The sequence below is a fragment of the Erigeron canadensis genome, chromosome 3, assembly GCF_010389155.1.
Source record: "Erigeron canadensis isolate Cc75 chromosome 3, C_canadensis_v1, whole genome shotgun sequence".
In the NCBI taxonomy this organism is placed as follows: Eukaryota; Viridiplantae; Streptophyta; class Magnoliopsida; order Asterales; family Asteraceae; genus Erigeron; species Erigeron canadensis.
In genome coordinates, this window is record NC_057763.1 from 22882621 (window position 1) to 22954709 (window position 72089).

The window sequence follows — 72089 nt, forward strand, 5'->3', positions numbered from 1 at the left end:
CGTATGACAGACTAGAATTCGGATATCTGGATTTGTATAGTTTTTGGATGCAGTTTTGTTTTCGGGTATAGTGAAACAGATAAATACATAATTTTTTTTATGCACTATTTTCAATTTAAAAATGAAATAAAAAGATTAGAAAAGAAACACTAACCATCGGCAACATCCTCACTGCTTCCTCAACGCGAACAATAGTATGTGTAATTTCTTCTTGTGAAAATTGATCTGTTTGATGATTTCCATTGTAATAGAACGAAAGAGAGAGCATGAGAGATGAAGATTTGATTTTGATTGAATCAAAATGGAGAAGATGGTTTATATTAAGGGAGTTGGTTTTGGGGAGTTAGTTTTAGGAGTTTCTTTTAACATTTATTATTATTATTATTATTATTATTATTATTATTATTATTATTATTATTATTTGAATGGAGTTATTTTTTTATTTTATTTTTTGACAAGTGTTAGATATTAATGATTCAAATTCTAAAACTGACATTTAAGGTGGACAATATGTTGAAAGTTGGAACCCGCTAACTCTTGCAGAACAAAAGTGATAACACGTATGCCCACACGCTTAAGCGGTAAATGATAGAAACCATGGTAATCAAGATTCGGTTCATCTCCAAACCAATATCTCCTCCGTCTAGGGGCGAGCAAAAACCGAACCGAAAAACAAAAAAACCATAAAAACCGAAAAAACCAAAAGCCATTGGTTTTGGTTTTTTAAAAACCAAAAGTTATGGTTCGGTTTTGGTTTCTAATGAAAAACCGAACCATAAAAACCGAAACGAACCACAAATATATATTGTTTACTTTATTTTATATTTATATCATTTTATTATTAACTTTTGGTAAATATGTTAATATATTTGCATTTTTAGGTGTATAAAATAATATCATTTATATCATTAAGTGAAAATACACAACAAGATTGATTTGCTTTAATAAATGTATAATTAAACAACGCGTAAAAGATATAAATAGTTATATATAAAATTCGTTTGAAGTTTGTACAACTTATTTTTATGAATTTGTTGTCATTGTTGTAGTGTTATTGTTGCTAATATTGTTTTGAAAACTTGTTGAAATAAATTATGGTGTAATTAAAGGGTATAAAGTTATAAACTTTTCAAGCTCAATTTGACACAAAACAAAAGTGGTTAAAAACCAACTAAAACCAAAAAACCGAACCGAAATAAACTCAAACCGAAAAAACCGAAAATCAATGGTTTTAGTTTTTAAAAACCGAATTATAACGGTTCGGTTTTGGTTTTAATCAAAAACCGAACCAAACCAAACCGTACTCTCTCCTACCTCTGTTAGTTCCACCAAAGAGCTGACCACTTAATCTAAGACCAAGTGGTTTCTTGAATGGAGTTATTAAGCGAGGAAAATTAAACTGGTTAGTCTTCTTCTCAACTTAACTAAAATCCAACTCCAATAAATATCTCGAGATCCGATCAAAAACAAATTTTCATCTCACACACACGGTCTTTCGCTCTATTAAAATCTCTTGAAATAAATCAATCATTGTCAGAAGAACTTACACATACTATTGTTATCTTGGTGAAGAAGTCATCAGTTCTCTCGAGTCCCAATTGTTAATGCTTTTCTTTATATATTTTTTTTGTTCTAAATTGTAAACAATGTAAAACTTAATTACATGCTATTGTTCAAGTTAGTAAAATGTTTTTTTAGCTTTCACATGGTGTAATATGATAATCTAAGTATTTGATTATTTAAAAAATATCACTTCTTAAGAAGAATAGATTTAATAAGTATGTTTGATAAAAATTAGGGTTTAGTGCGTCGAAATGCTACCAACTATGTTTAAAAAGTTATAGTGTGCAAAACTAAGTCCGATCTTTATCTTATTCATGAACTTAGTAAAAAATATTTATATCATGCAAAAAGCATGGCCGACCAATCAAAAACTTGCACGTGGCAATTTATATGGGGTGCCAAGTAGCTGATATGAGTTGCCACGTATGCATTTTGCATGTTATAAACAGTTTTTACAAGTTCGTGCATAAAATAAAAGTCGGGGTTAGTCGTGCACACTATAACTTTTTGGCATAGTTTATTACATTCCGGTCAACTAAACCCTAAAAATTAAGTATTCGTGTTTGAGCCAATGTGGGGCTAACCAACTCGTTAGAGGATTGTGCTTTTTGGGGAGAAGGCCAAGGTTAAATCCTTGACATAAGCATACTTAAGGTATTTTTAAGAGTAGATCAGGTGTAATATTTATACGTTCAAATATATATATATATATGTGTGTGTGTTTTTTTTCTTTGTTTGTTTGTTAGACATGAAAATAAAAAGCAAAAAGTACTACTATCATGAGCAAAATAGGGGATGTACATACAAAAACTAAAGAAATGTAGTTTTACATACAAAAGCTTGGCAAAATCTATTTATATATAAATTTGGGGGATATTGATCGTGTATACACACCTGCAAGTTAAAAGATGCATACTTTTAAAAGAATCTGATTTAGATCAAAAGAATCTGTGTTAGATCAAAAGTTAAAATGAGGAGTCAGAAACTTCCAACGGGATTGGATTCAAAACAAACCGGGTTAGAATGAATCTTTAACAAAGCTTAACTTGTTTCCTTTAAGTACAGAGTTTCTATATCCATGTCCATATCTAACACTTCGACTACGATTTATACATCCATATTATATCTGATTATCTGAATACCAAACTAAAATCAAAGGATACATGTACATTGTACATATGTATTGCGGAGCATATAGATTAAAATCGATATGTACCTTAACCAAAGAAACCAATATGGGTTAGGAAAATCAAACCAGGTTAGGATGGACCATAACCTTGGTGTCTTGCCTTAACACCTTCGAGCACCATCTCTCTACCATATGTCTTTATCTATGTATCTGTATGAATGTATATGTATATTAGAAAAAAAGTTATTTGTATAAAAATGTGAATTAAATACATCAATTAAATCTTTAATAAGGTAGGTAACCTTACTCTGTATTAAATTGATGATATTCAATGTCTGCACAAAAAGTAAGTAAATTAAATTTAATGTCTGTAAAATAATTGAACACATTTCTTCCAATTTTAAAACTTTTGAAACAAACGGAAAATTCTACCTCTTTATTTCAACCTATTTATTTCAACCTATTGACTTCATATTTCAAATAGAAAATGTCTTGAGCTACGCAGCTTTGGTAATCACCCTGAAGGAAGGGTACACTACAGTCTTCGATACGAGAAATGAATATATACAATATTAGTTTATCTTTTTGAGTGATGTTTATTATATATTATAAAAGTTTATAAATATAGATAAGTAATTAGCAAATCTTTGATTAATATACAATGATCCAAAGTGGTCTTGACAAAATGTGTTTAACCTTAATATTTAAATAGATTTCTTTAGGCCAATGGCCAAAATGCTTAGCCAATATGTCCAGTTAGCATATTGAACTTCAGTATGCTTCCATTGTACATTCGGTATGCCCATCAGTTTGTTTGTTCACTTTGCCCCCAAGCATACTGAAGGCATATTGGGTTTAATTTGTGGGCTCAAGTTAAACTTTTCTTTTAATTATTTTAAAAGCATATGTGTGTATGTATATTTAATATGGTATTTTTTATATTTTATATTGATGATGATGCGGCATGGGCAAACCGAGTTTCAGTTTGTTGGGTTGGAGAGAAAATGAGTTTAGTGTGTTGGTTCAGTATACTAGACAGTTTGCTTACGTGTTACTGAGGTGACTGATTTGCTTGAGCATTTTGTATATGCCATTGGAGATGGCCTTAGATTCATTGTGAAACTAGCAATCTACTTTGAAAAGTAATTAGATTTGCTACCAAGATTATGATTATATATGCGTGCTTTTCAAAGTTCCAATGCTACATATTTGGAGGTATAATTTTACAAAACAATCCATCTATAAATTTTCTTCCTATCGTGGTGTAGCACTGTAGCTAACCAAACTCGAAAAGAAACTTATGGCCACCTGACACCATATAGTCTTCTCGTTGGTTCGGTATTTAATTTCCACCCGAACATAGCAATAATGCTAGATGAATCTCAGAGTTAATATACAATGGAAATGGAATATGGATGGTCTTGTAGGGAGGAATGATAGCCTCTTTTGGAGTGTTTTTATATTATGCAATGTAGACGTGCACATTCCACATACATCTGAAAACTCTATTGATCTCAAAAAATCTGTTGTGACTAAGATGGCAATTTCAATGCTTGGATAAGAATTGAAAATTTTGGTCACAGAGTGCACTTTTTGTCTTGAGAATTTTTGTCGATGGACAAAATGTTCGGGTGTTACCACGGGTGGCGGATCCAGTTAATTTGTTTAGAAGGGGCATTTTCCACTTAAGGCAATAGTGTAAACTAGAAAGTTCTGGTGCCTCGGTGTTTAAAGCATGTTGTGGTATTTATCAGGAAAGGTGGTGTCGGTGTTTGAAGCATGTTGTGATACTTACCAGGAAGGGCGGCGTCGGTATTTAAAGCATGTTGTGGTACTTACCAGAAAGTTTTTAGATGTAAGAAAATCGGTTAATGGTGGAAATATATGTCTAATTACAAAAAAAAAAATTATGAAAACAAATAATAATTTGAAAACAAATAAATCAAAAAGTTCTAAAAAAATGTAAAGAATTTCTAAACAAAAAAGTTTGAAAGCAAAAAAAAAAAAAAAATTCAACAAAGTGAACTAAACTAATACACCAAATCATCAAACGTAAAAAGGTCAGGGTTATGTATGTAAAGTTTAAAGGGTTGAAAATGTAATATCTAAAAAGATTGGAAAAAAAAATGAAGAGTGGTGGGGGGACTCGAAGCCACACCCTTTACACCATAAGTGGAGCCCAAGTCCAGTTGAACTAAATCAATTTCTTGGTTATTATCTCATTTACCAAATATATATTTCTAATATTTGTTGTACAAAAAATGCCATAAAAACTACTGTTCATTAGCCTCAGCCTTAATAATATTATAATATAATGCCTTAATGATATTCTAATGGTTCAAATGATATTCTAATGGTTCAAATGATGGGTTCGGTTAAAGTAAGCATGGGAAACACATAAATGATCACTATTACACTAATCGACGATATACCCAAACACCACATTTCATTGCAATACATCATTACATTGATCGATGATATAGTCTATGTATCTCTCTTTTAATTACATCAAATGCATACAAATTAGTTAACATGAAACACATAAAGTTTTCAATTAGTTACACAAATGGAAAAAGAGATATAGTCGAAACAAATTCAACATACATTTATTATTGCATTGAGAGCTTACAGTGACATAATTAATTATAGCATGTGAAGTAAGAAAGTTTAGTTTAGGGCTAAGTGCGCCGGAATGCAGTCAACTAATCACCAAAAGTTATTGTGTGCATGAATTTTAGGTCGACTTTATTGTATTCAGGAAACTTGAAATTATGTTTATTGCGAACATAAAACGGATGTAGGACCGGTTACTTCACATAAAACTTGTTTATTTTCATATATATTTTTTTTTATTGTGTGCATAAACTAATTCCAAAAAGTTATTGTGTGCATGTCACGTAAGCAGTCAACGTGAAAGTGGTGACCGGTTAACTTCTTACCCGGTAACTTTTGTTTACTATGGTACTCTTGAACAAGTTTCCTAAATACAATAAAGTCGACCTAGAGTTCGTGCACACAATAACTTTTCAGGATTAGTTAATTGCATTCCGGCGCACTTAGCCCTTTAGTTTATTAAAAGAATATAACTATATTAATATTGTACGAAATTATCCGAATCAAAACTCTTTTTAAACTACTAATAGTATTTTTGTGTTGAATAGTATTTTTGTGTTGAATAGTTAGAACATGAGCTAAGAATAGTAACACATCTAGGGCTATAGGGATAAGTTGAGGGTGGGGCAAGACCCCCTTATAGTTCTTTGTATACGTAACTGGTTACTTTAGAGGGTTGGCAACCCACCTCTCACTTCTTTTTTCACCACTCATTTTTAACCAATTATATTATGCTATCTCAACTTCACTACTCACTCACTACTCATCCAAATTTTATTGGCATCCGACCACTCACTTCACCACTCATTTTACAATTTTCATTTTATTCAAACATTAAATTTTCATTAACTTAACAACATTACACAATAAATAAAAATAAAACATACATAATACTTAAAAAACATTACGAAAACATTACATAATAAATAAAAACATAACTAACATAATAATTTTAAAATACATAAATACTAACACTCGGAATAGTCCGAGTCCACAGTACTATCGTCGTCATTACGATGAATGTAGCGGTATGTATCAGGTGACCCGACAACGTCGCCAGGTGGAGGAGATACGTACTCCTCTCCCGGATCAGAGTAGTAAGGGACATCCTCACCATCATCGACACTGTCTTGCCAGAACACCCCGTGGTCTAGCGTGGTGGTTAAAGTCGTAGAGCCGGTGGTAAGCTGAAAAATAACTTGATTCAGCAAATCCATCTTCTCACGAAGATACACGAGATACTGACTTTCGTTGAGGTTAAGAACCCGGTTGGGAGCCGCCAGTCGGTCGATCTAGGCTTAGTAAGCCGCCTTGTTTTCAGACACGCTCTGAATGCCATTGTTTACTCCAGTGCGGTGTCTGGAGGCGTAATTCAGGTGGACTTGGATCGCCATTTTAACATCACGAAGATTCATTGGATTGTTAGCCATGAAGAAGGTAAATGTGTCGTAAAATGAGATTTGTATTTGAAGGTAAAGTTTTTAAAATTAGAGAGTTGTGTTTGTAAATATTTAGTGTGTAGTATATATAGGAAAGGTGAAAAGGTAAAAGACTAAAAAAAAAAAAGCATAAGATGTTAAAAACTAACCGTTGGTACCTCGAGACAAACACACAAAATGGATGGTGGAGTGCGTGGTGTGACCACGCATTTTCATACCACAACGCGTGGTCAACTATTGGCGGCGGTGTTGAGTGATGGCGCCACATCCATAATGCGTCCATCTTCCATCCGTTGCCAACCCCTTAGTTTCATGTTAAATGCATAGATAAGTGGTTTGAGTCCCACTCTTGTTTCCCAAAATGTTGCAATTGTTTGCTTGAACATGCGAGTACTAGTTGTTTTATACACTTATACCACCATCAGTGGTTGTGACCTCTAAGGAAAATATGGTTTGAGTGTTCAAATGATCACACTTGTTAAAAAAATGTTATATCAATCGATCCAAAATGTAAATAGAAGAAGACTGTATTTTGTTGATGACCTTATGTTAACTACATTAGATAAATCTAATTCTAATCTCATATTTTTCATACACCCGCCTTACAAAATTGAAAAATGATCCATCTTTTTTTTTTTTAACGATTAAAGTGTTAAAAGTTATACCATCTTTACTCCTAATCTTAAACTAAATATTTCTTACATTTTACAAAGATTATCTTATCTTCCTTTTTAGAAAGTGTCACACAATAATTAATTACGAAAGTACAAAATTGCCTTAAAAATACTTCATATGGATAGAGTTATTAGAATTTTCTCAATTTGTCTTTAATAAAGTAATTTATAATCTTAACCCTTATCTTAATAATTTATACTTTAAACTTTTATATTTTAAAAAATTTCCACTCTAATATTTTACATCAACTTACACAACTCGATAATCGACACCGCCACCACACCAACAGTTTACCATCACCACCCGTCACCGACACCACTAGACCGTCGCCGTCGCCGCCGCCACCGCTATTTTTAACGCATTGTGCGGGTACCATGCAAGTATTCTTAAATAATCATACATCAAAACCTTTTCAAGATTCGATTCCAGGTTTCCAAGTCAACATCACTTCTGTTAGTTCCCCCAATCATCATGATCCATTATCATTTATATACCCATAAGTTTTTTTTCAAAAATACTCATTTTATTTTTACTGTAGTTGTCTATATACTATTCCCGTCTCATTAAAAGTGTCATGTCATAAGTCTTATCTTTTAATTTTGATCTTAAATTTTTTTGTTTATGTTATATAATACTTGATGAAAATTATATGAATTCATTGAGTTTTATATATATTTTCATTGAGTATAATTATCATCAAATATTATATAATACAATAGATATATATATATATATATATAAAGTTAAAATTATAAAACAAAAGCTTTAAATATTTAAAATATGACATTTTTAACCTTATAAATTAAAAATAGAATAAAATCCTTATATATATTATAAAAGTTAAATCATGTATCAATTTAAAACTAATAATCTCTTTTCATAATGATATTAATTTCTTCTTTTTAATTTATTTCTCCTTTAATCATGTTAATAATGTGTGTTAGGATTGGCAATTCAAAAGGTTTGTCAAAGGGTTTGTGTTAATTAATAGTGTATAATGTTATATGTCAAAGATGAGTCCTTTGCTATGGCTTTGTATAATGAGGTATACAATCTTGAGGACCGTATTTTTCTTTTTGTTGGCATTCCATGGGCTTTTTAAAATATGAATAATAATGAATGTGAAGGGTTTTACAAGTTGAAAAGCACCATTACAATTCCTCTGCTTAAAATATGATAGCTTTCGATACATTAATCTATTTAATGATGTAAGTTGTGTGTTTTGATTTTTGATTATTTGAATTATAATTAGGTATGTCATTTTTTATTTGAATGATATGTTCTTCCCCAGTTTTCCAAAGGAAACCGCTATTTTGATGTTAAATTTTGTCATTAGCAATACGATTATCTACCACTAAAAAAATATAATATTCTATTGTGTTCTTTTGGAAGAACTACACATAACTGAAAGCATTGAATACCCTGCCTAGGAAGAGTTCATGAGCAGATGACGGGCTGCAAAGGTAGTTTTGAAACTCGATAGGAAGTTGAAAGGAAAGGTCTTAGTGCAATCGAAAGAGATCAAGCCATCAATAAAAGGTCTGCGTAATCTACATTTTGTGATATTTACCGTTGCTATTTTCATTTTTTACTCACTTCGCATTATATGAAATGAACCCACAACTAATGAAACTTTTTATGTTTTCATAGGGTATAACATGAACAAGAAGAAAGGAAGGAGATGAATCACCACATGTTCAAGAGGTGACACATAATGCATTATTGAGTCGGATTATCGTACATGTGGCTGTTTTGACGTATCGTAGTGGTTACTCTCTTATGGATCAAACATTCAAATGGATGAATATATACAATGAAAATAACATAAAATGACTTAATGGCAAAACTGGTATGAATTTTCTAACCTTATATCATCAAACCTTCGTTAAACTTAATTTACGAGTAATTATGAATTTTCTTATGTGAAATTTACGGACCTAATGAAGGGTGAGGATGGAGAACTATTAAAAGTCTTTATAAAAGGGCTCACAACAAAGAGAAGAAACTTCAAAAGATAAGTTGATCGCATGTATTCCGAGTTGAGGTATTAGATTCATTTGTTTAGATATCGCAAAATGGATGGGTCAATTTTGGACGACTGGGCGAAAACATGTTTGGATGGACCGAAGTCAGAACATTTTAATGCAGCTATGTCGGAAACTCCATATATTGAGCTTGATCTTGCAGCATGCAGATATTTTAGAAGATGTGGCAATGGGCATTGCAAATATCCATAGATAACCGAAGTAGCATAAAACATTATGTTAACATTTTAGTGTTATACTTTCTCTAATCGACATTTAACAACATATAATTTTAAAGTTCTAGAACAATATATTAGTAATGTGTCTTACTTCATTGATTTCTTTCTTCACAATTCTATACACGTTATAACTTTCATCTTACATACAACACAACATCTTTCGATCATTTACGCATCATTGTCATGTTACCCACTAACAAGCAACATAATCCTTTAAAACTACTATGCGCAATCAATTATAATTTCTTCTCGGCGTGCAACACACGCGCTATAAACCCTCGTGAACAATAAAACTAGAGAGATTATGATAAACATTAAAAGATTTCAATCCCTTATTTTTAGCAGCCGTATGTCCTACAAAAGGTACTAGGTAGTATCAATCTACAATACAAAGGTTTGTTTATTTATTTATCCATTAAGTAACTGAAAAAGAAAAATGACTGAATAAATATATAATATTTTTATCAATTAAGATAATATAATTGTTTTTTGTGTTTATTAAATTAAGAAACAAACATATTTGATAGGGTAAGGCAGAGGTCAAGGGCATCAGAGGTCAAGAGTTTGATCCTTATGCCTAACAAAACTTGAGATCCTTTTCTATCTTTGGTAAAACTTGAAAACAGTCTTTCTACATTTGATAGTGATAAGGTTGACTACATCTCAATCTCCCCATACCCCGTCAAAGACGGTATTGGGACCCAAAACGTGTGAAAAACAACATTGGGGGTTACTTACTTTTTTCTAAACAAACATATTTGATTAACTTATTGGATTAAGCCAATTAAAATTAAGTTATGACTTTTTAATTAAGACTCTACCAAACACTACCTTAGCCATTCACAAACATTATTATGAAACTAGAAAATTGTCCGCGTATAGCAGCGGAGACAATAGTTCCTATTTTAACCCATGTTCTTGACTCTATATTTTGAGATAAGTGATTAATTTCGACGGGTGTTATAATTCCGAAGAATTATTGTAATTGTGCGACATAAAAAAATGAAGAGAGAGAAATATGCAGGGATCATACTCTCTTTTATTTTTTTATTTTTTTTAGAAAGTCCTTGAAGGAACCACATATATGAATGAACTACAAATTTGTGGATCATTTATCATAATTAAAGTGTGTTAAATAACCATATTATCTTTAGTACAATTTGAGAATGAATAATATTGATCTCATGCTAAAAATGAATGACAACGATCGTGTCTTTAGTTAAAAATTAAAAGTCTTAAATTTTATAGATAGAGGTAAACAATATGGTTTATGGAAAAATGTTACATAATGTTAACATCATAAAGTTGCACTTATATCATTTTTTACACATGTCAAAAACTCCCCTCTAAATTTTATGGCTTGTGAGAAAAACATCATCTAACTTAGATGATAACATCATCTAAGTTATCTTCATGCTTTATATATGAGTATAAATATATATTATAAAAATAACTAAAAGTTGTTATTAATCATTCCTCACTAAAAAAGTTTCACAATATCATATATGTTTTAAATAAAATAATAAACAAGTATTAATGTAAAACATATAAGATAATATGTTTTTTTAACTGAAAATCGTCATGCATCATGAAAATCATCGTGCATTAATATATATAGTTGTGCTTCGTAAATCTTTGTGCATCAAACTTATGCTAAGGGTCAAAATTTTATGTTATTTATTTTACATTTATACTTGTTTTACAATAAAAAAAATCTTTATATAATATATAATTATAATATTTTATAAAGTAAACTGGCTATTTTATGTTAAGAAATTCAGTATTTTTATACCCAAAATACTCTTAGCCTTAAATATTCTTAATGTATTACTCCTTCCCCCTTTAAACTTTCTATCTTTAAAATATCCAAAATACCTATAACTTTCAACAAACCCACACACTATATTCAACTAAATTTTTTTTTGTCTATTTAGACTAACTCTCTCTCTTATCCATTTATTTAAATATTTTCATTTAATATACTTATAATAGTCTTAATGAAATTATTTACAACATACGTCTCTCAACCCATAAATAATTATTAACTACATTATCTTTTTCTACATTATTAATCACCTCGCTACCGATACCACCACTACCACTATTACTAACCCCACCCATCGCCGATGCCATCAACCGTCGCTACATTGCGCGGGTATCCTTCTAATCATTTCAAAAACATATTAATAATCAACATTTTAATGATATTGAAATCCAAAAGTTACTAATTTATTTTTTTTGGAACGGCAAATACCATATATAATTCACCTTTGTACTCGGTCAAGTGTGATATTTATGGGACTACTAACTTTCCTTTTCCTTTTTATATTCCAACGGCTACAATCTCATTCAGAGGATGCTAGTATTTGATTCCTCCATTATTATTAGTCCTCTCTGCATTTCCGATGAAGGTAGTGAAAATCAACCTACAAGCAAAAGCCAAACACTTCAAATTCAATTTTAAAGCTATCAAATATTTTCCCACTGATTTTCATTTCTCATTTTTCCTCAAGATTTCAAATCTACTACTTCTTATTCGAGTGAGTTCTGATAGCAGTAATAATAATAATAATTTCAATCAGCCCACCAGAATAAAATCAATTAAAGCTAGAGTTGTTCGATTCATTGACAAGTTTCGGTATCGACCCACCAAGAGAAATGGTGTTGCGAATAGGAAGTGTTCGAGATTCAAACGATTAAAACCGGTTTCTCATAAGGTATTTTGCATTTCATATGATGTTTTGAGATTGCTTATTGAAAATGCTTAGTTAAGATTATTTAAGTGTGCAATAAGGGATTATTTATTGAAGTACTTGCTTTATTTTAATTAGCAGTTTGTGAAAATAATTATCGCTCATCTGTAAATGAAAATAAAGAAAAAAAATACTTTTATAAGCAAATCCCAAACACCCCTTAAATAAGCATAAATGCTGAAGACTCGATATCATATATATAGTTATATGATGATTAATAATTTGTTTGATTCAATTATTTTGCGCATTTCATTTTGTTACAGCTAATAATTCGTTTTCAGTAAGTATAATCAGTTTATTAAGCCATCCCACAAATTCGCTTGACCCTACTATTTTTTTTTTGTGTGAAAATTAATGTATGTAATTACAAAAATATGAAAACATAAGTACATATTTGAAAACATATCTTTTACATTGAAGTCTAATACCTGATGTTACCGTTTGATGATATTTTAGGAATCAATTTGTGATAGGAGTGTGGTGATTGAGAACCTTGCTCTTTTGATTCAGTCGGTCTTTGAGAAGGATGTGAAAGGGACTATTATACATTTTTTGAGTATATTCTTATACATCCTTGGGCAGTTGAAAATATTTTTAAGGAAAAAAAAGTTTATGTTACTGATAATTTTAGTTCTAGCAATGGTGGGATATCTTCTTTGGTTGCAAATGGCGAATCATTTGATTCATGGAAAAAGAAGGGTTTCTTGGAGATACATCTGGAAGCCTCGGAATTAGGCTTCCTTTGAAGCATTCTTACGCGTTGTTGCTCAGTTTTAGCAATGGTAGGATATCCTCTATGCTTGCAAACGGCGAACCAATCTAGTCATGGAGAAAAAACTGCTGTTTTGGAGATACAATTGGAACCCCGGAATTCGGCTTCCTCTCAAAGGTACATAAGTGCCATTGCTCAGGTAATTTAGATGTTATTGGATGGTAATTAACTTTTTATTTGTGATTGAACTTGCTGTCATAGTTTCTCGGTCACAAAAATGAACTTATAATGAATGATTTTTATGCTACTGTCTACATATATTTATCTTATTATCTCCATTGGAAAATACAATTTGCAGTTTGTTCTTGCTACCTCCAATGGAAAATACAATATTTTTCTTATGTTTGAAACAGTTTGTTTAAACCTTGTTTCTCCAAAGTTCAATAATATTGACAAATACAGTATGCAAGTAACTATATAAAGAGGTATAGTGGTTCGGAAGAATGTAAATGAAGTTATCTTAATCCACTCCCCGATTGATGAACTGAGAGTTAATAGCACCATAGTCTTCAAAACCGGTGGAGAGTACGCAGTACAACACCCAATATACACCACTAGGATCGAAACAAACTCTTGACACTTCAAGGGCAATCACCAAAATTTCTAACAAGCGGAGATTATAACAAATGATGTAATTTTAACCACTAAAACTTCAACTCACAATCTTCAAACACTCACTAGTATGAAGTTTATACAAATTGTAGTAATATGATAATTTATAAGTATTCCACACTACAAATTGAAACAAACTCATGAAACTTCACGAGCAAACACCAATATCTCTAACCACTAGAACTTCAACTCACAATCATGACACTTACTACTTTGAAGTTAATACAAACTGTACTAATAAGATAACTTACAAATATTCCTCACTACCATTTTTACTCTTGTTATTTTTTTTAAATTGGAATTTAATGTTTTGAATCACAGTAGGAAAGAGAGAAATCTGGCCGTTAGCATGGATGGACGCTGAGTAGCCGTGTAAATCCATTTTTTCATCTTGTTTTCACCAAAATTTGAATCCGTTCATACGAAGTAAAAATCAAACCATGAGCTATTTTTTTGCGATAAGTGTTTTGACAGATGCTTACCATATTGAAGAGTTCTTGATTCAAACCCCTTAAACAATTCCCTTACTTTTAACCACTGGATAATAGCGTAGTGGCTACCAGCCGCCACTTTCCAGGGAGAAATTGGGTTCGAGCCTTGTCAAAGGCAAACTTGAGATAATCAGGAGATTATTAAATGGTTGAGATTCACCTGGACACTAGCCTGACTGGAGGATTAGTGGGTACCAAATGGTACATGGGATCATGGGGTTCTTGATGTGTGAAATTCGAGTTAAATTTAAATACTAGAAATACTCCGAATCAAATACCACACACAATCGGGCAGTGGACCCGTCTGTATGCAATATAGACTAAAGTAAGTCCAGGTTCGTTCCACAGGGACTACAAAGAGCTAGCGAGTTTTAAGTAGCTAAAAAGAGTTTGGTTTTTAAAGACACCACGTCATCTTGATTTTTGTGTTAAAAAGTTAGTTGATTGAAAGAGTTAGAAATTCCGAAAAATTTATCGAAAAGAGAATTGTCGTATATCAAATAGAATTAAAAGATCATCCACTTCGACTCCTTGACACACATTATTTAGGTTGCATCTATGTTAAAACCAATTCAACTTGTTGATTTTATAATGAGGTTAAATAAAGAACTCACTAATAGCGCTCCTAGCTTATTACCCTATCCGACCCATTAACTAATCTTTCGACCCCTAAGTTCCGGTGACCACCTTCCCTATCAAGACCTACTAATTTGACGAATTTGTATTGTTATTGTAAACAATCTTGTCTATCGATTTTACCAAACCGTTAACACTTTGAATTCTATTATCTATTGTCGTTTATTGTCTTGTTATCACAAGTCAACACTTATTAATTGTACCCAATTAACTAGAACAATGTACTCCTAAACTTAGATACCTCTAAATCATTCATACATTATCAACAAAACAGTAGATAAGAGCACAAGAACTCAAAACATTAAGATTATAACAAAACGTTTAACAATCAACTTGAATTCAAAAGATTATGCAACCATTATTCAATGTGTCACTTCATCTCAGTGGATGATGAAGTAATTTAGCTAGACATAATCATAAATAAGTCACAAATAGTAAAAGAGAGAGTAAACATCTTGTACCAAAGTGCGAAAGAGAATGAAAAGCTTAGAAAATCGATGTTTGAATGCCTTGAAACTCACGAGCAACCCTTAGATCTTGGTGGACGTAAAAGCTGCTGAATATTGCCTCAAAGAACCCTATAATCGATTGGAAGTGAAAGTATATCGAATGGGAGTGATGACGTACCCACCCAGACACAGGCACGCAGGGTACACCTAAAGGGTACGTTTCGCTTTCGATAAACAAGGAAAGGATTTGTATTTATCAAGAATCATATATCTTAGGAAAGAAGATCATATCAAATCCTTTATTCCAGGAAGTGATATATATAACGCAAAAACCCTACTTGGAGAATAAGTCACGAACCCCCTATAAATAGGGGGAAGAATGGCTAGAATAATTCATCACACACACACACATTCTTGGCGTACAAAAGGCATAGCCTTACCGGAAGGGAACCGCCAAATAACAACCATAACCACCCCCATTCCTCCTTTCTAGGTAACCGGATTGGCTGTACAAACAATTGGCGCCATCCGCGAGACACTCTCCAAACAACAAAACCTGCAAAAAATTTGTTTTCCTAAGCCCTAAAAACCTAGAATAATGAGCGCGGAAAATAGGCCGCCACCTGGTTTTGGGAAGAAAGCATAGATCTAAACCGAAATCAGGGAAGCACACCAATAACACCTTGATCAGTGGGGGCGACACACGCCTCTACATCAGCTATACCTCAGATTGACGAAGCATACATACGACAGAACTACTCCAGTATTCTGAGTACCCTACAACGCCTTCAAGATGCGGGAGCCCTATCAGGAAGGGCAATCATTTTCGATGAAGAATACGACGAATATGATGGTGACACATCGCTAAGTGGAAGGCGCAGGCAACCAGTGGATCCTCGTTCAAGAGTGCAAAGAACCAACAATCAACAAAACAATGTCGCATGGTCAAACACCCTGGGACAAGGCAATCTAGGGTCAAACACCCTGGGCAAGCCAACCTAGGGTCAAATACCCAGAACCCAGACAACCTAGGGTCAAACACCCAGGAACAAAGCAACCTAGGGTCAAACACCCAGGGACAAAGCAACCTAGGGTCAAACACCCAGGGACAAGGCAACCCAGGGTCAAACACCCAGGGACAACCCAACACAGGTTTGAACAACCAAGGTAACCAAAACATCCCCCAGGATATACTAAATTCAGGATAGTTATACAATGCACCAGGGTATTTACATTATACACGACACACCAATATTCCCCAGTACCCGACAAGTTCATTATCGCAGTACCAGGCACAAGGAATAAGCACCCCAGGATACCACAATCAGGGAACATTCACTCAGAACTTTCAGAATGGGGGCCAAAGGTCGAGCACGACAGGATACCAGCAGAATCCTCAAGGACAATTCAATCAAGGCTTCTCCGTCAACACACAAGCCCCCAATATGCCAGGAGCACAAAGTCACACCCAGGGTTCCCACACGCAAGATAGTGGTCAATCCTACGTGCCACAAGTAAACCAAGCCACGCCACATGCGCAGGCAGGACCTACTCAGAACCAACCCCAACAAGGATTCTAAATGCAAGGACAAGTCCAGGACAACAGTATCAGAACACTGGAGCCCAACCAGGTCAGGGTTACAACCAATACTATTTAAATAACCTAGGGGTCAATAACCAAGGATATGGGCATTATTATCAGGTTAGGGGCCCAATTTTAAGCACCTACGGGACAAATGCCTGGGGACCAGATATGTACCAAACCTTGCCGATATACCAACCAAACATGCCCAGACCATTCAGCCTCAACAGGATGCCAGCAAAGTCACCTTTTGCAAAATGGATAAGGAATTACCCATTACCAGCAAATATGAAATACCCAACCCACCTAGGAACTTACAATGGAAAGGACGACCCAGATGATTTCTTGAAAAGGTTTGAAGGAACAACAGAAATGCAAAACTGGATTGAACTAGTGGCGTGCAAAGCATTCAAAATGGGATTAATGAATGATGCAAGAGAATGGTTGGGTAGCCTAACTGAAGGATCGATAAATAGCTTCGATGAACTCAAAACAAAGTTTTTATCGCACTTCTGTCAACAGAAGAAGCATAAGAAGACACATGTGGCAGCCCATAATATCAAACAACGAGAAAATGAAACCTCTAGGGATTTCATAGAAAGGTTCACTGTAGAGTCACAAGAGATCACAGGATTACCAGAATCACAAAGGGTTTCTGGGCTCATACATGGCTGTCGGAACAGGGAATTAGTTGAATGCTTAAACACAGACTTAGCAGAAACATTTGATGCTTTTTCTGAACCCGGTTTTGGGAATACCAGGTTCGGGCCAAAAAAAACAAATACCGGTTTACCCACTTACATAAAAAAAATTTTCCGAAAACTTGTTTGACAAAACACCATTGAAAAACGCTCATTTCAAAAAAAATATTCAATCACTCATCTTCAAGAGTTGAACCAAGCTTTTGAATCTAGCAACAATACCACTTGTCTTACCCGAAAAGTCATTGATTGATTCATTTTCGTTCATCTTTAGCCTCTCTGATTCATTCCTTAAGTTTTGCAACCTTGCCTTTTGCACCCATTCTTCTCCCAAATACCGAATCTTGATCGCTTTCCAAACATCTTTCACATTCTCATGCTTCGAAACCTGCAAAAGATCATCTTCCGGGAGGGTTTGATAGATTATACCTTTCGTGCTTCTAATCTTCTCATCAACCTCATCTTTAGTTATGGCATCCCAATGGCCATAAGCTTTCAACATGGTTTCGATCATGATAGACCACGTAGTGTAGTTGGTCTCTGTCAACTTTGGGCATTGAAATGGTACAACAGTCGTACCTTGATCAAGGACAACGAGTTCTTTTCCTTCTCTTGCCATCGTTTTTTCTTTTCTCGGTCTCGTTTTTCTTCGGTCTCTTTGGTCTCGGTCTTTCAAGCTACTAGTAGTAGCTTAACGGTCTCCTTTCTTCGGTCTTTGCTGTTGTACTTCCGATCTTCTCATACTCTTTCTTGTTGTGTTTTACATGAAAACACTCCCTTCTAGACTAACTAGGCTCTGAATACCAAATGTTGGAAATTAGGCCCCTTAACCATACTCAACCTCACTCAGTATGTATATGCAATATAATATGGAGAAATGATAAATAAAGAAAATGTGCAGGAAACTTTCTACACTTCTAATATTCAATAAAGGGAAGGCTATATATAGCCTTTACAAACTCAACTATTCAACTGAAAAATAGAACAACTCACTCTTAATTTTAAGCCACTCACCAACATTCATTTCTATCCTTAAAACTCGGTCAACTAGCTAACTTATTCTACCCATTACCTACTGACTTGACAAAACACACGTGCTAATTAACAATAACTAATAAGTCCAACTAGTAACTAAACCATATAATAAAACATGAATATCTTCAAAGTTTCTTGAGGTCACTTAGCAAACTTGAGGCTTTCTTATTCTGCATCAAGTAAATAAACCAACTTGAGTCAAGATTAAATCCTACAGATCTACTGTTAAGATTGGTGTCACTAGAGATCCAGATGATAAAGTGTATTTTAACAGAATGTATGTATGCTTTGATGCATTGAAAAAGGGTTGGATGCATGGATGTAGGATAGTCATTGCACCTGATGGTTGTTTCCTAAAAAAGCCCAACCAGGGAGAGCTGTTAAGTGCCATAAGCAGAGATGGTAACAATCACATTTATCCAATAGCTTGGGTTGTAGTTAGTATTGAAAACAAAGACAATTGGAAATGGTTTCTGGAGCTATTGGGTGAAGATCTTGAGCTTGGAGCTGGTTCTAGTGTAACTCTCATTTCAGATCAACACAAAGTAAGTAATTTATTATGTATGTAATTGATTTTGTATATATGTATTTGATTTGATTGTTCCTTCTTGGATGAATTGAAGCAGATGACATAATTGATTTCTAGGGTTTTGGAAAGGGGGAGGGGGGTCGGATGAGAGAGGGGGAAAGAATATGTGGTGTTATTTTGTTTGTATTATATTTATTCTAGTTATATGCTGAAATTATAAAGGAATACTTAGGCACGTGAATTATGAGGACGTAGAGGGTGAAGTGGCACTTAACCCCACTATCCGGTACAGACCCTTTATAGGTGTTTTAGCCGGTTTTGTTACTCACAATATAGAACTTTTTTGTTTGGACCCCAGAACAGGTATTTGTGCAAGTTGAGTGACTTTTTAAGCAATTAGCCCTTTTGCATACTCGGCGGAGGTGTGTCGTCAACAATTTGCACAATTTTGGTGATTCAAGACGCATTGTTGTTCAACCACTTTAACAACCCCCGGTATTTGTGACAAGTTGAGTGACTTTTTAAGCAATTAGCCCTTTTGCATACTCGGCGGAGGTGTGTCGTCAACAATTTGCACAATTTTGGTGATTCAAGACGCATTGTTGTTCAACCACTTTAACAACCCCCGGTATTTGTGACAAGTTGAGTGACTTTTTAAGCAATTAGCCCTTTTGCATACTCGGCGGAGGTGTGTCGTCAACAATTTGCACAATTTTGGTGATTCAAGACGCATTGTTGTTCAACCACTTTAACAACCCGCGATTCACTAAGGTCATTCAACCCGCACTTCAACCTCGATATACTCAAGTCGTGCTACTCTTAGACGTAATTTAATAACAAGTGTAAACTTATCAACCTATGTTTTGTCCGCTCCTCATGGATTGCCCGGTTCCTACTTATGTGATACCGCCTATTGGATTCAACCCGAAACATGGCAAATCATGAATCGTACCATTGCTTTTGAAAACTTTGAATATCCTCACACGGCTCAAAACTTAATTGTTATGTTAAATGATGTAATAAAAAGGTTTAAACTACAAGAAAAAGTTTTTTCCATTTCATCTGATAATGCAAGTAACAATACTAGTGCCATTACAAAACTAATACTAAATTACAATCCGCTTTTGAAGGGTGCTTTTTACCATAGTCGATGTGTAACTCATATTATAAACTTGGTTGTTTAAAGTGGGTTGGTAGTGTGGGAGGTGAATTATGCAAAAACCAAATTTAAAAGAACGTTACAGGAAAGATTCATGAGGGGTGGAACTAGCATAAACAATATATGAGATTTTCCCTTTAAGTCAAGTTCTAGTCGTTTTCGCAAGGACAGACCCAAATGATCCTATGTTTCTGTCATAACCTGTATTAGTTTGTAGAAAATAATCAGTTTATGATTAAATTTTCCCTTTCATTTTTACTTCTTGTAGTTAAACCCTATTATGATTTTATTTTTACTGATTCAAGATAGTGGTTGTTACATTGTTTTTAAGTATGTTGATGATATATGCTTCTCTAGGTGTAAAAAATTGATAATCCAATGTTCAGCATAATAACTGTGATTTTCATACTTTATTAAGTGATGAGACTGATTGTTTCCCAAATGGTTTAACAGCCAGGGGGAGTCCTAGGTCTCCTAACTCCTAAGCACCTCAGTGGGTCTCCATGTTTAATCTAATTTTCATCTGTAGATGCGGATTACGTTCACATAAATCTTGCGTGTTCATATTTTTATCGTTTATTTTGTATGTTGCTATTGTTCTTGCTGTATATAAAAAAATAGAATACAAATAGAAAAATAAATGAATTGAGCTGCTAAGTTATCAGATGGTGGTATATACACGACAACATTTATCTAACACAACAATTTATGCGATATGATTGTATATGGTGCACTATCTTACTTGTATTTGTTGTGTGTCAATAAGTATCGTTTTGTGGTAATTTATGTGTCACACCCCACCTTAGGCGGAATCGTAGGATATGACGAAAAGACATAGCATAGCACATGGAATTTATAATAGAGTTATACTAAATGAAATCCATGAATATGATTCCCACAAGCGGGATAAGTCTAGGCAACACGCCTCAAATAGCAAAAGAAAATGTAGCAAGTAACAAATAGCGTTAAATGTTCAAATGCAAACTAGGAGTCCATGAAAGATCTCTTTATTAGTCTTCCTAAAGTCCTTATACTCAGTCTCCTTAAGCATTGTTATTACCTGAAAATGAATGCTCGAAAATGTCAACATAATGTTGGTAAGTTTGTAGGTTTAGAGTAATACAAATGAATTTGTTGTGCATGATATATGAGGTTTGGACAATAGTGTAAATATAAACATGTAGTAGCATATATGCATACCAATACTGATCAATGACATCACTTGCCAACAACTCAATGACATCACTTGCCAACAACTCAATCACACATTGTTATACCAACAAACTACCAGTTGGAGTATAAAGTTAGTTCCTCAAACTTTATTGTTTCCAAAGAGATCTGCCTTTGATTGTAACGACGGTGCACACAAAATTTTTCAACAAGATCTTGCTTCCGTATTTTCGATTGAGGTAATAATCTTTCCCCTTCTCATCTTAATTTGATTTTTCTTCGAAAATGTCAAAGAGAGGTATCCATAATACTCATTCCTTAGTAGATGATGATGTTTTAGATGAGTTTGTTGCTAAGTATTTTCCCGGCCGCCGTCAGTCATTCCGATTGCCAGATCGGAATCAGACAATGATGGATCCCCCTGCCGGCTATGTAGGTGTGTATGTTAAGATGTTCACTCATGGGAGTGTTAGATACCCATATTCGAAATTTTTCCTTGATGTTTTGAAATACTATGGTTGTCATATATCCATTATGCATCCACTTGGGTGTGCCCGTATTATGGCTTTTGAAATTGTATGTCGAGCCCATGGTTGTAGTCCCATAGTGTCTCTGTTTAGAAAGCTATGTAATGTGTGGGCTGCCGGTGATTGGATAACAATAGCAAATAGACCAAAAATGGATTTTATTGTAAAGGGTGGGGTTGATCTCCGCGATTGGAAGGATGAGTTTATATATATGCAAAGTAGTTTGATTCCCAATGATTACCAATCGTTGGTTGATCGGGAAAACCTTGTGGTTCGTAAGAAGGGATGGTTTGCTGATGGTATTCCCCGTAAGGATGTTGGGGAAATATTCAATGTGTTGCTTAGGGAGGGGATGACTGTATATTTGTATTCAGAAGGAATTTTATTGAGGGTTGGGGTTGTAAACAATATTGCTGAAGATGAGGAAAAGTTTGATGATAGGTGTTATTTATCTGTGATATTGTTGCTTTTTGTTATGTAACGAGACTAAAATGTGTTGGTATGCAGATATGTCTTACTTGCAATTCGTGAGGAGGGGTACCAAGGAGGTGTCTGAAGCTCCTCGTGTTGAACCTTCTGCTGTTGGGGGTAATAATGAAATTGTTGCTGATAGTGAGGAGGTTGCTAGTCGACTTCCTACCCCGGTGAACACCATTGATATCGAAGCTTTGCCTGAGAATGTATCGAAAAGGAAAAAATGATGCCCCATCCGATACTACAATTATTAGTCATCTAAAAAGAGCAAAAGTTGTTGTTGCTGCTGCTGGGAAGCTAGGAAATAGCCCAGCTAAGGGTGATGTGTATGCTGCTTCACGGGGAGGAAAGATTGTGGGCAAGCTAGTTCGTAGAAGCCTGCCTACCATTGTTAATGATTCTTCAAATGGTAGATATATTCTTTTGAGAGCCATCTCTCTTTTTTTTTTGATGATTTTCCATTGTTGTTATTGTAGCTGATGAATATTATGAGTCGGAGTGGGTTTTTCGTTCTTCACTTCCCAAAAGAATACTTGAGGATGCTCGTGCTCAAAATCCGCTAGAGTTCTTGAAATCTATGAGTGAAGACAGTGTACTAATAGTTTGATGGTGCAGCAGCTTATGTTGAGGTATGGGGATGCTCTAAAAGATCTTGCTTGGGAGAAGGCTAGGAGTGAAGGTCTTGAAAAAATGGCTAAGATGTTGGAGACCAAGCTTGATTCTTCTGATCAAAAGACTGTGGTTGACTTAAAGCGTAAATTGAGCGAGGCCGAGACTGCGTTGGGATTGCAGGGTAGTGACTTGTCTTCCAAGGTTGAAGAGTATGCCAAATTGAAGGCTGAGTTGCAAACCAAGGCTGTCGAGTCTGCTTAGCAGTTGTCCTCCTTGACCACCCAGGTAGAGTCATTGAGGTTGGATCGTAAGAGATTGATCACTGAATTTGTTCCATATGCTTGTAAAACATTGTTGGGTAGTCGTGAAGTGTGTCAGTCCATTGGTGATGGTATCTCGGCCAATCGTGATGAGGAGAGGAGTTTGCTGTGGAAGGTCATGTTGATTTGAACAGTCGTGCAGATTATAAGCCTGGTGCTTTTGAGAGGGTGCCTGCAACTGCTATGGAGTGCGAACAGGTTGCGTTTCCGTTTATTGCTGTGTTGAGTTCCAACTCTGATGCTTCCACTGATGAGCTTTTACAACTCCGTCCTTAGGTATATTTGCTTCGTGCTTTTGTTTGGACATGTGTATCAGTGTATGTACGCTTTAAACAATATGTTGTTATGTATGTGTATGGAACTCCTAACCCTTTCTACCCACGCCAACAACTTCGTATGTTAAGCATATCCCGAAGTTTGCCTAGACTTTGTAGTTAAGCCATTACAAGGTTTGGGCAGCTGCTGGATATGGGTAAGCCAGGGTTTTAGAATCCTTTTGTGTCACCAGGCTTGTTCCATGGTGATGTTTATAACCCATTTGTAGATGGGTGTAAGACATGTGTTATGTAACTGCAGTTTTAATGTATGTATGCATGCTTATAATATTGTGTGTAAGTAGGTGCTCGTGGGCGACCTATAATGTGATTGTTTTGTATGTGTGAGGTTGCGATCCTCTTCACTTAAGATTATGTAAGTTGGTACTCGAGGGCGACCTTTTTTGTATGTGTGAGGTTATGATCCTTTTCACTTAAAACAAGAGTATGTAAGTAAAATGAAATGCTTTTATAAAGCTGGGGAGGATTACATGGATCAATGTCGATAGGTTGTATTCCCTCTGCTTATTTTGTAAGAGGATGCTTCCCTAGTCGATTGTATATGCGACTTCAATTGCTTTGTCTTTGTTGTTGGGTGCAAGATCCTCTTTCTTTATTTGACGAATATCTTTGACTAGATGTGACAGCTTTTCGGTCTTTACCACTTCATCTATTGCTTTTTTCAATTGATAACATGAATTAGTATCATGCCCTATATCATTGTGGAATTCGCAGTACTTGCTTCTATCTCTTCGCCCTGTGTCAGGCATCTTGGGTGGTGCTGGAAATGTCTTTCCTATTGTTTCTGTTAGCAGGATTTCCCTTGGTGTCTTGGTCATTTCTCTTCTTTTATCTTCTCTATTATAGGGGGTGTAATGGGCTTGGTTGTCTTTCCTTTCATTCCATTTACCTTTTGTGTTTCTTGATAGGTCTTCACTGTTTGTTGAAATTTCTTTTGTGTCCAGGAATTTATGCGCCCTTTATTGTGCCTCGTCGTATGTTTCAGCCAAATATGTGTTCAAACGTTCGACAAGCTCCCTACTTCGACATCCATGTATTAAACCAGATACTCTTTGGGATTCTGGCACTCCGGGAATTCCTTGGGTTTCACTAGTGTATCGCTGGATGAAGTCTCTTGTTGTTTTGTTCTCTCTTTGTCTGATGTTGTGGACTGAGACATGTGTCTTCTTATGTTTCTTTTGTTGGCTAAAATGAGATTGGAATTTTGATCTAAGATCATCAAAGCTGTTTATAGATCCTTCTTGGAGGCTTGATAGCCATTCTCTTGCATCGCTCATGAGGCCCATTCTGAATGCTTTGCATGCTACTGGCTCTATCCAATTTTGCATTTCTGCTGCCCATTCAAAGGCTTGAAGGAAATCATCGGGGTCGTCATTCCCGTTATACGTCCCCAGATAGGAGGGGTATTTCATGTTTGCTGGTAATGGATAATTTCTGATCCATTCTGCAAATGGTGATTTTTGTAAAGTTTTGCTCAAGGTAAATGGTCTTGGCATGATAACTTGTCCTGGGTACAAATTTTGATTCCAGGGGTATGCCGTGTAAATGTTGGGTTGTGGTCCAGTGTTCTGAATGGGTTGAAAATATTGTGGTTGTTCTATGGACCAACATTGATAGCCTGAGTGGTATGGACCCTTGGTATTTGAGTGGCCTTGGTTGTGCGCTTCTCCTGTTCTGTTCTGAAACCCTGGGGTTGCTGGCTGGAATCCTGGGTGTGTTTGTGTTCCTGGGTAATTCGGAACCATGGTACGTATTGGATGTGGGTATTTCTTGTTTGCTGGCTTGAATGCTTGGGATATTGGATGTGGCTGCCATGGTACGTATCTCGCTGAACTTGCTTGATTATTCTGCATGTATTGCTCTTGTCCCCAGGCTTGGGAGGTTGGGACATAATGACCTTAGGGTCCATTTAGGAAGGCTAAGGCACATAGACCCTGGGTGTAGGTATTTTGTTGCCCTTGTGAGTAATTTTGGTGATTTGGCGTATTTTGAAAATGATTATGTTGATTATGGGTAACGGTAGATCCTGGGTTTTGTGTACCCAGGGTATTGATATGGGAATCTGGGGTTTGTGTTCCTGGGGTATTGATATGAGATCCTGGGGTTTGTATTCCCAGAGTATTGGTTTGAGATCCTGGGGTTTGTGCTCCCAGGGTATTGGTTTGAGATCCTGGGGTTTGTGTTCCCAGGGTATTGGTTTGAGATCCTGGGGTTTGTGTTCCTACGGTATTGGTTTGACATCCTGGGGTTTGTGCTCCCAGGGTATTCGTTTGAGATCCCGGGGTTTGTGCTCCCAGGTATTGGTTTGAGATCCTGGGGTTTGTGTTCCCAGTGATGATGTATCATGGCTATTGAAGGCTTCATCGAAATTGATCGTCCTTCCGGTTATCACCCCAGTTGTATGAAGGTGACGTAGGGTAATGATGATGCTGTCATGATTTTGGAGTATATATGCCTCATCGAACAATGGTGTTGAAGTGGAGGCAATGATTGTTGTTCCTGATGGAGGTGTTATGAGTGTTCCTCCAACATTTCTGTTGAGATCTATGCTTGCATTGGTTTGGGCAGGGCCGGTTTGTGCGATGTTGAATCCGGGTGCTCCATTTGAGTCATCCATGTTCTAGGATTAGGGTTTTTGTGAAAGGAAAAAAAAACTTTCGTGATTTTGGTGGTTGATGGGTTGCAAGTGAGATGCGTCCCGTGGATGGCGCCAATTATTTGTACAACGAGGCGGGATCCTAGAACGGAGAGGATGAGGGGTTTATGGTTGTATGTTGGCGATTCCCTTACGGCAAGATGTGAGAACCTTTAGTACGCCAACTATGTGTTGTATGTGTGTTGAGAGTGCAGAGAATGAATCGAATTGTGTGTATTGTATCCCCTTTTATAGGGTGAAGATGTCGTGTCCTCCAAGTAGGGTTTTCCCCTATTGGAGTAGATTGGTTGCCTGCTTTTGAGGAGATTCGTAGCTATCCAGCTTCTTAAGAGATAAGTATAAATCTCGTTATTGATAGAATGTGTATCCTTTCCTTAATAGTCGGATCCAGGGTAGTCTGCGTGTAGGCTCCGTAGTGAGGCTGGGTGAGTAATACCAACCGTTTGTACTCTTTTCATTAAAGAGATCTGGCAGGTATTGGAGTGACAACTAATGACATTGGAGACATTCCATCTCTTTCCATATTGATATATTTGTGAGTGTTTCTATTCGGATTACAATTTATGCTTCTTTTTTTGAACAACTGATACAGTTAATTTGTTATAAACTCGACGAATCTTCAACTTTCATTGTTTCATCATGTAGAGATCTTTTCAACAACAGAGGGATTAAAGCTGTTCTTCCACAATCTATACAGAAATTGCAGAATCTAACGACGCTGTAAGAATTTTTTATTTTTTTATCTTATTTAATGTAGACTACTAAGTACTAACATATATCAAATAACAGTTTCTTTTAATCCATGTTTGATATTCCTTGCTTAACAAACTAATCTATGTAGAATCCTGGTCGGTTGCAGTTTTAGGGGTCCAATTCCAGATTCATTAGGCTCCCTCGAGAAGCTAGTCTATTTGTAAGTATTTGATTTTTTGATAATTGATTTAATACAAAATATTGGTATCTTAATTTGAAACTGATCAAGACATGGACCATGAGGAATGTATTAGGTTTCTTTTTGCCTTTTAAACATGTTGATCTTGTCATAAGTCTGAAAGCATAAATTATGTTATTTTATTAAGATTTGTGAGTTTTTTTTTTAAGGTTCTATTTGGAGGTGGCAATTTTAATTTGATCACTTATTAATGGGCCATTTCGAGCTGTTTTTCCTCAAATGCATATAAATACAAAATATATATATATATATATATATATATAGCTTATAGAGGAACCAGGAAAATGGGTCGAAGGAGTTGAAGGTTTCCCATAGCCTATTTTTAATGTATATACAACCCTGCAAGTCAAGTTACTCAAGCTTTGTTGGTATTATTGTTTTCGCGATCATAATTAACGCATTAATCATACTAAAGAAAAGCCAATGCCCTTAATTAACCTTTCTTGCGAAGTATCTCTTATACATTCCCGATTTTTTGTTCTCTTACATTGCAGGGGACTCAATAATAATAGCTTCACTGGACCTATGCCACCATCCATTGGTAGTTTAACTAATCTATCATGGTTAGATCTAAGCGATAATCAGCTTACAGGATCCATCCGTGTGTCTAATGGAACAGCCTTAGGACTTGACATGCTTCTGAAAGCTCCCACTTGTATGTTATAATGTCTGTTGTATCACATTTATGAGTATATCATTATTTTGAAGAGATTTCTCGTCCTTGTAAGATCAATTTCTAATATATTTTGGTCATTAGGCAGTCATTTGGCAAATAATCGGTTATCTGCTCCCATTAGATATCAGCTGTTGTGAAGATCTAAAACTTTAGTTGTAAGAAATGGTTGAGTTGGATAATATATCAAAGTGGTTGTTTTTAGTCATGGTAAAATGGCCCGCAAAATCTTGTTTTGCTTTTCATAATGATATAAATAGTTGACTTGTTGAGTATGATTACAAAACTTTCCTAGTACAAGTAATGTTTTAAAATTTTGGAGGTCCATTTTAGGCGTCTTTTACCTTTTTTAAACCCATTTACCTTTAAGCTTGCTATTTTACTTTGACCCACTTGATCTGTTAGGGATAAACCATACGCCAACTAGACTCATTCACAAGTAATGCCCATGCACAGACACATGGTTTTCTACATCTTTTATGTACCTGTTGTGGACCTCTTCTATAGTTGGTCTTCTTGTTATGACATTCCCATATGTATAGCTCTCTAGTACTATTTACAAACCATTTAGTAATATTCTTCTTAAAGAATGAGCTTAACACTGTAAGCTTATGTGTTTTTTGAGCAGTATTGTTAACAACAATCAATTAAATGGAACAATTCCTCCCACAATTGAGCTTGTGCAGACTCTTGAAACCAATTAAGTATCAGTTAATTATAATCCCTGAGCATTTCACCAATGCCATTTGAGTTAAATAAATGTCATGTTTTAGCTCATGCGTCTTTCTTTCGCTCCTCTATATTTATACAAACACCTGGACTCGAATTCCTTGACCAGGACAGTGCCTCAGAACATAACTGTTAGTTGTAAATAGTTATTAGCTTAATGACCTAATTGTGATTAAAGAGGTCCTTACCATGTAATTATTTATTTAGTTTAGGTCCCTCCGTTTCCCTTATATAAAGGGCACTTTAGTTGTAATACTTTTATCACTTTTAATCAATATATCAGTTTTCACATTTACATGGTACCAGAGCCAACTTTCCGGTGACCATTTCCGGCCAACTTTCCGGTCACCATCAGATCATATTTTCAGATCCATTCAAATACATACATCATCTCAACTCACTACAAATCTAATCATACCCCTAAAATCATCACAACCCGTCACCCTCTTTTTTCAGATCTGTTCGCCTCTGCTTCAAATTAGACTACACCGCCGCCACCATCGGACTCAGAACTACCCGATCTACAAACCCTAAAATAATTCTCCGCCCAAAACCACCTGACGCGCCGCCACGCGCCGTTTCTCTTCTGCCCCTGTCCAACACGCGCCGGCGCGTGAGAGCGCGTGGCCTGTCTTCTGGTTACCGGATTTTTTGCAGTATTTCTGGTTTTTAATTCCGATCAAACCCTTTCGGTTAGTTTTTCAATCCGAGCACTTTTTATTTTCTGTCTTGTGTTTTTCGTATTCGTGTACTTGTTCGATCACTACAATTGGGTGATAAGAAAGGAGGTACTTCAGAAAATCAGATTGCTCCCGGCATTATTAACTATGCCTCAGTTTTGCGTATTCCCGTCAAACTGGATTCTAGTAATTGGAGTTCATGGAGTCTTTTTGTGAAAAAGGGCCTTGAAAGTGTAGGCAAAGAAGATCATCTAACACAACCACCAACTGATTCCCGAGAATGGCGTATTGATGATAGTGGAATACAAATGGCTTTGTGGAACTCCATGGAACCCCAGATTCTCACTATTGCTCAGAATTTCTCTACGGTTAAGGCTATGTGGGATCATTTGTCTTCATCTTTCTCTGCTAAGGAATCTCTGTCTCATGCTTATTCGGTTCAAGTATTTACTCGGGCTGAACAAGGTGACTCCACCTTCACTGATTATTTTACTCGTTTCTCGAAGCTTCAAGATGAGTTACGCCCCCTTTTCCCACCAACTGCTGATTTAAAGGTTCAGGAGGAGCGTAACAATAAGATGGATGTCATGACTTTTATTGTTGGATTATCACCTAAGTATGCTAGTGCACGACCCCTATTGTTGAGTAACTCTGATGCTATTAAATCTGTGGTATCCACCTATCATCTCTTGCGAGCAATGTACGGTCCTGATGTTTCTCCATCCACCACTGATGCATCTGCTATGGTCAGTAAGAGTACAGAGTGGGGTTTTATGAAGAAAGGTACTGGACGTGGAAATAGTGGGTAGGGCAGTGATCTTGTTTGTCATTTGTGTCATGAGCCTGGACATGCGAAATACAACTGCCCAAGCAATTGCCATTATTGCAAAGGGAAGGGACAGACAAAGTATAATTGTCTGAATCGTCCCACTGTTCTCAGCCACCTTCACGTCCTCGAGCCAGAATAGCTACTACTGATGAGCCTGGTGAGCAGCCTGTTTACACACTTAGCCAGGAGGAGTATGCTCGGTTCCAGTAGTTGATATCCTCCAAGATCGATCCACAAGCCAACTCGGCTCACTCAGGTACATTTTCTAGTTCTCTTTCTGGTTTTGATTCATCTTGGGTTATTGATTCTGGAGCTACTCATCACATGACTGGGAACAAAGGTGTCTTCTCTAACCTCCATAACATTTCTCACCCACCAGTTCGAATAGCTAATGGATCCTCATGCCCTGTTCGTGGCATTGGATCTGTTGGTAACTCTAAACCCTTGAAAATGTCTTTTGTACTATTTGTCCCAAAATTTCCTGACAATCTCTGTTCTGTAAGCCAACTCACTAAACAAAACAATTGTTCTGCTCACTTTTATCCTACTTATTGTTTCTTTCAGAAACTAGGCACAAACCAGCTGATTGGCACCGGTTTTGAATCAAATGGTCTCTATCGTCTATCCTTATCATCTCAACCAACAGCAAATAAATGTGATTCCAGCATTAGAGAGTCTCATTACAGAATTGGCCATCCCTCTGCAGCAGTTCTGAGGCAATTGAGACCGGACCTCCCACTTTCTTTTGATTTTCATTGTGAGTCATGTCAACTTGGTAAACATACCAGGCGACCGTATCCCCCTAGAATACCTAATCGAGTCAGTAGTTTGTTTGAACTTGTTCATTCTGATGTATGGGGACCTTGTCCTACAAAATCAACGTTGGGTTTTGAATATTTTATTACCTTTATTGATGATTATTCTCGTGCTACTTGGGTTTATTTATTGAAATCTCTTGCTGAAGGATATTCAACCTTTTGTGAATTTCATTCTTATGTCAAAACTCAATTCCAAACCACAATTAAAACCTTGCGTACAGACAATGCAAAAGAATATTTGTCAAAAGACTTTTCAACATACTTGAAATCAAATGACATCATTCACGAGTCATCTTGCGCATATACACCACAACAAAATGGTGTTGCTGAACACAAGAACCGACATTTATTAGACGTCACCCGCACACTCATGATTTACTCTCATGTTCCCCATCGTTTCTGGGGAGATGTTGTCCTTACTGCCACCTACCTGATTAACCGTATGCCCTCACCTTTCATTCATGGTCAAACACCATTTTCTATCCTTTTTCCTAATGAGAATATGTTTCCACTTCCACCAAAGATATTTGGATGTGTTGCATATGTTCATGATCATCGGCCAGGGACCACTAAACTTGATCCACGTGCCATTCGCTGTATTTTTGTGGGTTACTCTAAAGTTCAAAAAGGTTATCGGTGTTATACTCCCTCCCTCCGTCAATACTTTACTAGTGCCGATGTTACCTTTCACGAATCTTGTCCTTACTTTCCAGAATCATCTCATTCCGTCAGTGACCTGTTTCCAGCTCCTCTGGATCCTATTATACCCGAGTCCATTAGTGTCCCTACCATCCCCATGTCTTTGGCTCCATCCGCTCCTTCGGTTTCTGATCCTCTTGTCTCAGATGTCACAGATCCTGCACTCGCTACATCTGGCCCACAGTCAGCACCGATTCTTACATATACTAGAAGACACAAGGATAAGATGACAAAGACACATGATTCACAACCAGACTACCCTGGTACGTCCTCAGTTCCGCCATTACTTCCTGAACTTGATTCCCCATCTCCAAATACCACACCTGCTACACATGTGTATGATCCCCCTGGTGCACCACTACCTGATATACCTATAGCTTTTCGTCGTGAACCTAGGAAATTTACCTGTTACCCTATCCAACATCATGTTTCCTATGCTCACCTCTCCACAAAATCTCGTGCTTACACCACTGCTATTGACTCATACCCGGTTCCCATAAATGTGATGACAGCTCTTAATCACCCAGGATGGCAAAAGGCCATGGAAGAGGAAATAAGGGCTCTTCAAGCTAATCATACATGGGATCTTGAGCCACTTCCCCATGGGAAACGTATTATTGGTTGTCGTTGGGTATTTACTGTCAAACTTAATCCCGATGGCTCCTTACATCACTTGAAGGCCCGATTGGTTGCTAAAGGTTATTCTCAGGCTTATGGCATTGATTATGACGAGACTTTATCTCCCATTGCCAAAATGCCATCTGTTCGCATCTGTATTTCTTTGGCAGCTATTCATCATTGGCCACTCCATTAGCTTGATGTCAAGAACGCATTTCTAAATGGTGTTCTTGAGGAGGGGGTTTATATGGAGCAGCCACCCGGATTTGTGGTTAAGGAGAAGGCCTCGAAAGTATGTAGATTACGTCGATCATTATATGGCCTCAAGCAGTCTCCTAGAGCTTGGTTTGGTCGATTCTCAAGTGTTATGGAAGAATTTGGGATGACTCGCAGTGCATATGATCATTCAGTATTCTTTAGACACTGTCAAGGTCTAAGGATCATTTTGGTTGTGTATGTGGATGATATCATAATCACAGGGGATGATGCCATCGGTATTACTAAGCTCAAACAGTTTCTCCAGTCTCAATTCCAGATCAGTGACTTAGGTCAACTTCGGTACTTCCTTGGCAATGAAGTATCACGTTCCCCACAAGGAATACTTCTCTCTCAACAGAAGTATGTCCTTGATATGCTATCCGAGTGTGGTTTATTGGGTTGTAAACCAGTTGATAGCCCAATGCTTCCTACTGGGAAACTTCTTTCTAAAGACGGAAATCTGATGAAGGATCCAGAACGGTATAGACGACTGGTTGGAAAGCTCAATTATTTGACTGTCACCCGTCCAGATATCTCATTTGCAGTAAGTGTCTTGAGCCAATTCATGGCTACACCATATACCGGACATTGGGATGCTGCCCTTCGTGTATTAAAATATCTCAAGACTACACCAGGTCTTGGGATCCTCTATTCTGATCAGGGACATTGTCGTATAGGTGCCTTTACAGAGGAAGAAGATGGACGAATATCAGGATTCTCTGATGCAGATTGGGCAGGATGTCCTATCTCGCGAAGATCTACGATTGGCTATTGTGTGTTTGTTGGTGGAAACCTCGTGTCCTAGAAAAGTAAGAAGCAACATATAGTATCCAGATCCAGTGCTGAATCAGATTATAGAGCTATGGCTGATGTCACGTCAGAAATGATATGGGTTTGTCGCCTTCTTAGAGAACTCGGGGTTGTTCCTGATGATCTAATGCAGTTATATTGTGATAGTCAATCAGCTATACATATAGCCAAGAATCAAGTATTTCATGAGAGGACCAAACATATTGAAGTTGATTGCCACTTAATCAGAGATCGAGTAGTAGGGACAAAAGTTGATCCTCCGTCAATTCAACCGATACATGTAAAGACAGAGTTTCAGCTTGCGGATATTCTCACCAAACCTCTCCGGAAAACTCAAATAGATTTCATATGTAGCAAGTTGGGCATGATTAACATCTATGCTCCAACTTGAGGAGTGTTAGTTATAAATAGTTATTAGCTTAATGACCTAATTGTGATTATAGAGGTCCTTACCATGTAATTATTTATTTAGTTTAGGTCCCTCCATTTCCCTTATATAAAGGGCACTTTAGTTATAATACTTTTATCACTTTTAATCAATATATCAGTTTTCACATTTACAATAACAAACCTAAAATCTGTGAGTGAGCTGCACGTGATGATATATTACAACCAAGTTATTCTTTTTAAATCAATTTTTTAATACTTTTCTTTTCTGGACTAGTTTATCTTGATGCTGACATTAAATTGCAAATTTTTTCTTCTCAGACACTTGTCAAACAACTTCCTGACAGGAACTGTCCCGAATTTTGTTGGAATGAACTCCCTCACTTGCGTGTAAGTTGGTTTGAACTTTATGAATTTTGTACTCTGGTACTAGTAGAGGTGGCAAAACGGCCGGGTCTGGCAATTTGGGTAAGATGTCAAATTGGAGGCGGGTCAAAGTGGGGCACCTGGTTCAACCTTTGCCATATTTTCAGTTTGTATTATTATTATTTACTAGTCATTTCTTTCGGACCAAGTTTGGTATTACAAACATAGAATGACATAATACAGATGAAAAGGAAGAGTGAAAGGACTAATGGTACTTAAGTTTGCAGGCCTTGTAATGTTGACCCGTTTAAACATTAGGCTCAAAAGAAACAGGTTAAAAGGACTGGCAGTTCAGAAAGCCTCAACTATTTCATTCATAAAGCCCGAATACTATATCTTACACACTAAATATTCAAATAAAATTAAGAAATCTGGACAAAAGGTGTTCAGTTTTAGCTATTTGTACCCGTTTCCGCTAGTACCATAAAACATCCTTTTTGACCCAATAACTATGTCGCACATGCAAGATTAGCAAATAGAACCTGTGGTTCAGTTTGATACCTATTAATTTGTCAAAGAAGTTAAACAAGTTATTTCTCTTGTTGAAACTTGCATAGTTCAGCTTAGGATCTAGACATATGAAATTTTACAAACAGGGAAGGCGGGTATTAGGTTGAACTGGATGGGAAGGCTTAGGCTAGCTCTTGATTCTGCCAAAGGCCTGACATACTTGCATGAGCTTGCTAACCCTGCCATCATACATAGAGTTATAAAATTAAATCACATTCTGCTGGATGATCATTTGAATGCTAAAGTTGTTGATTTTGGTTTGTCGAAACTATTGGGAGATGATGGAAAAGGCTACATTTCTACTCAAGTGAAGGGAACACTGGTGAGTGCCTAATCCTCCAAGACATTCCCTCAGATGGATGGGTTACGTTTTCTTTCAAATAAAATGGACGTTGATTTGAGCCTTAAAGTTTGGTAACAAGTCAAAATGGTTTTGAGTTATCGAGTTGAAAAGGATCACCTTTAAATGAAAACAAATTTGGGCAGGCAAAGGTTGACAGGCAAGACTTTTTTTTGCTATTTCTTTTATATTTTTCAGATAGATCTTGCCTTAGTTTTATTATATACACAATACCTTTTAAGTTAAGAAGTTTTATATATTAGAATAAAACAGTTTAGAAGGATGTATGCGGTTAAGCAGTCTTTGAGAGACGTTCAACCTGTTTGGCCTAGTTGACCAGTTCCTTCTGGCCATGTCCTTTTATCTGACTCGCTTTAGATTAAAAACCATCCACACATTCATTAGTACATTTTTCGAACATGCCATCTTTAGTATTTGATTTTCCATTTCTGTTTTAGTGGTTGATCTGTTCTAAATGCAGGGTTACATGCATCCTGAATATTACATGACCCAACAAGTAACGGACAAGGGTGATGTCTATAGTTTTGGAGTAGTACTTTTCGAGTTATTAACTGCAAGATCTCCAATACAAAGAGGTAAATATATCGTGAGACAGGTTAGTGAGGTGTTCGTGTTGGAGTGTGATCATGTTAAATAATAAACGCATGTCCGGAAATAATTGAAGCCTACGGGGTTACACGAAATGACACGGTAACTCTATACTATTAGTTATTATATTAATGTAATAAAATAACTAATTGATCACGAAATAATTAATTTAAATAAATTAAAGAGTTAATTGTATTTAATTAATTAAAAAGAGGTTTAATGTGAAATAAGGAAATTAGAGTTGGACTCTAATTCCTTATGGAAGGGGCCAAAAGTTCTAAAGGTTTTAAGCCTTGAGATGACTTGGTCACCAAGTCTAAAACCCTAAGAATTACCCTATAAATAGAGGGCTTAATCAATGGCTTTATTCATTCATTCACACAAGAAAAAATCTCATCTCTCCCTTTTTCTTTCGGTCGAACCAAATCAAAAGGGATTTTGTTTTGTGTCGTTCGAAACTACATAGAAGCACATACATATAATAATTAATGTCTTACATTAATTATGGTTTTGTTTTGTCGACTTCACATATTCTTGATTCATGGAATTTCGGTTTAAAGGGAAATAAACAAAGGGGTTTGTTGATCGTGATCGGGGTACTATCATACGGTATAAGGGGTGTCTAGTGTGCGATTGTAGAGGGGTTTTACTTTAAACCCTAAATAATAATAATATTATTATTAATAATATTATTAGAAGCTTTGCACAAAGGTACACGTTTCGATTCTATTCTTTGTTAATTAATTTGATTGCATATATGTTTCTGTTCTTCCGTTGCGCATACTCGTGATTATATGTGTGTTCGACCAGTCAAGAGGTAAATATCTCTTGGTTCACCCGAAACGATTGGAGGTTAACCAAGTTTGTGAACTGGAAATGAAGTGTTTAAAAGCTTCAGGAGTTCAACGGCCCAACATGGAAGAAGTAGTGAGAGAGATCGGGAGCATTACAGATTTGGCAGCTTTAAACATGGATTCTGAATCGTCATTATTTTTTCAAGTCAACGCACAGGAAAAGGCGATCTTTATCATCCGTATAATGATTCTGTCTCTGATCTAAGCAGGTTGTCAGTACCATTCGAAACTGAGAGGTGCGGGTGAAATTGGGTGCATATGATCGAATGAAAAAATGTCACTAGTATTGTAAAACTATGGAATAAGAACAATAATAGAAATTAGGGTTATCTCATTTATAACACATGGAGGAATATTTATACATGTATTAGCTTGGAATAGGCTCCAAGTCTTAGTAAAATAGGAAACAAATCATCCACTAATAATATTTATAACACTCCCCCTTGGATGTTTGTTATACAATATGCTTAGAGTTGTTGTCTAATTAAAAACCTTGATAGTAAAACCCGGTGGGATAAAACCATAGTCAAGGGAAAAAGAGTGCAGCGCATATTGTGTCTCTCCCTGATGACGATATCACTTCAGATCTTTAAGTTGATGCAATCCAATATCTTGAACTAACTTCTTGAATGATAAGGCTCGAAATACCTTAATAAATAAATCTGCATATCTCAATGCTTATTTGATGTATCATTCTTTAGGTTGAATAATAAAAGCAACATCACCTTTATACAAAATTGTTAGAGCGTTGTTTCTGGAAGAAATACCGCAAGATCCACAAACATATATGACATTCCCTTTTAGATATCCTTTAGAAAGATTATGCCTTGTTAAAACTTTATTAGATAAAACTCAATGGGACAAAAAATCTAATGAAGGAAAAAGAGTACATAACTTATTTGATACGCTCGGGAATATTGTCTCGTTAAAAACCTTACCAGAAAAACCCAATAGGATAAAACCATGGCTAATGGAAAAAGAGTGCAATGCGTATCTCCCCCTCATGATCACATCACTTAAACTCATTAGTTAACACAAATCAATATCACTGACCAAAGTCTCAGGTTATCGTAATAAGTGTCTCGATAAATCAATTTGAATTTCTCATGAACTAACTTGCTATATGTTGATTTCTTCACAAACGGCTCACATATCCAATTTAGGATTTCAACATGCATATGAGACATTTCATTTAAGTACATACACGTACTTCATAAGTTAATCTTTATAAACAATTTTAATTTAAATGATGCATAATGAGCAATCAATAACTATCAATGCGTTAGATACACTTTTGAACCGACATTGTGATCATTGTCTTTGAAATTCGAGGGGGTTCTTTTAACATCATGTGACCTCATAGCCATAAGCGTCACTTGTCCACAAAAAGTATAGCTTCTTCTTTTATCTATTATGATGATCAATGATATTGTACTTAACATAGTCAATTCGTAAATCAAGACAGTCTTTGTCTTTTATCTCACATTCATTTTCTAATAATTCAATTTGTATTGTACACTCTTTCGGAGTTCCATTGAAACTCATATCATATTTAAATCCAAATTTCTTTATGGAGTTTCATGAGCAAACATAGTAATTTCTATGACACATTTCAATAAATACGCACTAAGGCGATTCTTTCACATTTCAATTTCACATATATAGGCTTTTAAACTTTTCCAATCACAAAATATGCTTCATGCATTTTATAGCTCTCATGAAATATTAATACCAAATGAGCTCTTTTCGTATTCTTTAGACACAAATCAAATATCTTATTTTGCCAGACTTTCAATAGATCAATAGTTGCTTCCACCATATGAGATTTCTTGTCCATAATCAATACAAGATCTGTTCAACAATCTATGTGCCATATTTTTAATTTTCTCATTTAATATCCAAACACAGATCATCATCATATAATTTACGCACTTACAAGTGCTTCAAACTAGCGTCTTTTCATCTTTGGTCAATCATTCATATCTTATCACTTATGCATGCATGCTTATAAGATCCTCACCATTATACATACTCTTAGCGTTATCCTATTCAATCAGTGTCGACGTCGTTTTTATCTATTATCGATTCCACAAGTCTCTAGACATTTCACAATTTATTGAGATCTCATTATTTCTAGGTATCAGGGGTTTCTCAAAAACCTCTATGTCTAGTTTCTCATCATTAATCTCTAATGGGGTCTTTTATACCTCGACTTTGACCATCTTAATTTCATGCTCCTTTTCTTTCGAGGCTTTTATTTTGGAATCGACTTTTCTATCACTCATTATCAATTTGAGCATACGCAACTTTTTGGTCAGTTAACATTGCTGGCAATTACCAAATGTTCTGAATGAATTATCCCACAAACTTTAAGTTTATATTCATTGATTTGAGGATCTTTGATAATTCATTTTATTCATTTCAGTTGCTTTCCATCTTTCCTTAATGTTGGGAACTTCTCACCCTAATGTTGGTAAAACTAAATCATGTTAATGAAAAACTTAAGCCATAAACAAAAATTTCAATGATGGTTTTATTGAATACGTACACCTCCTTCATGTTCCAACTCATACCCAAAATAGCCATACTAATGTCTAATCTAATCAGACAGTTTCGAACTGAATCAAAGCATAATCTTACACACTTCCAAGGCACGTCTATTTTACCAACATTATTTCCAACATTCTTTGAAATATCATCTTTGTGCATTGTGGTGGAGCAACTTAATCATATATTTCACATTTAAAACTCTTATGAGACATATGTGGTTTCTGACCATAAAACAATTTCAATGGGGAGGAACATTATTGACATGATGCGAGTTCATATTATTGCATGTTAAATATCATGGCCCCAAATCACATTTATTTTGCTCTACATAATTATTACCAAATTAATCATTATTACCAATACAATAGGGAACATGCTCCCAATCTTACAAGATGAGCAATTAATTACGCACATCATGTTGCGACTTTGGTGACCCATTTAGACGATGTATCGATTTTAAAACACTAAATGGTCTTTTGGACGATGTATAGGCCTACTTACATCTCCTTTGCATATGTTCCATCAAAATAAAAGGATTCAATCCTTATCATACTTGGCATATACTTTCTATGGAGCAAATGACCTCAAAATACATAATCATTCTGAAGAATCTCTTAGTTTATCTTCTTTTTTCGCATCATTATTGACCTGGGATTGTCCAACCGGTCATGTCAATCAATTAAGTAAATCTTGATTCATAAACCTCTACTTTATGACCATATGTGCTTCAATTTCACTTGACATTTTAAATCATATTGGAAAATATAGTATATCGGTAGTGTGAAGCAATGTTTTAAATACTGTTATTTTGGTCGTACCGGTCAGGTACCCGGTACCGGTATTACCGGTATACCGGCCCGTACGTACCGGCACGGTAATTTAATTTTTGTATTTTTATTTTTATAAACATCCTACAAAACTTGCTACAATTTAACAAAAATAGTCAAAATACAAGTACAATCCACTCAAAAATAATATCAAATAAGTATTTCATAACAAAATATAAGTTTTAAAGTTTACAAATAACAAACATTAAAGTATCAAAAAAAAAATTTTAAAATTCAAAAAAAAAAATCAAGATACCGGTATTACCATCCCGGTAATACCGGAAAATATCGGAAATACCGGCCGGTATTGAATAGTGAAAATATCGGACAAAATACGGGGATAGTTGTACCAAGGTACCACCCGGTATCTGGTATTCCGGACAATACCGGCCGGTACATACTGGTATTTAAAACATTGGTGTGAAGCTTTAATTCTCCTTCAAATTGATATTAGTCTCAAGCTATATCAAACAAGAAAAATGTTTTATAACGGTAAAATAACAAAATTTGCTAAGCACGTATATGCCATTAATCATTAAACGATGTGTCGTATAAGCATATATAATCACGTAACTTACACATATATGCAAAAGTCAAAACAATTCTAGTCAATCAAGATATATTTTTTTCGTATTACATGTACCCATTATTCTTAGCAACTTCATAACATTTGATATATACAGATATCATTTCCATTATTTATAATCTGTGATTTGCATATTCATGATCATAATGTGTATCGATATATTGACACCTTTATGTTTTGCATAGTATCAATTCTATTCATCTTTTCACAGTTAATGACATCTCGTCTTATCATCTTAATAATGTCACTAATACAATAATCAATATGCATAAAACCTTTTCTTTCTATAGTATATCATTCGATATATCAATTTAAGTATATTATATATATTACCAAAACATATTGCATAATTTAATTTCTTTTTACGTGAATCCCTTTTTACGGTGTATATAATTACACATACATATCGGTACGTTGTACGGGTATTAGTTATAGTATATACATATATAAAAATAAACATAATTATAGATAATATATGTTATCCAATATCCATATTCGTTCCTAAGTCGATTTAAAAGTTATCTAAATTATTGTTATTTATTCATTATCTTTTAATAAAAACTAGGAAGTGCTATGCCACGCGATGTGCGGGCTCATTTTTCGTGTCGAACAGTTTCATTATGTTAGTATAATTGCGTTGAATCTACAGTTTTTTGATTAAAAATACTCTATCATGGATACGTTTGCTTAATATATAGAAAAAATTTCTTTTCCAAAATAAAAGTTTGAAAGCTTGGTGTTTAAATTAAGGAAATCCAACATTTGTGATGGCGTTCAAAATGAGAAAGCAAAAACTTTAATGTCTAAAGTAAAAAAATTCATACTTTGTTGTTAAAATGAAAAGTTTTAAAATTTCACTATTCCTATCTTTCCATTTGTCTTTTGTGTTGGTGTTCAAAATGAAAAAGCAAAACCTTTGATGTTTAAAGTAATAATGTTCAAACTTTGTTGTCAAAATCAAAAGTTTTAAAAATACACCATTTTTTTGGAAGGAGATTCCCTCAAGTTCCTCCAACTTGACTAGTCAAGTTAGGAGGATCTTGGCCCTTGATTCCTTTGATTGAAAATTAAGGGCCAAGATTCAATGATAATAAATGAATCTTGGCCTTCGATTTCCAATCAATGGTCAAGATCCTCGCAACTTGACTAGTCAAGTTGGGGGAACTTGAGGGAATCCCCATCCCATTTTTTTTCCATTTGTCTCGAATATAAAAGATAATTTGGGGTTTCATATTAGTAATCTTTGTGTCAGTTAAATGATATAAAATATATTATAAATTTTACATATTATTGTACATCATAATTAAAAACTCATTATAAAATCTAGGGATAAGTGCCCAGAAATGCAGTCAACTAATACTCAAAAGTTATTGTGTGCACGAACTCTAAGTCAGCTTTATTGTGTTCACGAAACTTGAAGTTTTGGTTATTGTGAACATAAAACGGGATTATGGCTATGTGGGACCAGTTACTTTCACGTTGACCCGTTGACTGCTTACATGGCATGCACACAATAACTTTTTGGGATTAGTTTATGCATACAATTAAAAAAAACAGATTATTTTTTTCAAACTCGCCGAAAACTACAAATACTCGCCGAAAACTACAAATACTCGCTGGAAAACTTAAAAATCCGATTAAACCTTCGTTTCTTCGAATTAGACCACAAAATTCGCACCAAAATACTCAAAAATCGGCCGTAAACAAACCCTCAACAAAAGTTAAACTGATTGATACTCGCCGGAAAATTCACCAACTCGCCGGAAAACTTAAAATCACCATAACTTTGTTATTTATTCGAGTTTCGACTTGAAACCAACACCAAACTGCTCAAAATTGTTGTCCGAAACTCGAAGAAACAACAAAGTTATGGTGTTTTTAAATTTTCTGGCGAGTTGATGAATTATCCGGCGAGTCTCAATTGGTTTAACTTTTGCCGAGGGTTTGTTCGCGGCTGATTTTTGAGTATTTTGGTGCCAATTTCGTGGTCTAATTCGAAAAAACGAAGTTTTAAACGGATTTTTAAGTTTTCCGGCGAGTATTTGCAGTTTCCGGAGTATTTGTGTGCATAAACTAATCCCAAAAAGTTATTGTGTGCATAAACTATTCCCAAAAAGTTATTGTGTGCATGTCACGTAAGCAGTCAACGGGTCAACGTGAAAGTGGTGACCGGCTAACTTTTGACCCGGTCACTTTTGCATGCTATAGGACTATTGAACAAGTTTCCTGAGTACAATAAAGCTGACCTAAAGTTCGTGCATACAATAACTTTTGAGCATTAGTTGACTGCATTTCTGTGTACTTATCCTTAAAATCTACTACATGTTATCATATATAAACATAATGGCTTCTGGAATAACCCCGGATGATACATGTCGTTTTTATAAAATTTTAATAAGGTTGAACAATCTATAAGATATAAATGAATAGGGAAAGTTACATAAAAAGGTAACCTATTTACATGAAATTCCTATTAAAGATAACCTATTTTGTTTTCGTCTATTTAAAAGATCCTATTTTCAAAAAATTCCTAATAAAGGGTATATCGTTAGTTTTGACAGACGGAGCTCGTTAAGTACCACATCACTGATGCCACGTCATCAGTTTTGATAACGTGGCACTTGACTTTGACCGACTCATATATATATATTGAAATTAGGCCAGTCAAAGTCAAGTGCCACATCATCAAAACTGATGACGTGACATCGGTGACGTGGCACTTAACGAGCTCCGTCTGTCAAAAACTAACGATATACCCTTTATTAAGAATTTTTTGAAAATAGGATCTTTTAAATAGACGAAAATAAAATAGATTATCTTTAATAGAAATTTCATGTAAATAGGTTACCCTTTTATGGAATAAACCCAAATGAATAATAGATAGTTTTGGGTATTTAAAATAAGATAAAAACACCATGGACCTTGACATTTCTAAAAAGGTTCTAAGTGGATTCGGTAGTACAACTCATCCATCTAACATTTAAGTAGTAATAATTAGGTAAGCAGATCCTTTAATCTTTTCGTTCATATTCACATCCTTTCGCATATATACAATAACACTTCATTTCAAGGATCAAACTTGATTAATTTACCGATCATGGTTCGATTTGTATTCGTGCGAGTTGATCATTACCCCTCGAGTGGGAACAACACGAGTGATGATTCTTCCCACGTAAAAGACACTGGTTTCGATGTGAACACAATCGTGGTCCTAGCAGCCTTATTGTGCACATTAATAGGAGCCCTTGCACTCAACTCAATTATACATTATGCATTAAGGCGTACACGGGCTTTATTAGATCCTGAAGTAACTAAGACTGAAGGTCTCAAGAAACAAAACATAAAGAAAATTCCTGTGGAGGTTATAAAGTTAAGAGGTGAAGAAGTTCTAGCAGCTGAATGCTCCATTTGTTTAGGACATTTTGTAGATGGAGAAAAGGTAAGAGTGTTGCCTGAATGTAACCATGAATTTCATGTCAAGTGTGTTGATCAGTGGTTGCTTGACCATATGTCATGCCCGAATTGTAGGCATTTGGTGGCTGTACCGCCTATATAGCAACGCCTTTTGAACATGAATCTGGCCAGCAAGGCGTTGGTGGTTGTAGCCCTTGTCTCTGGAGATAGAGATCAAAGGTTCAATCCTCATGCCCAACAAGGCTAGAGGTCTTTTTCCAATGTTGTTAGAATCTGGAAGCAGTCTTTTTATCTTTGGTAGGGGATAAGGTTGTCTACCTTTCAACCTACCTCGTACACTGTCAAACCCAAAACCAATAGAAGATAGTATTTGGGGTTACTTCTGTCTTAAGCTGTTATTAGTTGTCCTAGCTTTTGAGTTTTCGACGTATGAAGAGATTAGTTGTAGCTTGTACATATTACATGGTTATATATTATCTTTGGTAATTTGTAAAACACTTTGTGCTTAAAAGGTTATAGTAAATCTTTTGACAAACTGTGGATTATTGGTATTTCTAGGGACAAATGATGTACTAGATTACTAGATTATGAATCAATGATCCAGCTCTTGGTAACGAATATGACATCCAATCAATGTGGAAAATATCTGAAAAAGCTTCTTGATGAGTATCAATGATCAATACCTATCAACTAACGAGTCCTTCTCTCCACCTGGTCCACGTTTCCTTTTTTATGTTTTTTTTTTTTAACAACAAATTAGTAATTAATAGTTGGAATTCGAGACACGTAGTGACATTCAATTAAGTAGTATGCAGTGCTCGAACCATGCATGCCTGAAATGAAATCCATAACTCTCAAAACCCCCCTAATGGTAACGGTAGTGTGTTGATCGTGTGAGCTTTTGGTCATTTTTGTAAGTTTTTCTAGTTGTAGGGGATGGGTAAACAACATCACTTATTATTTTTAATAGATTATATACATACAAATATACAATAAACCGGTTTAAAGTTCCATACACAACATCGATGTGACCATAGTAATAATAATATCGTGACATTAATCCGAAAAACTTTGACCTATTGTTTAAAAAGATTATTGCACCAATGATAGTGGTATGTAATGCCCCATTAACAATTGAATTGTGATATTCCTATAGTGGTAACCAACTTGCATATGTATGGATATTTTGGATGTTTGTTTAGTTCTCTTTTAAAAAAGAAAAAAAATAAGAGTAAATTTACATTTTCCATCCATGTGGTTGATAACGTTTTACCTTATGGTCATTCAACTAAAAAGGTAGCAAAAAAACCCTTTTACTTTGGCAAATCTTACACTATAATTTCATCTCTACGACTAACGTCTTTAATATTTTGACACAAATACATGGATGGGTAAAAAAGTACAATGTTAAATTGAAACCATGAAGTAAAGGAAAGAAAAGTTGGCAAATTCAGTTTTGTTTGGTACAAACCTTCCTAACTTGTTCAATTCCATTTAATAATATTATATTTACTTGCACGATTCATTCACGTGGTTTGTTCTTTTTCGTTATTTATATCCCTGCTCAGACATTTTTGTGGAATAAGTCCAGACTATTCAGTTTATTGCAAGTTACATCCCTAAAGAGTAAAAAGAGATGTAAACTTCAAAAATGAACAAACCACAAGGATGTAATTTGCAACATACTAAATAATCTAGACGTATTCCATTAAAATTTGAAAATTGATGTAAATTAAAACCCCAAAATTGAACAACGTTATCCATGAATCCTACAATTAACTCATATAATATAAACACTTAGGCTGCATTCTGAAGTTTTTTTTTTTAAGGAAAGGAAAGAAAAAGATAAGGAATTTTACAAGTTTTGCATTCTTGAGATTTTTTTCTGATGGAAAAGAAAGTGTAAGGAAGGAAAAGTTAGGATTTTTTCGTTCTAAAATCTTTATGGCCATTTTTGGTTAGATTTGGATGGAAAAAATTCTATCATTGTCTTCTCACCCTTTAAACTAATATGTCCTCTCCTCACTTGACCTTACTTCACCATCATCGTCATCATCTACGGTCCACCTCGTCACCACCGGCGCCGGAGCTGCCACTAGCACTACCACCACCACCACTACTAGTCCGATTAGAAAAAGACCCAGATGAAGAAGATGATGCTGCTGATGAAGATGATGATGATGAAGATTGTTGGCTGGTGAAGAAGACCTAGATGACCCAGAACATGAAGATTTCTTTTAGTTTTCTTTTAAACTCAAGAATGTCTTTTTTTTATATAATTTTTTATCCTTTCTTCCCTTATCCAATCTTCCCCTTTCTTTTCTTTTAATAAAAACTCAAGAATATAGTGTTAAATACTTTGCTACGGACATTTGACAACCGAACTTTTATAAGAATTCCAATCGATCCTACTTCACCTACCGGTTTACTTTGAGATAGGAGAGCACCATCCCCATTTGCTTAAAGTCCAAGTTTTACTTTACATACATCTGTGACACATAAAAGATGGGGTGTTCTCAACAATAACAACGTCGGTCTGAAAATTCAAATGATCAAATTAAACCGAGAAAAAACACATAATTTTTAAAAAATTTAAATATATAACTACTAATAATTATTTAGTATGTTGGTTCATGAATTCTGGTACTTCGATTTTTGGACAGGGGCGCCTCTAATGCTCTATAAAGGGCAAAACCGGATTCTCGTTTCGAACCCGTTGTTTTTAGAAAAGTTATTTAGGGTGCATTTGGTTGTGGAAAACAACCCTTGTTTTTCATTTTTGTTTTTTAAGAAAACATGAAAAATTGAAAACACGTTCTAATCATAGTTTTCTAAGAATATTTTTCAAGAAAATATAAAACAATGTTTTCCACTTTTAAATGAAAAACTTAAAAACATCTTTTTCTTGTTTTTTATTTTCCATTTTCCATTTCTCCCCTCCCTTCCTCTCACATAACTACCATATTTTCTAATTTTCTAATTATAACACGTTTTTAAAAATTTTATTTGTCTCCTAGATAATAAAAGCCCTTCTTATTTTCTAGAAAAATTAAAAATGGAAAACCATAAAACATTTTTTACAACCAAACGGAGCATTATAGTTTTTTTTTAGCAAATTAATTATTAGATAAATATACATACATTCACAAAATTAATATCTACACGTATTTAAGATATCACATAAAATTAACTAAAACTCGAAACCAGTAGTTTCGTAGTTTGTTGTGTCACACAACTCGCATAATATCAGAATCAAAATCCTTGATGTTTATTAACTAAAATATTCAAATAGCTAGGTACATATAACATAGTTATTACATAAGCTTTAATTTGGACTTCGAGTAACATTATACCATAAAAAAAGTAATAACATAAACAGTTATTAAAATTCAAAAGTGTGTAAATAAATTAAACAATCTAAGATTTTTATCTTTTACACCCTTAGAGACCTACTAAGTGCCTTCATAAACTTGAAGTTCTTTTGAACCGGAATACTTTCTTTTCTTCCTTGATCTTTCCTACTACCAAAGATTGGCCTAAACAACTTCTTCAATACCTTTTGAAACCCGATCCCACGGTGATGATGATTTTGTCGTGGTCCTTGAGTCGTCGCCTTTTTTGTTTCCAAAGGTGGCGGTAACGGTAGTGGTGGCAGCTGATACCTTGGTATACGAGGTTCCGAAAAGCTTCTACCAAGAATGGCTTGATTCAATTGTACCTCAAATGAAAGCCTTTCAAACCTATCTAACAATGTGCTTTGTTCATCACCAAATCTTTTCATAACCACTTCCATCTCTTCCATTGCTTTTTTTCCCATTTCACTCTCTATACAATCTTTTTCACCCCAATTCTTCTTATATATATACATATACATGATTATGATTTATTTATATGTATTATATGATATAAAAATATAATATATTCTCTTTGTCTGACTCTGCTTGTTTGTGTGTAGCAAGATATCAGAATTGTGTGTGAGATGAAAGATGCAAGCTTTATGGAGTAAGGCTTTGGCTTGAAGGGAGCTAAAAGGATGAAAAGAATTTAATGCCAATTTTGAAACATTATTTGACATCTTTAATACACTTCAATATATCTAAAATTCTAATTTTAAAATTTCGTATCATATATAATTTTGAAAGGAAAAAAAAAATAGAGATTGACATCTATTTTTATTTTTATTTTTCTGTTAAACTGTGGAATGACTTGATAACTAGTGCCGAATTAAAAGAAAATTCAATAGTATGAGCAACTAGAAAATTATATGAGTATTAATAAAAGATTAAAAACATATTGGAGTAATAAAATGCTCAAACTTCATAATAAATACACTTTGAATTTAACAAACGTCCATTTTAATTTTCATCTGTTTATTGGAAGAAAATTTTCAAATTTCAGTGAACTTCTTAATGTAATTAATGCGGTCTTCGACCTGAAACGTTGGAATTATTTAAATTGTTATCATGAATTTCACATTGAATTCACTTAATTTTCAGAACCGAAAACTCATTACATTATTTATTTGTTTTATTTAAGTTTGTTTAACGTGTAACTCATTAAAAGGTTAAAAAGATATTTAACGTATTGAATATAACTTCAAATTAATTTTAAACGTTCTTATTTCTATTTCTCAAGAGTCATAATTTTGATGAATCCGTGTGTACTATAATATATGTCCTTAATTAAAACGTAACCAGTTTTATTTTGTTTTGTATTTGTTGGGTTAAACTTGGAAATTTAAGATGTGGTCAATTTTGTAAAACTATTCAATGCATGCAGTCTATTAATGCAAAGAAAAAACTCATCCACCAAAATTAATAATTTCATGATTTTGTGTTTAGAAGGATTCAAAAAAAAAATTGTAATAATTAATTGCTACTAAAGTCTCTCTAAAATATGTCAAAAGTTGATTTTTTTTTTCCCTTTACAAGCTAGCCTAAGTATTTTGGTTGTCCGCATTACTGAATTAGTGATCAATTCAAAATATATACTCGTATTTAGTTAGTTTAATTAATCTTATGTGCAAATTTTTGTAACTAGCTAATTAATACTTTTTATCATTTGGTGGAGCCATGAAGCCAAACTTGAAGCTGATGTAGCCAATTAAACAACTAGCCATATAAGCTATTATGCTGCTTGTAATTTGCTTTACTCTTCCTTTGCATGTGGGTTATTCCTTAATATTACTTTCAAGGGGACCTCCTCTACACAAAAGTTTTTACTGGATTCTTTATTTATATGATAGTATATATATGATTCATTTCTCACTTTTATATATATACGATTTGTCCTTGTTTGCGTGCCATCATGGAGAAAATATTTGCACTTTTTGTTGATGATATTTGATTAAATTTTGCCAATGATTTTAGATTAGATCGAGTAATAATATATTTTTCTAAACATTATACTAATAAACGTCTTGAATTTGAGGTTAGCTCACTTCGTGTAAGCTATTGATTCTTAGGTTAGAGATTAAGATTGAATTCTTGATATAACGTTAATTTGTATTGTTGGGGTAATTTAAGATTAGTGTAGGATTTGATTTTATTTAAAAATGAGAGGGGTACCCGCACAATGCGACGACGGGTAATGGTGGCGTTAACGTATGTAAAAGGGTAGTGTATTTGATGAAAACCTCAAAGTTTAATATTTTTTTAAAAAAATAAAAGGTTTGCTACATTAGATACTAGATTTTAGACTCATGTCCAACACTGGACACGGGGTTTACGATATTATCAATATTAGATCTTCATACATTGAAGTCATAAAATCTTATAATTTTAAAGATATACGGTTTCAAGTGTTAAACTTAGCAACTTCACATGTTCGTCACTAATACTATTAGCTGAGGCGTATTGACAGGATTGTTTGTCGTAGTCATTACACAAGGCACATGCTATAATAATTCTTCTATTATAGAACTTTTTAAAACCAGTTATACTCATAATATGATATTATTATGAAAAATAATTAAGAATTAAAATATAAACATAATTGTGATCTTGTACTTAACATTCAAGTATATGTTTTTAATCATGATGCGGGCCTATAACACGAATAAGATACAAATTTTAGAAAAATCATCTCAAGTTGATGGCTAAAAATAAATATAAATTAAATATTCAAGGCTAAAAAGTATAAATTGTTAATAAAATACAAATAAGTGTATATTAATGAGACTTTTTATACAAATACTAATATAATAATATATTTGGATAATGATTATTATAATTAATTTATAATTAAATTAAATGGTGACATAAGCGAAAGTCAATTTGATAAAATTGAGCAAATTTATTGGTTAATAAATTAATAGTTCAATATCAAAATTAAGATAAAATATTAAATATAATACATTAGATTTATTTATAATATTAAATATATTAAGTTAGATATTTATATTTATAATATATAATTATTGGAATAGTTATCTTCAATTGAATAAATGGTCGACATTTCAAAATTGAAAATTGCAAGAAACCGAAAGATGTGATTGGTTAATAAGTTATTAGAGCAACTTTGTTTTAGTATAATAAAAGATTATAGATGATAGATATAAATTTTAGGGGCAAGACATTTTTAACATTGTTTGGATTTTGTTTTGATTGAGAAAGAGGGAGGGAGGATGAAAGATCATATAAAAAAAAGGTAGGTGTTGGTAAAGAGTTATAAGGATAGTTATAGAAATAAAAATATTTTTGTCTTTTTAAAGGCAGAAAATTTAAAGAGAAAAAAAAAGAATTTGTTTTATAATGTATATAGATATAAATTTTAGGGGCATGACCTTTTTAACATTGTTTGGATTTTGTTTCGACCGGAAAAGAGGGGGGAGAAGGACACAGCATACAGAACAGAAGAAAAAAAAGGATAGATGTTAGTAAAGAGTTATAAGGATAATTATAGAAAATAAGATAATTTTCGTTTTTTTAAAAACCAAAAGTTTAAGGAGAAAAAAAAAAAATTTGCTTTATAAGGTATATAGATAATCTTAAATGACCGTTGGGAATAAATTCATTTACTAACAAAAAGTCCCAAATCGTACTTCTTATTTAAAATCATATACCAAAAATCATTTAGGAAGAAATGTATATATATTTTTTTCTTTTTTTACTAAATTGAATCAAATTCAGTGACAAAGACACTCAAGGTACCAGTACCATACAAAAATACCATGGATCATTAAATACTTTCACGCTTTTCAAGTGATTTGTAATTTGACAGACAAAAAATAAGCTTTTTTAGCGAAAAAAATTAACCTTGAGAATACAATATATGAATTTACACATTAACACTCTTCTAGGCAGTGAAACTACTCGTCAAATGTGTGAATGTACGTTCTATTCAAAAAACACAAGTTCGAATGTTCGATCCTGACTTTGAAACCATGTGGCACAAATGAATACTTATATGAAACTAAAAGGTGCATTACTTTTTTAATTCAAATTGAATGGATTAACTTACACTTTCTATAATTAAAATCATTTTTTTTTTAATATTCAATTAGAAAGTAGGCGGAGCTCAAATCATGCATGTCTGTGAAGAAATTCAAGACTCTCGAAAACCCTTTTAATAATTCACTCATACAAATGTAAGAAATAAAATTCAAACCCAGACAAATTTTCATAAGGTCTAAAACGTTTACCAAAAGGCCGTCAACCCATTGACATTATTAAGATCACATTTAATTAGAAATGGTTGGGGAGTAAAATGGATTAACGAAACCGTTTATATATGTTTTAATCTTCTTTTAAAAACGATGAAAACACCAGAGAACGCCATGATTTACTTCTTGGTTGAGGAATTGTCATTATGAATAATGTTCTTCAAAAGCTCTCTTCGAAGTTGTCCATTTCATTATCTTTTTCTTCAAGATGATAAGTTTCCAAACTTACACATCTCATAAAATACTTTTTCAAGTTAATATAAGCTTTTGCAAGTATAATAGAAACCATGTATCGAAGGAATCTGATCATGAATAGATACACTTTTATTTGTACATGAATTATATTTATATCATCATCTTCCTTAAAATGTTATAAAATACATTTAATGTAGTTTATAAAAAAAAAAAAATTATGATGTAGGTTCTGGATCGACCCCTGGTTAACAAACAACCCGCTATGCACCAACTACCCTGATTTGTTTCGATTAGAAAGGCACAAAAACTGTCACATCCGGGATCGATGCACTGGAAGGGGATTATTCTCTCAATGGGAATGGACTCGCCCTCCACATACACCGTCAGAGCTTTATCAATTCCAAGACCTGCTCACCATGATCTCGAACATCAACCTCACCACCTCACCAAATTCATGGTTGTGGAACCGTGACTCTTCTAGATGTTTCACTGTTAAATCCATGAAAAGCAAACTTTAATCATCTGCTCATGGCCCCTATAATTGGCAATTTCTCTGGAATAAAATGGCATCAATAAAAGTAAATTTTATGGGTTGGAGGCTCGAGAGGGATCGTCTGGCTACTGCAGATCAGTTACAAAAAAGAAGTATCCAACTAACCACCTAAGTGTACACTCTTTATTCACTGCTCTTTCTTGAGTGCACTCTGGTCACTTATATTAGATTGGTGCAATCTCCCGTTCTCCAAACCATCCAGTCCAAGAGAACTCTTTGAGCTGCATGAATCGGTCATCGTCAATCCCACAAAAAAAAAGCTACGTCCACCTCATTACACTCGTCTTTTGCTGGGTAATTTGGAAATGCAAGAATGAGTGTATCTTCCTGAACAAAGCTCCCAACTTGCGTTTTGCCATGATTGACGTTAAAAGAACAAGATTCCAATAGATATCTAATCGATCATCGAACCTGGATTGACTTAAATGGTACAACTTTAATTTTTGATTTTCTAAAATCTCAGTTATGTTTTATTTATGTATCCCTGATCTTATGTTTTCTTTACACTCCCGTTTGTAATCTAGCTCCTCGCTAGCTCCTCTTATCAATAAAATACCAGTATTGAATGTTAAAAAAAAATGATGTATAATCTCTATACTAAACGCGGAAAAACTAGTACACATATCATTTTTCATAAATTAAATATATGTTCTAGCTAGCACCCATCATGGTACTTAAGTTAATTTGGTAACGTTTGTCATCATGTTATAACAAATATTTTTTAATCATGTCTACACTGTAAAAGTTTTCCAATACATAAACACGATAACACATTTCATTAATCTAAATTAATATTAATAATAAGGATGAAGGCATGACAATGTAATGAAATTTGGTTGATCTCATATTGTATGAACGAAATTTCAGATCATTAAACACTTATTATTTGATATATAACTTGACAAAAACTACTTTTGTTGGAAGTAATAAGAAAAGAAAGTTCATATATGTCTTTTTTCTTTTTTTATAGAAAATTTAACTTCATTCACGAGAACCAAAACCCACAAATGTGGGTCGGTCACCAAATTATACCATCATTTTATTTACATATCTCAAATCTATTCCAATCTTTCTAAACTAACTGTACAATTTCTTGATCTATTTTTAAATCAAAAATAACTAATAGACTTATCTCTTGAATCACCTTCTCTTCCCTTATTGTTTCTTCGTTGAATTTTTTGTTATTTCTTGTCCGCCATAAACATCTAACATGTTACAAAAATTTCCTTTAATGATCTTCTTAGTTGTACCTCCAAGCCCCAAGTGTTCTTCAATCCCAAAGTGTTCTTCATATATGTCATTTTTAATCTCCAAAATATCATATTTGTTTGAACGGCTAGTATATGTCAACCTAAATCTCTAAATATGAATAAAAAAAAATGACATTATTAAGATTGAAATATATCAAAAAATTAATTAATACCCAAAGGACTGAAATTAATTAAATAAAATATATAACACGAAATTCCTTTACAAATATAAATAAAATTTAGTATTTATATTGATATTGATATTGATACTCTCTGTTAATTTCTGATTACATAACATATAAGTATAAATCTACTTTGTATCCAATATTCCAATATCAAATCAAAAATGTTAATAGCGCTATAGCCCAAAGGGCACAACTTAGCACGTACGACATTAGCCATTTCGGCAACAACTAGCCCACATGGCGATAGTCCAGACAATAGTCCTTTCAGCAATAACAAACCCTTATGGGCCATGGCAATAGCTCCGTTCCTCCAAATACATATCAACATACTTCTATTGGCTATTGCAACATAATAGCCCAAATGGTAATAATCAACATAAAAACACATAATATACCACGAGCATGGTACCCGTACAATGCAACAGCGATGACAGTGACAATGATGTGGTGGCATCGATCGTGGCGGCGACAGATGAGTTAAGTGGGGTAGGTATTTGATATAAAGATATTTGATTCAAAAGAGTAAGTGAATATTTTTTTTGAAAATAATGAAATAATTGTATAAGTTAATTCATTAAGGGTAAGATAGTTATTTTGCATGTACCAAAAATGTTAATTTTTATATAGTAGTATAGAAGTATAGATATAGATGAATGGCAAGTTAACATGTAAAATTGTAAATGCTAGTACTCACCTTGGCTAATTGACAAATTAGGCATTTACAAATCGATTTTTTTTCTAAGATCACCTTTATCAATCGTTTCTCCAATTCTTCTTCCTGATTTCAAGTCATTCCCATAAACCCCACATCCAATTTTCTTTGATAAACAACTTGTTGAGCACCTAGAAACATTGTTTGATGGAAATGTGACAACTGACAATCTCTTGATATAAAAGAAGTAAAATGAGGATTAATAGAGAATAGAACGAATAAGTTTCAAGTTGAGTTTAGGAGGTGTGTTCATGATGTTATTTGGCTGCCACCATTTTTCTTTAGCCAAGTATTTGCCATTTTAATTATCTTTTTTTTTGACAAGTGAATTTTAGCTCAGACGCATATGATGTGTGCTAATCGCACAACGAAAGGGTCCCGCACTAAGCGGATCGTAAATAGCCTTTCTCACCATACCACCTCCTTTATTGGAAAATACCGTCGAGGAGAACCTACCAAGGCTCGAACTCGAGACCTTGGAGTAAACTCCCCCGGGGCCCCGCATAGCAAGTTTAGTAAAACACCTCTGGCCACTAGGTTTAACCCAATGGTTCATTTTAATTATCTAATGATACTCTTTAAGCATTTATATTTTATCAACTATTTAAAAACCGGATATCTATATACTATTTTTAAAAGAATAAAAGAAGTCTCCACCCTCCTTCAACAAAAAAAAGATATATCATGTTTGTCACTGACCTTTAAATTGTATTATGTCATCCACATTATAATTTACCTAAATTATTCTTAAACAATTATGTTCCAATATATAGATATTTTAACCTTTAAAATAACTACATTATTTTCTTTTACATCAACTTTTTACGTTAACAACCACATCACCACAATCTCTGCCGCCGTAAAGCCGCCACCATTGTCACCACCACTACCTTTCGCCACCACCACCAACACCGTCGTTACTATCATCTTTTCGTATCACACGGGCATACGCCTAGTAACGTATTATCCATCTTTTAGTTATACGCCAATTACCATATATTACAATATAAATATTCTAGGTATGAATCATTTCATTCTAAAATTGTGAGTGTTAGAATAACTTTTATATTGCTACTGATAAAATGTTTTAGAGTATCAAGTTTGTAAATCACTTATGGACATAGACATCAACGACTTTCCGTCTGGATGGTTGAGTCAAAGTTTTCAAGACTTTTAGTAATAAAAAAGTTATGAGTTCAAGTCTCATATGTGATAAAAATGTGGATTCCATATTGCAACAAGGAAATTCTCCTCCTTATGGCGGTTTTCTCTATGAGATGTGTAGATGGTCAGATGGGATACTAACCCACTGACACGTCAATAATCTCAGTTTGTCATTTAAAACAACTCAGTCTCATTTTATATTTTTTAAAAGTAATGTAACATTATAAGAAAAGTAATTCTAGATTTACTATTTTATAAACAAATTTTACAAAAAAAATTTCATCGATTTAATTATGTTTAATCTTTAAAAGGTATACTATATCAACATTGGAGTATAAGCATCGTATGCATAAGGTAATAGTATAAATAATTATGCAAACCTAAAAACCTTAAATCAGGTGTAAAAACCATTAGTTTTGAATAGAGATCAAAACTAAATTTGTATCTAACAAAGTTGGAGTTTCTATTTTATTTTTGGTAAAACTTGAAAACAACTTTTTTATCTTGATAATATATAAACTACAGTATAATTTTAACGTTTCTCATACACAATCAAAAACAATATTAACAGAAAAAAAAAATCCATAGAATACTATATTGGACTTACTTTTAATAACTCCCAATGACATATTTTACAAGTTTTGGGTCTTAATCTCGTCTTTCACGGTATTATACGAAAATACAAAGATACACTAAAACCCCACACAATTGGATTCAATACGTGTCAACAAAGAGATACTTTCCGTTGCACCCATCTTTCCTTTCTTTCTTTCTACCTTAACCTTCCTTTCTTCATTTCATTTCACTTGTTCATTGTTCCCTTCGCCTTTCAATCTATCCAGCAGCCACCCGTTACCCACCCTCATTTCTTTTACAAAAATAAAAATGAGCAGTGCAATTAACACATTCACAGTAACTAAACCTAACCCTAAAAATGAGCTATCTTCTTCTTCAATGGAACCGGCTTATCGGTTCGGTCCATTTCTCCGCCCTTCTCGCAGCTCAACTGTACTTACTCTTGCCGTTTCCGCCGCCGGTTATCCGAAACGGGGTTTAGTTTATTCGAATTACCGAAACCGCTCGATTTTCTCGTTTGCGGCTTCTCATGAGGACTCTGTAAGTTTCTTTTACAATTTGTTGATGTTTCATTGCTTTTATTAACATATATATATATATATGAAGCTGTTGTTCAATTGGGGTGATTTTGGAATTGGAAATTTAGTTTAGGAATGTTTATATAGATTGAACAAAAGATATAGAATAGGATATGTGTAAATGTAGATCATAAACGGGTAAACGGAGACGGTTCCGCTATCCGGGAAAAGTCAAGACTTTAGCTTTAACGTACGCGGCCTAATTGGTATTGCCTTGGCCGTTTCTTAGATGTTTAAATGTAGATGATAAACTTTAAATGTGTACATTATTTTTTAAATAAGTAAAATAGGAAGATAAAGCAGAGTTTGCAGCTTAAGAGTAAGTTGTTGGTAGTAAATTTTGGTTTTTGTATGTGTTGTTGAAAACCGAGTATCTTAGGTGTTTTGTTAATTATATTCCCATGAAGGGTAGTCTAGATTATTCTATCTTTATGAAAGTTTGGTATTTTGCTTCCGTTTAGATGGTGTCGATTAAATAGATTTAGATCCTGAGCTCATTTCCGTCTGTAGTTTAGCTATGTATGTATTGACTGCAGTAAGGTTTTAGCCGACCTTTTTTAAAGATAAGGCTAATGATGCTTTCTCTTTGCATTTTAGAAGTCTTCAGATATTGAAGTAGAGGAGGAAGCAAGTAGTCTTAAAGAGAAAGATGAAGAATCCGAAGAAGCCTGGAAACAAACTTTAGCTTCTTTCAAAGTACAAGCATTGAAAATGCTGAGTGTTTCCCAGGAAGCTTATGAAGTGTACTTGAAGAAAGCCACGGTAGTACTGAAGGACACCTCAGAGCAATTGAAGATCCAAGCAGATAAAGCTAGTGAGGATTTGAGTGTCATTGCCAAGGAACTTGGTGAAGAAGGTAAAGTGTATTTGTCCGCAGCTGCAGAGAACTCTCCTGAGCCTGTCAAGGATATTGTCGAGACCTTTGCTTCTTCAACTGATGACTTGAAAGATGTATCTCAAGTGCTTGACTTTTATGTCGGTATTCCGTATGGTAAGGTTATTCGGTCATGCATTGTTGTTTATCCTGCAAGCTGTTTTACAGTTCCTTCATGTGGTTTTTTGAATCTTGATATACTTTATTGTGCTTTACAGGTGGGCTGCTTACTTTAGGTGGGTTTCTTTCCTTCATGATTACCGGAAGTGTTTCTGCTATCAGATTTGGTATTATTCTTGGTGGAACCCTTTTGGCCTTAGCTGTCTATAGTCTAAGATCCTGGAAAAAAGGAGAATCAAGTTCCGTTGCTTTGAAAGGCCAGGCAGGTTGGTATTGTAGTCCACCTTTTGGTTCTATCTGAGAAACGTCTGTGTGTTTGGTTTACTTTTAAGTTTTAAGCACATAGTTATCCGTGGTTTTAGCAGCATATATTTTGTGATCCGAGGATCTATAGTTGGAAAATGATTGATCCTCCTAAACATTAGCCTAAAAATCCTCTTAAACCTTATGAATGTGACAAGTGGATTCCATTTAATCTCTTTCCTAATCTCCCCCCTTGAATTTCCACATGTCACCATCCAATAAATTAGGAGAATTTTTAAGCTAATGAATTAGGAGGATTAATCATTTCCCTTTATAGTTTTGATCAAAACTGATAGTCTTGGCTCAGTTGTCCACAATGTTGGGGAACTCACAACTCAGACTCGGCTCAGGGGGGAGTCGAAAGTTTTTGTCGACTCTGTGAATAATCAGATTGGGAATGTTTTTATATAGTAGTATTTTAATGCAGTTATATGTACTAGAAAATTAAAAATATACTAGAAACTCCTTAATTAAATATAATCATAATACTTGTAAACGAAAACTAAAAACAGAAAGAGTTGACCAATCATGACCTGAGTTGACTTGATTTGAGCCAAGTTTGACCAAGATCAACCACAGTTTGGCCAGATGACCGATTTTTAGTCCGAATGGGCTGACTCGGCTCCCCATACCCCCAAATCACAAGTCTTGGTCGAGTAATTGGCCGACTTTGTTGATATTTACAACGCTGGCTGTCAAAATTTCTTAAGCAAATAAGCCTTTACCATATTAACAGGAAAGGCAGTTATCTCTATGTTCATAGTATTTTGAACTAGATACATGTTTGATGCTTCATTGTGATAAATTAAAATTTTACTTTATTCGAGAAACCCATTTGTGATTCAGAAGTTAAATTTGACTGAATCTAAACATTTTGAATTAAATCTGTAACTCAAGATGCAGCCTATGTGTCTAATATGTTCTAGCCATTAAGTATTACTATTGAGTTTGATGAAGAATTGTTGATTTTGCAGCCATTGCTACAATATTGTTTTTGAGGGATGTACGCCTGGTTTTCTCGGTAAGGGTGTTAATTAATTGTATGAATGTCTCTCCATCTCTGTCTATGAATAAATATCTGTAGGGTATATATATTATATGTGAATGTGTGTTTGACTCGTTGTGGCACTAACGTTTGTTGCATTTTCATTCACTACAGAGGCCAGCATTCACCAGATATATTGCACTAATAATCAGGTTCGAAAATTTTCACTTGTATAGTCTTATTTAGCAAGCATTATGCCCTATCGTTATCGTGATATTGCGTCAGTATCTTCTTTTATACAACAGTCATCAACTCTGTTTTATCTTGGAGTGGCTTACCTTTTGGAAAGTTACATAAACGTATCTATATTATTGTATAAAGCATTTACCTCTCGTTTATTAGATTATATAAGAAACACAAATCATATAGTGCCACGTCATCCTGTTTCCCTCCCAACATGCGGCACATCAACCTTTATTCTAAATGCAATAAAAATGTGACACTTGACAATCTCTCTCTCTCTCTTAAGTGATTTGATCACTGCTGGCCGCCTTTGTCGTCATCTACTGCTGTCAGGCTCTGCCAATAGCCGCTGCCGCATCGCTATAAATTAATGGAAGGCGGAAATAAAAAATCTAATAGCCATCAAGATCTATATGGTACCGTCATTGGGCGGATAACATGCTAGTATTAACTGCCATTGATGCTAGTACATCTTTAAGTTTATAAAAATAATTGATAGAAACAGTCTATTACTCAATGTTAATGTGAAAGCTAGTACATCTTTAAGTTTATAAAAATAATTGATGGAAACAGTCTATTACTCAATGTTATTGTGAAAGCTATCAACTGCTATGATGATATCTTAAGAATTAGGGTTGTAGCTATCTAGCCGCTTGTTAGTAGTTTTAACTGGCTGCTGACCAGGATGCCATTTATTTCACCTTTGTACTCTCCCGTCCCAAAATATTTGCAAGATAGATGTAGCATTTGAATTTGGTCCACCGTCCACAAGATATCTATAATTGTTCTAACTAGGAGCATTATAGAGATTTGACACCCATTAACCTAATAACCTATTTGTGGGACTAGACGACTAGTCATAAAACACTCACCAATAATAATGCATCTGCCATGTCTTATGTACTGTCTCATAGTTAGACTCGTACAAGTCACGACTCAACTCCTATGATATTGAACTAGTAAAGAGCTGACTCTTGTGACTCAGAGTTGAACATGACTCTTTAATTTTTTAGTGACTTGGTCCGAGTTCATATCACTCATAACTTGGACGAATCTGGGAACTTGAACAAATAAATGGTAAAATGGGTTGACGTATCTGCATCACCTCCATAGTCTATCAAGTCCAGTTCATAGTTATCAGTAGTATCCATTGTATCCCCTTGAACATAGTTCCTTCATTTCTTGTCATTGCCGTATTCATTTTGATGGACCTTTTTGAGTTCCGTTGGAAACAGATAGAGTTGGATCCTTGTCTTTGGAGACAAAGGTAAAGGGTTTCTTCACTCCATACAAAATGGCCAGAGGTCCTTTCGGAAGCAATCTCTTTACCTTGGGTAGGGGTAAGGTTGTGTATATCTCACCTCCCCCGGTCCCCCATACATCGTTTTAAAAGGGGTCTGGGTACGGTGGGTTTTTTTTTTTTTTTTGAGTTCAGTTGGAATATGAGGCAGAGTTAAGGGTTTTGTTTCTTTATTGAAAGATAAGATTGGGGTTAGTGAATATGAAAGATGTGAAATACTTTACTCATGGGAATGGAATGGGTTGGTATTTTATGTTTTCAAGTTATTAATAGTTATTGTTTCCAAATCCAAAAGTTGTAATATTGAAGAAAGTGCATAAACAGTAGAAGAGGCTCGACCAGAATTTTTCACTAAAGAAAATAAAGACCATTCTAATGTTGATCTTATATGTATTTTTACTCTATTTATTTTATAATGGCTTTTTAAAGTTTTAGTGTTAATCGAACATAAAATCTATATATAGTTTTCAAATGTATATTGTATAACTTTATAAGTTTGTTTTGTTAAGTTATATCATGACGCTTACGAGTAGGGTCACGAGTCATATTTTCGATTTGTCGCGACACGAGTCACGAGTTAAATATGACTGTACTACAATAATCTTCATATTTAAAATTTTTTTATTGTATTTAACCTTGGTTATCCCTTTTCTGCTATAATGTTTAGAGTTGGTATTCAATCTTGTAATCTCGCAGTCATGCTGGACATGTTGCTTACACCTATTTTCATTTCAATGTGCAGTGGTGCAGCATTGGCATTTTATGTCTATAGAATCACATACTCTCGTGGACAGTCAACAGGAGAATCAAGTTATGAGACCAAGACAGATAATTAGGTCTATGTTCCAAGGTTCGTATATCATCTGCATCCATGCTTTTTAAGTATTGTAAATTTTGTGGCCAGTGAAAAGGCTTTTCAGGACATCTGGTTCATCATACTAACCCACAGACCACAGCCATACTGATGAACCGTGGGTTGTTTTTTTGATAGCTTGATACATATAGAATGAACACTCACACATAGACCGTTTGTTCATATCCGTATGGACTTAAAATCTGGTCTCTATTGTATTAATTTTTTTATCAAGTCACATCTGTGGTTCAGACTAGCTCTAGTATATTTTTTATTGAACACAAATGGGCCTAATTCGTCCGTCTATAAGGGGTATATAGAGGTTGAGAAATATAATGTTATAATCTAGCAACACTTGATGTGTTGTTCTTGAACCTTGAGCGCTTTTTAACTGGCAAATCTTAGGCTGTATTACTTAGATGCTATCTATTTTTAAACTTATGATACTGTATTGGGTCAACATGTTTTATGGAGGTAGAAATCTCAACTCCAATAGCATACTAACTGGGTGATTGGAGTTAGGTCGTCGAATAGAAATTGTCAAATGAGTCAGACCGGTTTAAGTTGCCTTAAGGTTTTTTTAAAAAAAGAACCTAAAGGTTTTTTTAAAAAAGAACCCCCTAAATCAATTTATTAAAAAGTTAGATTATTATTGAAACAATATAATTCTTTTCCATCATATTTCCCACACTTATTTGTTTTACGAAACAGTGGGAAAATATTGTAAAAGAACATTCTAGATCTGCTTTGACTTGTCAACCAAGACCCACTCGATCTGTACATCTAACCAATTTCACATTTCAGGGTTAAAGTTGAGTGATTGGCGGTGGCGTGAGCAGTTGTGCCCTTGTGTGATGGTTTGGATCCAGGATTTGGTGTATGCTGCTTTAGATATGAACCCTTCAGATTCGAACCTGCACTTTTAAAGGCATGCTAAGACCTACGATCTTATTGTTAGTTGTAGAAGTTTAAATTTAGAGTTCAAAAAAGCAATAACCTGCCTGCACCCACCTTTGACGCCAACATGTCAATTAAAAAATATTCCTTTCGGCAAACTAAGACTTGTAATGGTTTCAAACATGACGATTATGATTGTTGTAATTTATTATGTTTTGTGTTCCTCAATGTAATTGGCCTAAAGAATGAAAATCAAATTTTGTTTTTGTTTTTTCATTTATTTAGTAATGGGCATAAATGAATGAACGACATTCCACGACATTGTATTTGAATTTTCGTGATCCAATGTTCAGACAGGTAAAAAGAGTTGTAAGTTTCCTTGGTACTTATAAGAAACTCCCACTTACTTTAATGAATACTCTAATGTGTGTGTGTGTTTTTTTTTTTTTTAATCTAATGTTTTCATTTGCAAATATGAAAAAGGGTACCACATATATTAATTAATCTACCATATGTATGCTTTCCCATATGAAAACCTTGTAATGAAAACCCAGAAATGGTTGCTTATAAAAATTAAACTTTGGCAGTAGTGATTGTGAAGCTCCTGCTCCGAAAGGTTGGTTGGTGGGACTAAGAAAAGGATGGCTCTATTGTCTTGTGAAGGTTATGCACATTTTTATTGATGTGTTATTGGCGTTGTCTAATCTAAAAACCGATGATGAATGACTTCGGTTAATACCAGTAGGCTAGTAGCTTATATTTAAACTTCAAAATCCACACAAACTTTGTCTTTCCGTTGATCAATCGCACAATGGTTTCAAAGTTTGTCACATTATCCACAAAGATTAGAACAGCTTTATTCTATTATGCTAACATAAATAAAGAACGTTGATCACAAATATCTTTACTCGACTTGTGCAACCTTAGAAGTTCATGAGCATCAAGAAAACTTTGACATATACATAGACAAAAGCATGTCCAAAAGTTGCAACTAAATTTCACAACCTTTGATTTAAATAAACATTGGCTGTGGATCTTTAAACCTGCTCTCTCAGTTTGTATCTTATTGCACATGCCTTCTTTTACACACTTCCATGAGTCGCATGAACTTCAACTTCCCCCTGGTTGTCCAACGGCATGTATTGTGCCATGATAGCCCGGATCTCAGAATCCATGTATGTCTGCATAAGATATTTATATTAACCAAAAGAGAAATATGAAAAAGATGTTGCATCGAGACATGGTTGAATCAGACGCATTAGGGTCAACCAAGTCAAATCTAGTACCAGTTGAAACCGATACCTGAAACACCTTTTCAGGCCATTTCTTTTTTAAAATGGATCATTTTGTTACTGCATGTGACATTCGTCATAAATCAAAAATGTGTACTGGGTTTGTCCGGATAAACTATCTTGTCTATCTTGGCAATTTTAATAAAAGTTAATGTACATAACTTTAATTTCATCGATATTATCATTAGCATGCGAAGAATAAATTTTCCACCAACTAACCCTCTCCATGACATGTGTAACCCACTAATTTTCTTTCATCCCGTCACTTGATTTTGCCAAGTGCTTTCATCTTGTTGCCATGAGTCTTAGAAAACCCTATTCAACCCAATTTAGATATAAAATAACCCAAGCCACCCTCCTCCAACGAACCCCTCTTAAAACAACTTCATGACACGTGTAACCCACTAATTTGCTTTCATCACATCACTTGATCTTGTCATGTGTACTTGTTGCCAGGAGTCTTAAAAAGGACCTATTCAACCCAATTTAGATATAAATAACCCAAATCACCTATTTATAGGTAAATGAGTCGAAATTGCTACTTCCAGATAATGTTTACGTATTTGTTATCTTCATGTTTCAAAAAAAGATTGCTTACCCGGACCCTGTACTTATAGAATGCATATCCTGCGGCTCCAGCAGCTGCCAAACCAAGAATAATGACCCATACGAATCCCCAACTGACTTCCGATTTACCACTTTTGCCTAATTTAAAAGATAAATAAGTACAGTATGCATAAAATAAACTAACATCATACACATTGGAGTATAACTAGTTAAACAAAGCATATAACAGGATGACTCACTTATACACGTGTCATGTTCTTTCATGTAGAGTAGGTTGCCACTGCAGCTACACTCGTAACTACCCCATGTATTCTTGCATTTGCACTCTGGACACTGGCATGCCGTCTTCTCGTTGCATTCATCAACATCTGAAATATATACATAAGTATCATCAAAAAAATAGCAAGTACCGCTCTTAATACAGACGAGCATTACTGCAATAGAAGTATTTCGGATGTTTGTGCAGAAATGTAATTTGGGAGTAAAAAAAGACCTTCACAACTATTGACCCCATCGCCTTTGAATCCTGGTGGACACTTGCAACCTCTTGTGTGGTCATCCTGGAAGACAAAAAATTTTAGGAGAATTTAGCATTGCTCGATAAGAGTAACCTTTGCTTGTTTCTATTTCTGCATATACATGTATAGACATGGATATGTATACAGATAAAGGGATGAGTTATTTTGAGAACTCCTAAAAAAAAAAACTCAAGAACCATTCTGGACCACACATTCTTTTCCTTTTTCTCTCTCTTCAATTAAATAATAAAATTCAACCAAATCATTCAAAATGTTCTAACTCACAAACCGTAAATCGTTAGACAAAACAAAAAGCATGGGTAGTCTTAAAAATTCGTCCTCTTTCATTAGAGATCCAATTCGATATACTTTTGACGACTTTTTAATTTTCGTTTTCTTTTTGGTAGTTACACATAACTTACACATGTGTAGGTTGAACAAAAATTATGATTCGGAACGGGCTTCGCCCTTAAGGATATTCATAAACCAAAGCTAGTGGGGGTGATAGGTCATAGAGGGTGATAGGTCATAGGGTGATAGGTCATAGGGGGTGACCAGTGAGGGGTGATCTACCTAACGGGCTCTGCCCTTAGCCGCTATTCCTCCGCCATGGACTGACGGGCTTCGTCCTTGGCTACCATGGCTCTGCCATGGATTGACGGGCTCCGCCCTTGACCTTCATTGTTGTGTACATATGTTCATTTACTAATTTACATGTGAAAACAATGATCTTACACATGTGTAGGATGAACGCGATGGGAAAAAAAACGAAAATTAAAAAGTCGTCAAAATTATATCGAATTGGAACTCTAATGAAAGAGGACGAAATTTTAAGACTACCCATGCTTTTTGTTTCGTCTAACGATTTACGGTTTGTGAAATAAAGCATTTTAAATGATTTGGGTGAATTTTCTTATTTAATGGAAGAGAGAGAAAATATAAGAAAATGAGTGGTCCAGAATTGTTCTCGCGTTCTTTTTTATTTGTGAGTTCTCAAATAACCCTTCCTCTACAGATAAATATACATGTTTGCATCTGTGCGCATATGTGCCTCTAAAAAAGTGGCAGATCACAAAATGCTAATGAATGGGTCGAACAAACACGTGCAAAGTCTAGTTATGATGCATACAACCTCCAAACTAATTTTTATTCAATAATTATACAACGGGTGTAATCATGTTTAATGCAATAAACATTTATCAAAAAAAGACCCAAAAAGAAAAGCTTATGGAAAAGCCAACCCATCTCACAACCCAAACATCTTCTGCCCCATACCCTACCCGCTCATCTTGAAACCTCTAATGGATCCATGAATGTACTAAAAAGTGTGGGTTCATCAGTTCATGGGTGTTCTATACATAATTACATATAGTATGTAAATACATTTGTGTGTGTGTGTGTGTGAGAGAGAGAGAGAGAGAGAGAACTTACAATACATGCAGAATAGGTCCTGCCCTGCTGGGTACCTTTCCAACAGCCTCCATTGTTAACTTCACAACGCAGTGCTCCAGAAGCTGCAGCTTATCAAACAAAAAGGCATCACTTTCTGCTTGTATAATTACATTACTTCAAGATTAAGAAAACAATACCTTCACAGTGTTTATAGCCGTCACCAACAAATTTTACACCCTGCACAATTGGGCATTCACAAACTTTCCCTCGGAAAGTATCCTGTACCAACAAAAAAGCGATGCCCATCAGATAAAGTCATTTTCACTCAAAATCCGTAAAATTAATGGAGTAATGATCATGTACCCTGCATGCAGTTATATTAGCAGCTTTGTCCATCCAGCAGCCACCATTGTTATCTAGGCACTCATTTGTTTGTATTTCTGTGAAGAACATTGAACATATCATATTATACATATAATGTATAAAACACAGTAATAGCAACAACTATCCTGGAAGCAAAGCCACGACTTCATTTAACTACAGCTAAATACTGAAGCCAGCTATTCCACATTACTATCTGGGTAAAGTGCATTTTACTGTAGGCCTATGTTATAAGTTCATAACCAAACAAAGGACCATGAGGCGTAAGGGCTACACAGCTAGAATCCAAATTTAGTTATTATTTAACATAGGCTTGACACCTTAATCCAGAATCGCATTTCTGAGTATAGCAAATTGACGGAGTAGTAAGTATGTTCCTTCTACAGGCAATTTCTCCCAATATCTAGTTAAAGCATAAATATGTATGCATTGAATGCAGTTATAACCAGCATACAAAAAGCTAAGGGTACTAACCATCGCTTAAACATATAGCTGGCTCAGTGGTCTCCTCAAATCCTGAGCAAATGGCCTTCAAAACTGCTTGTTTTGCCAGCTTACCTACCAAGTACCAACAATATAAAGTTATTGCTTAATAATTATAACTTTAAGTGATGTGTTGTGAAAAGACCCAGCGATTATAATTTAGGTTCTGGACTACATACCCCTATATTGTCTGTTGTTTATCACAAGAGTAGGCAGTATTGTAACATCCCCGCGTTTACCTTTTCCTATCTGCAAAATTACAAAATCAACCATAATCCAAACCAGAACCACAATATATTGCTTTCAGTAACTTGAGATACGTCAATTACAGCAAGATTTTACGACAATCGATTGTAAATAATTACCTGTGCTTCTTGCTCAGTCTTGAGGACAGCATTATCTACGTCTGCTTCTGTATCACCAACACATTCATCTATTTTCTTCAGATCAACACCTAACGATAAAACAATATCAATCTACATGCATACAGTTTTTGTTGTACAGAATATACTAGATTCGACATCACATGGTCTACGCATTTCTTCTTTGAATGCACACTAGGGAGGTAAAAATATTGGAAGTGTTGATACATGCTTGAAACTACATTCGATTGACTCTTTATATCTTTTATAAATAATGATTTATTATAACATTATTGGAGCAACACTTGTTTCAATTTTGTTTCCTTGACTTTTTTTTTTTACAAACTAACAGACATTATAGTAAAAATGCCAAAAGTACATTAGTTTGCAAGAACGAATATATCTTTAAAGAACTGTAGAAATGTGGATGCAAAACAGGTCTCAGAAACTTCTGAAACAGCAGTTCTTACAAAGTGTATCACTTTTCGCATTTTACAAGAGCAATGGTGTGTTAACAATGATAGGCAACCACAATGGTTCGAACGTCAACTGTTATATAGCTTAGAGGTGAAAGTTTCTACCAAGAACGTCCAAGGAATTGGTTGGCCTTTTTCTTACATCTCAAACCAAGAAAACTTAATTGGAAAGTGAATGCTTAAAAAACGGGTGAAACAGATAAAAAGCCAAAATAAAAAAGTGGGTTGTTAATGCATTAAGGGCTCCTAAACCATATTATTGAACAGAAGTATTCCAAACATATGCATGAAAAAGTGGTTGTGGGTCAACCCAACCCAATCCCCCACCCCCAAAAACTCTACATACAATTATATAGCAGCTAGATGAACTCACCAAGTGACTTAATAACTTCATCCGCACACTCTTTGTTGTACTTTTTGTCTTTCATTGGGCATCGGATAGAAAAGTCTGTCACGTAATCCCACCAAAGCCAAGGCTTTCCGGTTTCATTCGTCACTTTATAGAAGCAAGCCTGTCTTAAATTTTGAACAACCACATCCTTCCCATCATACCCTTTAGTAAAATCTTGCTCAGGGTCTGGAGCACAATATCTTCCATGGTTAATACATTGAGACTTGCACTGTTTACTCAATGTGAAAGCCTCAGGGCAATACCATGTGATATAATGTGGTGTAAATTGCGTGTATCCTTTTTTTTCAAGTATTTGAGCAGCTCCTTTGAAGTCCTTGACAAAATTTATTTGACTATCACACTTGGTCCCACACTCATCATTGCTATTCGTCCAAAACTCATACTCTACACGCTCGTCAGGGTGAGGGAGAGCTTCTGTCCAATCGAGTTTTATATTTACCATATCACCCTTGGCCAAAGCTTTCTTTATTGAGTCCCCGAGAGACTTGGTGATGAGAGCCGAAGGGATGCTTATGTTTTGCAAGTAATCTGCATGTGCGTTTTCCTCTTCAGGCATATCCATGGTGATCAATGGCTCGGGTCTGTCATCTGCAACAAGAATAGCAGCAGCTCCAGCTTTCTGTGCATTCCATGCCTTTAATGTGAAATAACAATCTGCATATGAACATTTCATATAGTTAAGTGGATGTCAAATGATACAAGCAAATTATGGTTCTTTTTTCTACAGATGGCCATTTCAACCTGTTTATTCAGAAATGGGTTAATACAGGGTTACTTTATCGACAACGGATCACACAATTAAATTAAGTTGAAAAAAAACCATAACGTTGAATCTAATGGGACGAACATCACCCACAGTTAAGTTTTGATGCATAAACTATCCTAAATCAATTTAATCAATACAATTTGAGTACGAGTCATTAAAATATAGATTTTCTTTGGCATATGCAACAGACTAAGATATTACAAAATTAGACAAACTATAATTCAAGTAAAACCGAAACCTCTTGTCAAATAGAAAAATCAATCTAAACTCCACAACCAAACACCCCTATTATAACTATTTGGGCAAAATTTCATGTCACTACTTGACTTCTCTTTTTACTATCTTTAGGTTATCTAAAAAAAAGTTTATCAGTTCAAGCAAGAAACCTTGTAATAGCAAAACATGATCATATTCAACAAACATCAAACAGAATACACACAAAACCCAAACTATATAATCAAATCAATTACACACAATTCACTAAAGATAACAAATTTAAACTACACAATCAATTATTTACATACAATTCACACCAAAAACATAATGAAAAATAAAACTAGCATTAAAAAAGATTATTACCACCACGGTCGAGTAGTGCAAAAGTTGGAAGACCACCAGCATGTTCTGATTTCAAAGACTCATCAAACGTTTGGCATGCCTTTGTATTTGATTTCGGATACTTAACGAAACCGGTTAATGTTCCACCATATTGAGGAACACCAAAATTACCAATTGCACATTCATATGTATCTTTTAAATTATCAGGTGATGTCACTCTCAAACTATTTTTTTCAACAACAAATCTTCCAAAACATGATCCAAACATAAACACAACACATATAATTACATTTATTTTAAGCCCTATTTCTTTCATCTTAATTTGACTAGAAATAAAACTGACCCAGATCACAAAACCAAATCTTTTGGGCTTTTTAATCAAAACCCAGTATTAAAAATCTAAACTTTATGAGATTTACTGACTAAATAAAACTGACCCAGATGAGAAAATCAATCAAACCAAAAAGGGTCAACTTAAAGATTCAATTTTGATCGATATAACTTAAAATTCAGACATGGGTTTGAGCTAATTTTGTGAGAAAGTGAAAAGGGTAAAGGAATATGTGGAAGTGTGTACGTGTTATATGACAAGTTCTGAAGCGTTTTAACAAGTGTTGGTTGCACAAATATATAGATATATAGATACAGAAATATATGTATAAAAAAGTGTGTGTGTCTGTGTGAGAGAGAAAGGAGACTCGTGCAATGGAAGTATTCTAGAAAAGATAGAGATCTGAAACTATATTTTTAGTCCCCACTTGATTAAGTCTTTGATCAATTAATTAACCTGTAAGTAAATTTGACTCAAGGTTTTATCAGTCGTTTTAAATAAGAGTTAATGGCAAATAAATTATTATTGATTGTTGATTTAGATTTTAAGGGAGTTGTTGGGTTAATTACAAATTTAGTGTAGATTACATTCGTGTTTCTTGTCTTTCTTCCACATATTTGAAGATATTATTATAGAATTGAGATCCCTAAAGTTGCTTTCAACTTTATTGGTAAAGTTGAAAGTATCTAGACCTTTAGATTGAAATCAAAGGTCAAGATTAAAAATTCATCTTTGAATCTTGACTCTTGATTTTAAATCAATGGTTAGGATTATCAACTTTTACCAATAGAGTTGTAATTAACTTTAAGAAATCTCAATCCATTATTATATTATCCTCGTTTTGGATGGTGGCTGTCATATGTCTATAGCATAAGGTGTATAGGGCAGGTCAATAGATATATTCACCCAAGCAAAAAAATGAGGTTTTTGGAATATAATTTTTTTAATAGATATTTTATTAATGATATTTGACGGTTGAAAAAAATGTTAGTGATAAATAAAAATGTTACACCCACGAGACTTAATTTTTGAACTACTCAATTCAAGATATATTCAACTTATTACGAAATACATAGCTGTAAAGAAGAAGTGGAAAAGAGGTATTAATAATATGGATGGTTCTTAGGTCTTTATTTGTTTTTTTTTTCTAAAAGTCATGATTCATGTTGTATATACAAATATATATCCATGTATATTTACCAATATACTCTTATACTTAGTCTATATATATGATGGTCTTAACCTAATCCCTGTAACTCATATCATTATTCTAATATAATGCTTTCTTCTCTTTTCTCTCTATATGTCTCTTCTCCCTCATCATCTTCTTTATCTATATTGTTCATTATTGTGGTAGATCCAAGATCAAAGTTTATAACAATTCAAATGTTATATACATGGAAAAAAAATTATGGCTAAAATATAATCTTTATATTTGAAATTCTATGAGATGACTTAGTTTAGGCTCTAAGGCTCTTTGGCAAAATTTTGGCTCTTTTTCCTCCAATAAGCAACTTCCACGTGGCCATGCAGATTTCTAGCCAAATTTTGCCAAAACCAAGCCAATTCTTGTGGTGTAGTTGCCAATTTTTGTCAATCCTTGCCAATTTAATATTTACCAAATAAACCCTAAATTTTCATTAAACTTAAAAACAACAATAAAACTAAATATAACATTACATTTATTTAAAACATAAAACACACAAATACTTATAAATACAACAAAAGATTCCTAAACATTGATGTCTATGTCTAGACTACCCATGTGCTTCGTAATATCACAACGTAACATGTAATGTGTCTCTTCATTACGTAACTGAAAATGAAAATTAGGGTTGGTAGCACTGATGTGTCGTATTTTATAACCATTTCCCACAACGAATGTAGTTGTTCTAGCATGTTTTATGTGTGGTCTTTGTATACATTTGGTGCGTTTATGGTATTTGTTAGTGTTCTCAGGATATTAGCATGTATTATGGCATAATACTGAAGAAAACGACAATTGGAGGCCTAAAGTGTGCTTACGGATGGCTCAA

The 72089-nt window shown here is 34.5% G+C and overlaps 5 protein-coding genes and 2 long non-coding RNA genes across 8 annotated transcripts in view; 5 read left to right on the plus strand and 2 right to left on the minus strand.

Annotated features, from left to right (window-relative positions):
* The window catches only part of LOC122594361, a 4946-nt gene extending 4668 nt beyond the window's left edge, over window positions 1-278 (minus strand). Inside the window, exon 1 of the long non-coding RNA XR_006322975.1 lies at window positions 155-278. This is a non-coding gene — a long non-coding RNA (uncharacterized LOC122594361). The remainder of the gene's footprint in view (window positions 1-154) is intronic.
* A 24218-nt stretch (window positions 279-24496) lies between these two features.
* Window positions 24497-28220, plus strand: LOC122592409. The gene is made up of 4 exons (XR_006322709.1): window positions 24497-27030; window positions 27141-27215; window positions 27355-27408; window positions 27942-28220. It is a non-coding gene; the product is annotated as an uncharacterized LOC122592409 (long non-coding RNA).
* Window positions 28221-29561: 1341 nt separating this feature from the next.
* LOC122592407 lies at window positions 29562-35027 on the plus strand. Its single transcript, XM_043764625.1, has 2 exons — window positions 29562-30614; window positions 34270-35027. The coding sequence occupies exon 1, from the start codon at window positions 29838-29840 to the stop codon at window positions 30336-30338; it is 501 nt and encodes a 166-aa protein (XP_043620560.1). The 5' UTR covers window positions 29562-29837; the 3' UTR covers window positions 30339-30614; window positions 34270-35027.
* On the plus strand, window positions 34583-35933 carry LOC122591704 (leucine-rich repeat receptor protein kinase HPCA1-like). The gene is made up of 3 exons (XM_043763952.1): window positions 34583-34606; window positions 34949-35206; window positions 35706-35933. Exons 1-3 carry the CDS (start codon window positions 34583-34585, stop codon window positions 35880-35882), a joined length of 459 nt encoding a protein of 152 aa, XP_043619887.1. The 3' UTR covers window positions 35883-35933.
* A 7725-nt stretch (window positions 35934-43658) lies between these two features.
* On the plus strand, window positions 43659-44652 carry LOC122592406 (RING-H2 finger protein ATL74-like). The gene has a single exon (XM_043764624.1). The coding sequence runs from the start codon at window positions 43748-43750 to the stop codon at window positions 44204-44206; it is 459 nt and encodes a 152-aa protein (XP_043620559.1). The 5' UTR covers window positions 43659-43747; the 3' UTR covers window positions 44207-44652.
* An 11871-nt stretch (window positions 44653-56523) lies between these two features.
* On the plus strand, window positions 56524-62791 carry LOC122592405 (protein FATTY ACID EXPORT 3, chloroplastic). Of its 2 annotated transcripts, none has more exons than XM_043764621.1 (7): window positions 56524-56902; window positions 57538-57931; window positions 58033-58200; window positions 59212-59258; window positions 59397-59434; window positions 61508-61615; window positions 62423-62791. In XM_043764621.1, exons 1-6 carry the CDS (start codon window positions 56672-56674, stop codon window positions 61599-61601), a joined length of 972 nt encoding a protein of 323 aa, XP_043620556.1. In that variant the 5' UTR covers window positions 56524-56671; the 3' UTR covers window positions 61602-61615; window positions 62423-62791. The 2 variants fall into 2 exon arrangements, with proteins under 2 accessions (XP_043620556.1, XP_043620558.1); XM_043764623.1 differs by having other exon boundaries at window positions 57541-57931.
* Window positions 62792-63288: 497 nt separating this feature from the next.
* On the minus strand, window positions 63289-70336 carry LOC122592404 (vacuolar-sorting receptor 1-like). Its single transcript, XM_043764620.1, has 12 exons — window positions 69744-70336; window positions 68360-69052; window positions 67514-67602; window positions 67328-67397; window positions 67140-67223; window positions 66648-66724; window positions 66482-66563; window positions 66324-66406; window positions 64868-64934; window positions 64614-64742; window positions 64406-64512; window positions 63289-63696 (listed from the first exon to the last, which is right to left on the minus strand). The coding sequence occupies exons 1-12, from the start codon at window positions 70036-70038 to the stop codon at window positions 63598-63600; spliced, it is 1875 nt and encodes a 624-aa protein (XP_043620555.1). The 5' UTR covers window positions 70039-70336; the 3' UTR covers window positions 63289-63597.
* Window positions 70337-72089: the final 1753 nt, after the last annotated feature.

What these genes read in the sequence shown, in the direction of transcription:
- LOC122592407 (XM_043764625.1), top strand. Translation starts at nt 29,838, where the DNA reads ATGGCTTTGTGGAACTCCATGGAACCCCAGATTCTCACTATTGCTCAG.
- LOC122591704 (XM_043763952.1), top strand. Translation starts at nt 34,583, where the DNA reads ATGGTACTTAAGTTTGCAGGCCTT. An exon ending in TACTTAAGTTTGCAGGCCTT is followed by an intron (nt 34,607 to 34,948) that starts GTAATGTTGACC and finishes CTTAGGATCTAG; the next exon opens with ACATATGAAATTTTACAAAC. An exon ending in CTCAAGTGAAGGGAACACTG is followed by an intron (nt 35,207 to 35,705) that starts GTGAGTGCCTAA and finishes TTCTAAATGCAG; the next exon opens with GGTTACATGCATCCTGAATA.
- LOC122592406 (XM_043764624.1), top strand. Translation starts at nt 43,748, where the DNA reads ATGGTTCGATTTGTATTCGTGCGAGTTGATCATTACCCCTCGAGTGGG.
- LOC122592405 (XM_043764621.1), top strand. Translation starts at nt 56,672, where the DNA reads ATGAGCAGTGCAATTAACACATTCACAGTAACTAAACCTAACCCTAAA. An exon ending in TTATGTCGGTATTCCGTATG is followed by an intron (nt 57,932 to 58,032) that starts GTAAGGTTATTC and finishes TGTGCTTTACAG; the next exon opens with GTGGGCTGCTTACTTTAGGT. An exon ending in ATGTACGCCTGGTTTTCTCG is followed by an intron (nt 59,259 to 59,396) that starts GTAAGGGTGTTA and finishes CATTCACTACAG; the next exon opens with AGGCCAGCATTCACCAGATA.
- LOC122592404 (XM_043764620.1), bottom strand. Translation starts at nt 70,038, where the DNA reads ATGAAAGAAATAGGGCTTAAAATAAATGTAATTATATGTGTTGTGTTT. An exon ending in AAACAACAGACAATATAGGG is followed by an intron (nt 67,224 to 67,327) that starts GTATGTAGTCCA and finishes GGTACTTGGTAG; the next exon opens with GTAAGCTGGCAAAACAAGCA. An exon ending in GGACCTATTCTGCATGTATT is followed by an intron (nt 64,935 to 66,323) that starts GTAAGTTCTCTC and finishes TTTGTCTTCCAG; the next exon opens with GATGACCACACAAGAGGTTG.